The sequence below is a fragment of the Pelodiscus sinensis genome, chromosome 19 (genome assembly GCF_052426305.1).
Source record: "Pelodiscus sinensis isolate ZL-2025 chromosome 19, ASM5242630v1, whole genome shotgun sequence".
In the NCBI taxonomy this organism is placed as follows: Eukaryota; Metazoa; Chordata; order Testudines; family Trionychidae; genus Pelodiscus; species Pelodiscus sinensis.
This window is the reverse complement of record NC_143070.1, coordinates 10,075,508-10,144,634: the sequence shown is the minus strand read 5'-3', so window position 1 is coordinate 10,144,634 and position 69,127 is coordinate 10,075,508. Positions and strand designations below refer to the sequence as shown.

The 69,127-nt window shown below is 56.7% G+C and overlaps 1 protein-coding gene and 1 long non-coding RNA gene across 3 annotated transcripts; one reads left to right on the top strand and one right to left on the bottom strand.

The window, feature by feature from the left end:
• Nucleotides 1-29,665: 29,665 nt before the first annotated feature.
• On the top strand, nt 29,666-32,107 carry LOC149522158 (uncharacterized). Its single transcript, XR_016347406.1, has 3 exons — nt 29,666-29,900; nt 31,356-31,474; nt 31,808-32,107. It is a non-coding gene; the product is annotated as an uncharacterized LOC149522158 (long non-coding RNA).
• A 13,480-nt stretch (nt 32,108-45,587) lies between these two features.
• On the bottom strand, nt 45,588-57,637 carry LOC102452907 (zinc finger protein RFP-like). Of its 2 annotated transcripts, XM_089770484.1 has the most exons (7): nt 57,183-57,637; nt 55,547-55,642; nt 53,824-54,054; nt 53,497-53,519; nt 52,625-52,740; nt 49,480-49,518; nt 45,592-48,469 (listed from the first exon to the last, which is right to left on the bottom strand). In XM_089770484.1, exons 1-7 carry the CDS (start codon nt 57,597-57,599, stop codon nt 47,955-47,957), a joined length of 1,437 nt encoding a protein of 478 aa, XP_089626610.1. In that variant the 5' UTR covers nt 57,600-57,637; the 3' UTR covers nt 45,592-47,954. The 2 variants fall into 2 exon arrangements, with proteins under 2 accessions (XP_089626611.1, XP_089626610.1); XM_089770485.1 differs by lacking the exon at nt 55,547-55,642 and having other exon boundaries at nt 45,588-48,469.
• Between the last annotated feature and the right edge of the window lie 11,490 nt (nt 57,638-69,127).

Sequence of the window (69,127 nt, the reverse complement as noted above, 5' to 3'; positions counted from 1 at the left end):
AGGGGGGCAGGGTGAGATTGCTCCTGGCTGGATGCACCTCCCTGGGACCATGTGACAAGAGGAGATGTTTCTCCAGCACCCCAAGCCCGGGCCTCTCTCCTCGCCTTCCCCTGGGGTTTCTTTTTTCTCTGCCACAGCGCTCTGCCCAGGACGCTTAGCGGTCCCCAGAGAGTCCTTTGTCCCTGGAGTTCATTGGGGCTTGTGGATTAATTGCCCTTCTAGGAATGGACCATTCCAAACACCTTCATGCCAGGGATTTTGTGCCGCAGAAAGTGGCCAGTTGGCAAAGATGATGGGGCAGGCACAGACCAAAGGCAGATTTCTGCTCCTTAGCCTGATGCTGATTTTCTCTTTCCAGTTTCTCCAGAGTCCTTCCATCCTCAGCACTGTCACCAAATCAGACCTCCAGGAACACCTGATGGAATGGACCCACGACAACAACCCTGCAATACGGAGGCTCTGTCTGCGAGGCCTGGCCAGTTGTCTCTTCTGGCCAGGGAAGGTGAGGGGCCTGGCTTGCCCGGCTGGGAGATAACCAACACATCACTGTTGCAAGCCCTGGTTTATGTTTGCACCAAATCTTGGAGCAAGTGGGCCATGTAAGATGTCGGTGCAAAGTTTCAGAGGGAGAGTCTCAGGGCTTGCTGGGGTATCCAGTGTGGGGAACAGCAGTGCTCTGTGTGGCTGGTTTGGTGCCTCAGAGGGAGGGCCCCAGTCGTGGGCTGTAAGTCGCCCTGTCTCTGAGGAGTTTGCCTTTGACTTGCCTCTCAGCGGTGCCCCAGGGAGCCCCGATCTGACACCAGGGGACCGAGGAAGCCTGTGGTGCTCCCAGCGCCCAGTTCCTGGGGGTGTGTTACTGAGCAAACCAGGCGCAAGGGGGTGTCCCTGCTCCCAGGCAGAGCATGGTCAGTGTAGGTGGTGGGGAGGCAGGGGCGGGTGAGACTGCTGCGGGGCCCAGGGCAGCACTGCGGGGCCCCGGGCAGCGAAATTTCACGGGGACCCTCCTTTGACTCGGTGCATGCGCGGGGCCTCGGGAAGCGTGGACTTTCTCCCCTGCTGGGGGGCTGGGCCGTCCCTGGGGTCTGGCCAATGGGGAGGGAGGGTCCAGCCCCTGCCCCAGGCTGCGTCCCAGGACAGTGGCGAGCTGCCTTCTGCATTCCCACAGGGGCAGTTGTTACGGGCCCAGCTGCCCGGGACCATCGCCATGTTCTGCGCCACGGACGCAAGGACTGTCCTGGAGGCCATGACGGCGGCAGCAGACGCCATCTACCTGCTCGCCGGGGAGGGGCTTGGCTCCATCTCCCAGGACATGGCAGTCAGCCTGCGCCCGCTAATTGACCACGTAAGGCTGGGAACCCCAGAGAAGCACATTACCCCTCCCTCCTCTCCCTTCCGCCCTGGTATGTCCCTGCCCAGCTCCTTCCCCCCTCAGGCCGGCCACACGGCACCCAAGGGGGTCCCTGCCAAGGGTGGGGAGTCTCCGACGCAGCCCCCTCCCAGCAGAGCCCTTCTGGGCCAACCTCAGCACCGAGCTCCCAGCCCTGCTGCAGCCTCCCCCCCGAACCTCCTGTCCCCAGATCCTCCCCCGCCTGCTGCTGCTCCCCAAGGGGGCAGGGGTGAGCGCCAGGCTCCAGGGCCCCGGGAGGGGAGCCCAGAGCAGTCTCTGTGGCCAGGGACACGGCCCGGCTCTCACTGGCTTCCCCGCGCCACGTGTCCTTGCCAGGAGAGGGGCAGTGTCCGCTCAGCCGCCATTTCCCTGCTGGGCACCATGCTGAGCGGGGTGAAGGACCCAGACAAACCGGCCGTGCAGCAGGAACTCACCAGCTGCCTGCTCCCGCTGCTGCTCCACCTGGCAGACGAGGAGCAGAGCGTGATCCTGGTAAGTGCCGCGCTCGGTATTTCCAGAGAGCAAAGCGCCAGAGTCCCCTGGGCCCCACCCGTCTCCAGAGCCCCTGCCCAGCCAGGGCCACTGGGGACGTGCAGGGGCCACAGGGGAGGGCCCCTGGGCTCAGACCCTTTGGGATCCCAGAGCGGCCTGGCGCTGCCGTTGCCGTCTCTGCGCAGAAGGGCTGAGCTGTGGAGATCCTGTCCGGCTCTCGCCAGCCAGTTCTCAGCCCCTCCCCTGAGCAGCCTCCCATTGGGAACAAGAGGCAGGAACCTCCCCTGGCAGGGAGAGCAGGAGCCCAAGGAGCAGGGAGGAGGGGACGTGCCCCAGACGCTCCCTCTCTCAGCGAGGCCCCTCGCTCTCCCCTTGTGCTGCAGAGCTGCAAAGTGACCCTCTTCCGCTGCGCCGTGTTCCTCGGCTGGGCCAATCGGAAGAGTCTCTTCTGCAGCCTGGCCTGGGACGGCTCCTCGCAGCTCTTGCCGTGCGTCGGGAAGTGCCTGGTAGGTGTGTTCTTTGGGCCCACAGAGCAGTGAGTGGGGAGCTCAGGGAGACCTTTCTAGCCCCACCCCCCGAGCACCCAGGGGGTTCTCCACCCCTCTCGTCACGCAGGGACATCAGAGGCAGCCCCTCCTAGAAGGGCTCCCGTGGGGTCCTGTCCCTTTTGCTTGTGGGGGGCACAGCTGCTGTGCACCCTGCTCCTGCCCTCCAGTCCCTTGCTGCCCTGCAGGCCCTGTGGGGTTAGGACACTGGGACTGCAGGGCACCCTCTCCATCCGGCCCTTCCGAGAGGGGCAGCTCCATCGTCTGGGCTCCTACTGGCTCTTGCCCTGCCCTCCCTCTGAGCTTCAGCAGCCCTGGCCTGCCCGCTGTGGGCAGATCACGTTGTCTGCACTGAGCATTTCTCCCTGCTCTGTTCCTAGATGGAGAATAACGAGAGGAACGTCCCAAGGCTCCTGTTCCAGGCCTTAGCCTATCTGGAAAGCTCCCAGCCGTCCATCCGACATTCTGCAGCCCTGTTCATCGGTAAGCAGAGCAAACCCACGTGAGCTTTTCCCGTGCTTCCTTCAAAGCTCTTTTTCCACTTCCCACTCCGTTCTCTGGGACCAGGGGGAATTTTCACTAGTTTCATTGAACAATCAGTTCAATAGGTTACGATGTTATCACAAACATGCGCTGCCCATCCCGACAGTCTCATCCAATTGCATTAATGGCTCTAGTCTCTCCAGCCTAACCAGCATCTCTTCCTCCTTGTCAGTTCTGGGCTTTCAATGTCTGTCATCCCACTGAGACACATGGGCACAGACAGACATAGCCCGGATCCGATACGTTTTGTTCTCTGCTTGTCTGGTGGTGAGCCTGGGCCAGGCAGAACTCAGCTTTCCCAAAGGTCCCCCCTGCGATACGTCTTTCAGTGGGCTTACAGCAAAATTAAGTGTCTCCCAAGCACAACTTAGCTTTTTGGGAAACTTAGTTTAAGAGCTGCATCACAATGCCAGTGGGAGGGGGGAAGAGGAGAGCTCCCTGCAGAAGTCGTAAGGACACCGCACATTTAGTGTTCTGGGGACACATCTGTTTGAATTAATAAAAAATGAACATGAACCAAAAGGGGTTTCAGGACAAGCATCAGCCAGCAACTCAGGAGCCTCCTGCAACTGCAAATGTGAAACATGGATATAACATGGAAGAGTTAGTTGAATAAAATATCAGCCCTATTGTGTTTTTGTGTATGATTTAGTCCTTCCCATCCCTAATATACTGCTTCAAGGTCTGCAGCTTAACACTGGTGATCATGTGCTATTTCCTAAATTAACAGAAGTCAGGTTATCTACCAGAATGACACACAAGGTGCTCTCTTAGCTGGTGTAAAATGCTACTCCCAGCTATAAATTACTATGTTTCACTGAGGAGATTTGCACTAGTGTTTGAGGAAATTAGAGAAGTAATACCAGTGGGAAACTTGATTTAAATCAATGCACCCAGCCTGACAAGCACCAGAATCCAACAGCGGGGATCTGCGTGGGCCAGAATTCACATTTACTGCAAGCTGGAGGGAACCACTTTGCCATTTGGTCTCTTCCAACTTCTCCTGCCCACAACTTTTTGGCCACATCTTCACGAAACCATCAAGATGCGATTTCAGTCGCCTTTGCAATCGGCCTTTCAGTGACTTCTGGGGCCGGATGCTTTCTCCCATGTGCTTCGTGCCACATCGAAGGGCCGGGTATTGAATTTCCCAAGGGCTGTCTTGTGGGAATGGCTGAATCTTTAGCAATTTTCAGGGATGATGTTGAAAAGTCCTGAGCTCCGGGGTATTCCTTGTCTGTTTAGGAGAGACCATCCACCATTTCGTCTACCTGTTGGCGGAGACAGTGAGTGCAGATGACATCTACCGCCTGTGTGAAGGTAAGGAAACAGCTCTGGGCGTTTGTGCATCTGTGGGCAATATGAGGCCTGAACACAGCTGTCCCAGTGTCTGTCTCTGTCTGAGGACAGTACTTAAGAGGGAAGAATGGTCTTGCTGGTCAATGTAAGAATGGGAGTCAGGAGATTTGAGCCCCCAGGAGCAACTCTGTGCCTCACCTTCCCCACCTGTAAAATGGGGATAAGAACACAAAGGCTCTCAAGGGAGGCCGGCCAGAACTGAAAATGACTAGTCAGTAGGAGGAGGAGAAGGATTCTTACCCTCTGTCACAAAAAGTTCCACCACCTGCTCCCCTCCACTAGAGAGGTTGTAGGCCAGGGACCTTCACCCAGAGTTGGGTTCTTGGCTCCTAGGCCATCCCGTGCGGCCCCCAGGAAACACCTTTCCCTGCCACCTCTGGAGCACTGAAGGCGGCACAAATGCACAAAGGATTCAGTTGAAGTTAGGAGCCGAAGCCCCTTTGCGGCTCTGCACCTAAATGCCAGAGTTACGGTTGCTGTCGTGTTCCCGTGGCAAAGGCCATTGGGAAGCAAAGGTTTCCCAGCCACCTGTGACAGCAGCTCTGTGAGGTTTCCAACCCATTTCCTCTTTCATTCAGCTTTCCAGGAAGTGCCTTTAAGATCAGACAGGACCACAGCGATCGTCCTGAATGAACATTGGAAATGGCTGCAGAAGCTGGTGAACCTCGTGTGGGGTGCGTTTTGATTAGGGAGCGGCACCGACACAGAAGGACTCTTCATCCTGCCACGGTACGTACAACAGAGGGGAGCAGCTCTTTGGAGCAGGGGCTGGGCCGTGGGCTGGGTATTCACAAGGGACATCAGCTCCCGTAGCACAGTCCAGCCCAGAGACACCTGGGAAGACGTTCCGAGGCTCTCGCAAAGCCGGGGCCCTGGGCAGCACAATGGGAGAGGGAAGCCGGTGCTGACCAACGCAGGGTCAGACACATGGAAAGCAGAAACGTGAATTATTCCTGTCTGTCTGAGATCGGGGTGGGCGGGGGGGAGGCTTAGTTGTTGGAGCAGTGGCAGTGGGGCCTAGTAGTTGGAGTGATGGCGGTGGAGCCTAGAGGAGCTAAGAGCAGGAGCCAGAGCCAGGAGTCAAGTGCGGGCCTGGAACCGTCTAGGAGCAGGGCTGGGAGCTTAGCTGGACTGCGAGCCGGGCTGCGCTAGGACTAGGGACGAGGCCGGAGCAGGAGCAGGGCTGGAGCAGGCTGAGGCCTGGGCGGCCTGGCACCACTCTCAGGCAGAGGAGAGGGCCAAGCCATGAAGCGACACTGAGCAGACTGAGTTGCTGGTTCTCCTCGGAGGTGCCGATGCCTCTTCTGAGACTCACCAGCCCAGCTCCTGCCTCCTGCATTGGCTGGAACCTGACTCAGGGCAACTCAGCCCAGCGTGGGGCTTCCTCAGGCTTCAGTTCAGGGAGGAGTCAGCCCCTCGGAGCCGGGCGACAGATTCACCCTCCCCTCTGAGGAAACCAGGCCCTGCTGTGGCGGCTTGACAAGGCCCTAACAGAGCCTGGGGCCTTCCCTGCACGGGGCCAAGCGCACTCCACAGCATTAGCCAAGAGGGGAGCGAGGGGGTGGGGGGGAACCTGCCCTGCCCTAGAGTCTCCCTGTGACGGCGCGTTGGGGGTTCCCCGTCTCCTGCACCCCGAAATGGCACAAACAGACTGCACCAGCCGGTGGAATAGAGGAAGTTTATTGCCTCTCCAGGATACAGCACAGCACAGATGTAGTCTGGTCACAGAGCTGGGCTAGGATGCCTCAGGCCCCCTTAAGTTGGGGGGAGACTGGGCCCCTAAACTCCAGCTCCTCTCCCTAGGCTGTCTCCTCCATCCTCACAGACAGCCAGCAACCAACTCACTCCCTTCCAGCCCTGCCCCCCAGCCAGGGCAGCATTCACCTTCCTTTGTTCCTCTCCATGGGGGGGGTGTGGCCACTGGTTCAACAAGTTTGGCATTACCTTGGCCTAGTGAGGTTTTCCCTGCTGGGTCTTGCTCCAGACAGCAGAGGTCACCACATCCCAGCAAGTACCCCCACTACGTCACAGTTCTCCCCCCTCCGAGAGCGAACTGAGCAGGGTCACTCCGCTCGTGACCTGGGGAAGTTCGGGCCCCTCGCTACGGGACAGCGCGTCGGCGATGATGTTGGCGCTCCCCTTGACGTGGATCACTTCCATGTCGTAGTCCTGCAGGAGCAGGCTCCACCGCAGCAGCTTGGCGTTCGTCCCTTTCATCTGGTGTAGCCAGGTCAGGGGGCAGTGGTCGGTGAACACCGTGAAACGCCGGCCAAACAGGTACGGCTGCAGCTTTTGCAGGGCCCACACCATGGCCAGGCACTCCCTCTCTACGGTCGCGTAGCTCCGCTCCCGGGGCAGCAGCTTCCTGCTCAGGTACACGATGGGATGACGTTCCCCTTTCTCGTCTGCCTGCATCAGCACCGCCCCCAGCCCGGTGTCCGAGGCGTCAGTAAACACGATAAAGGGCTTGTCGAAGTCTGGGTTTACCAACACTGGAGCCTTGGCCAGGGCTTCCTTCAGTGCACAGAGAGCCCTCTGGCACTGCTCTGTCCAGACCACCCTGTCGGGCCTCCCCTTCCTGCACAGCTCTGTGATCGGGGCAGCGATGGAGCTGAAGTTGGGCACAAACCTCCGGTAGTACCCCGCCATCCCAATGAAAGCCTGGACCTGCTTCTTGGTCTGGGGCACAGGCCAGTCCCGGATGGCCTCCACTTTGGCCGGCTCTGGCTTCAAGCAGCCGCTCCCCACCTTATGGCCCAGGTAGGACACTTCGGCCATTCCAACCTTGCACTTCCCAGCCTTTACGGTCAGCCCAGCCTCCCTCAGCCGATCCAGTACCTGGCTGACCTGGGCCACGTGGTCCTCCCAGGACTGGCTGAAGACGCAGATGTCATCGATGTACGCTAGGGCACAGTTCTCCATTCCCCTCAGCAGCTGGTCCACCAGGCGCTGGAAGGTGGCCGGCGCCCCTTTGAGGCCAAAGGGTAGGACCAGGAACTCATAGAGCCCCAGTGGCGTGATGAAAGCCGATTTCAGTCTGGCCTCCTGGTCTAGCAGCACCTGCCAGTAGCCCTTGGTGAGGTCCAGGGTGGTGAGGTAGCGAGCTCCCCCCAGCTTGTCCAGGAGCTCGTCGGGCCTTGGCATTGGGTAGGCATCGGACACCGTGATGGCGTTGAGCTTCCGGTAGTCCACGCAGAACCGGATCGACCCGTCCTTCTTGGGAACCAGCACCACGGGAGAGGCCCAGGGGCTGGAGGACGGCTGGATCACCCCCAGGGCCAACATGTCCTGGACCTCTCTCTCCAGGTCCTGGGCTGTTTTCCCTGTGACCCTGAATGGGGAGCAGCGCACCGGGGGGTGAGTGCCCGTCTGCACCCGGTGGACAGCCAGGTTGGTGAGACCCGGCTTGTTGGAGAACAGCTGCTGGTGGGAGCGCAGCACCTCCCGGATCTCGGCCTGCTGGGCCGGGGTGAGCTGGTCCGAGAGGGAAATTGACTCCAGCGAAGAGTCCTCTCCGGTCCCAGGGAACAGGCCCACCAGGGGATCCTCCCCCTGCTCCTCCCAGGGCTTACACATGGCCAGCACCAAGTTCTCCCTGTCACAGTACGGCTTCATCATGTTAACATGATACACCCGCTGGCCGCGCGTCCGGCCCGTCAGCTCCACCACGTAGTTCACCTCGTTCAGCTGCTTAACCACCTTGAAGGGGCCGTCCCAGGCGGCTTGCAGCTTGTTCTTCCGCACGGGGATCAGGACCATCACCTGGTCCCCGGTAGCGTAGGCGTGGGCCCGTGCATTGCGGTCGTACCAGACCTTCTGCTTCCTCTGGGCCCTGCTCAGGTTCTCTCTGGCCAGGCCCATGAGCTCGGCAAGTCTTTCCCGGAATGTCAGGACGTATTCCACGACCGGCTCACCCTCCGGGGAGACCTTCCCCTCCCACTCGTCTTTCAATAAGTCCAGGGGGCCCCTCACTCGCCTCCCATATAACAGCTCGAACGGCGAGAACCCCGTGGACTCCTGGGGCACTTCCCTGTACGCAAACAGCAGGTGGGGTAGGTACTTGTCCCAGTCCTGCGGGTGTTTGTGCATAAAGGTCCGTAGCATCTGCTTCAGAGTCCCATTGAACCTCTCCACCAACCCGTTGGTCTGGGGGTGATACGCCGAGGCCCAGGTGTGTTGCACCCCACTCTTCTCCCACAAGCACCGGAGCAGGGCCGACATGAAGTTGGATCCCTGGTCCGTGAGAACCTCCTGGGGAAACCCCACCCTGCTGAAAATGGTCAGCAGTGCGTCTGCCACCGTGTCTGCCTCGATGGAGGGCAGGGCCACGGCCTCGGGGTAGCGGGTGGCGAAGTCCACCACCACCAGGATGTATTTCTTCCCTGTCCGGGTCGCTCTGTTGAAGGGCCCCACAATATCCATCGCCACCTTCTGGAAAGGCTCCTCTATGATGGGCAGGGGTCTCAATGCAGCTTTCTTCCTGTCTTGGGCCTTCCCCACTCGTTGGCAGGAGTCGCAGGACCGGCAGTACTGCTGGACAGCTGCAAACATCCCCGGCCAATAGAAGTTTTGGAGCAGCCTCAGCCGCGTGCGCCGGATCCCCTGGTGTCCCGAGAACGGGATGTCATGGGCCAGGTGTAGCAGCTTGCGGCGATACCTTTGGGGAACCACCAGCTGCCGCTGGAGCCCCCACTTGCCTACCGTCCCGGGGGAAAGCCATTCCCGGTACAGAAATCCCCTCTCCCACCGGAACTTCTCCTGGCAATCTCCTCCTAGGGGTTGAGTGGCACCCAGGTCAGCCCGGTCCCTCAGGGCCTGCAAGGAGGGATCCGCTCGCACCTCCGCCTGGAATTCAGCGGCTGGGGCTGAGACAGGGCCGTGGTTCCCCCCACTGCCTAGGTCCAACTCTAGGTCTGCTGGGACGGGGCCCTGGGCCCCCTGTTGGGGAACCTCCTCGAGTTCCGGGCCGCAAGCCCCTCGCTTGCTCTGGCTACGGGTGGTGACCAGCGTCCTGTGGGGTCCGTCTGGCCACTCTTCTAGGTCACTCCCCATTAGCACGTCGGTGGGCAAGTGCGGGTGCACCCCCACTTCCTTGGGGCCCTCCTTGGCCTCGGTTGTAATCCCCTGGCTGTAGGTCCTCCAGCTGACTGAGCACTCCGGCCGCCTCCTGGTTCAGTGCGGGGATGAGCTCCTGCAGCCAGTCAGCTGGGGGGACCTGTTGCAGCCCACAGGCCCTCTCAAAGGAGCTGAGGAACCCGTCTATGTCGCCCACGTCCTTCAATTGGGCCACCGTGAGCCTCTCCAAGCGCCTGGCATCCCCGGGACTCTGGGGCCCATCCACTCTTGGCGCAGCCGGGGCCCCGCAGGTTCTCCGCTCTGCCATGGCCAGCTCATGCTGTCGCTGCCTCTCTCGATCTTGGCGCTCCTTCTCTCGATTCTGGCGGTCCCTCTCTCGATCTTGGCGCTCCTTCTCTCGGTCCTGTACTTCCAATTCCTTCATCCGCAGCTGGATCTCCAGCCGCCGCAGCTCCGCTGGGCTGGCCCCTGCCCTAGAGGGGCTACGGCTTGCAGGCCTCCCGGGAGACGCTGTCTCATCTCTCCGGTGGGTTCCAGCGCTCCTCCCCCTCTCTGAGCCTGACACACTCTCAGGGGGGGTCTGGCTGCTTCCCCTGGGGACAAGATCCTGGCCCCGTGGTTGGTCATTCTCTTCCAGCTGGGTAATCAGCTGGGCCTTGGTTGCTTTCCGCACAGGCAAGCCCCTCTCTCTGCACAGCCCCACCAGCTCTGCCTTCAAGAGTCGGGCGTAGGCCATCTGCCCGCTGGGCCCCTTGGTGCAGACTCACCAGTCTAGTGCTGCAGCGCCCCACGATTCCCAGGAACCGCTTCGCTCTGTCTCCAGCACGCCTGGCTCCAGGGCTCTTGCTTCTACTGCGCCTTGTTGCTTGCCGCTGGGAGTTTCATCCACGGGGTGCAGTGCATCCTACTTCTGACACCAGTGTGACGGCGCGTTGGGGGTTCCCCGTCTCCTGCACCCCGAAATGGCACAAACAGACTGCACCAGCCGGTGGAATAGAGGAAGTTTATTGCCTCTCCAGGATACAGCATAGCACAGATGTAGTCTGGTCACAGAGCTGGGCTAGGATGCCTCAGGCCCCCTTAAGTTGGGGGGAGACTGGGCCCCTAAACTCCAGCTCCTCTCCCTAGGCTGTCTCCTTCATCCTCACAGACAGCCAGCAACCAACTCACTCCCTTCCAGCCCTGCCCCCCAGCTAGGGCAGCATTCACCTTCCTTTGTTCCTCTCCATGGGGGGTGTCTGGCCACTGGTTCAACAAGTTTGGCATTACCTTGGCCTAGTGAGGTTTTCCCTGCTGGGTCTTGCTCCAGACAGCAGAGGTCACCACATCCCAGCAAGTACCCCCACTACGTCACACTCCCCCTTGACAATTGTGCTCTTCTCATCTGTGCTCCTGCCCTTTCTCCTCTGGCAGACACCGGCTGAGCCCACCACGAGCCCGGCCTGGCCAGAAGACCAAGCAGCTGGGACACCAGGAGGATGCGGAAGAGGCAGAGCTGCACGTGACGGGGAACCAGCCGCGCAGGGGCCAGGAGCCGTTCCGCCCCCAGGCCAGAGGAAGCCGAGCCCCTCCCCAGCCCTGCGGTCTGGTCTCCAACGTTTGTCTGGCCCGTCACCCCAGGACACAGCTCACAAATCACCATCAGACCCACCCATCTCCGGGCCCTTCCCACCGGCCTCTGCCCATCTGGGTGGGTTCTTCTCGTCGCCCATCGGCCTTCCCACAAACACCAGTGTGGGAGCACGCTCTTGGGGGGACTGGGACTGCGCGCGCTCTGGGGTCCGCGGTGGGGGGAGGGACAGGGGCTGCGCACGCTCTGGGGTCCGTGGTGGGGGGAGGGACAGGGGCTGCGCGCGCTCTGGGGTCCGCGGTGGGGGGAGGGACAGGGGCTGCGCGCGCTCTTGGGTCCGCGGTGGGGGGAAGGACAGGGGCTGCGCGTGCTCTAGGGTCCGTGGTGGGGGGAGGGACAGGGGCTGCGCGCACTTTGGGGTCCGCGGTGGGGGGAGGGGCTGGGGCTGCCCAGCGCTCTGGGACTGGGGTGGGGAGCTGAGGCTGTCTGGCTGCTCTGGGGCTTGTGGGGATGCCAGGGAGCCAGGCAGCCTGGGGGCTGGGGTGGGAGGGTAGAAATCTGGGGCTGGGCAGCCACCAGTTTGGGGAGGAGAGGGCAGGGCACGGCCAGCAGCCTGGTGGGCATGGGGGGGCGGAGCCTCGGGAAGTAGGGGCAGGGCTGGGCTCTGCTGTCCCATGTGAGCCGTTCGCTCACTGCCCATGACTCCCACTGCTCTACCAGTCGGGGTAGTGGCCCTGGAGAGAGGGGACTTGCCCAAGCACCAGACGTGCTGTGGTCAGGTGCTCTGACTCCTGTGACCCCTGCAAGAAACCCCCACAGAGCCCTCTGCCCACAGGGGCGGGTTTCACTCCCCCTTTGGGCCATCTCAGAATAGACACAGGCACCAATCAGAGCAGGCCAGGCCCGGAGACCTAGGCCAGAAGCCCTCGATCTCTGGAGCCGAACAACTGGCTGGCCGACAGCATCGTCCCGGCGATCCCACGGCAACGCAGCGAGGAAGAGGTGGTCTCGCCCCAAGAAGGTGTTTTTCAGGAACTCTGGCCGAGGCCTTTGGGCTGCGCCACCTCCGATTGGTGCCCGAGTCCCTTCTGCGATGAGCGAGGGGGTGAAACCCGAGGCAATTGGCAGAGGCCGTGTGGGGACTTCTTGGAGGGGTCCTGGGACCCTCTTGTGGGTTTTCTCCCCGTGGATCTGCCTTGGGAATGGATTTCACCCATTGGAGACAGTTGCAGGCCAGGACGCATGTGGAATTGGGTAACGGGACCCCTCTGAGGACTCCTCTGCCCGCCCCCCACCAATCACGGTGGCCCCTGCCCTCAGGACCAACGAGGGCAGGGGGGGGCCACATCAAATAGGGGAAGTGCCGTGGTGTGAGGATCTTCCCTCAAGAGGGTCCTGGGACCCCTCCAAGGAGTCTCCCCTCCGTCCTCTCCCAACCAGGGAGGGTCACCCCCCGCCAAGGCCAGCTCAGAGGGGAAACATGCACCAGTCAGAGCATCTAGTGCCCGAAGGCCTAGGCCAGAAGCCCCCATTTCCGGAGCTGAGCGGCCAGCTGGCACCATCGCCCTGGACGTCCCAGCGCACCACTGCGGGAAGGAGCCCGTCTCGTTCCCAGAACTCAGCGCCTGGCCCGTCGGGCTACACCTGCTCTGACTGGTGCACGTTTCCCTTCTGAGCTGGCCTGAGGGGGGTGACCCTCACTGGTTTGGAGGGGCTGGTGGGGAGATTCCTGGGAGGGGTCACAGGACCCTCTTGTGGGCTGGACCCCGCAACACGGCACTTCCCCCATTTGGTGCAGTCCCCTCCCTCGATGGTCCTAAGGGCAGGGGCCACCGGGACTGGTGGAGGGCGGGCAGAGGAGTCCTCAGAGAGGTCCTATGACCCATTTCCAGATGGACACTCTGCTGGGGACATCTGCCCCCCATCGGACTGACAACTCGCCAGCCTAACTGGGTAACAGCTGAGAGTTTGTCTAGTCGCTGGGGACAGACCCGCAGTCACGGCACACTCATGAGTTCATGTTGCTGGCCCATCGGTCCATTGGTGAAACCCAGTCTCGGGGCAGCTCTACGGGGACACGTTCCCTCTCAGTTGTTACATCCAGGTGCGGCAGGGGGCATAGGGCATGGGCAGTGGGCTGCGGTACGTGTTCTGGATGGCGGCAGGCTCAGGGGCGCGGCTGGGGATGGAGCGTATGGGGTGCAGGCTGACGAGCAGAGAGGATTCCCCCCAGCCCTGGTTCATTGCAGAAGCTCAGGGCAGGTGAGAGTCACCTCTCCATGGCGGCAGCACCTGCCCTGAGAGTTGCTGGTGGGTACCTATTTCCCCCAACGGGGGCAGATCTAGGCTGCGGGAGGGGGGCAGCAGAGGTGTCTCTCCCTGGCTGTGCCAGCTCTGCACTGGGGCAGCAGGGAGAGGCGCTATTGCCCCAGCCAGGCAGCTCCACTTTGGGGCTGCCGAGGAGAGGTGCTTTTTAGGGATGAATATCCCATTTCATGGGTTAATCCAGCTGTTCTCAAATGTTGTGATAGCGCAGCCCCCCTCTAAGTTGCTCACAACCCCTGTGTAAGTTTGAGAAACGCTGGGTTAACCGATGAAAGGGGCAGCCAGAGGGTGCTGCAGTCTGGCCGGGCTGGACCGGCTCCGCCACCCACTGAGGCCGGGCTGGAGCATCTTCCCCCTCCCACACAGGCAGGGTTACTCCAGCCCCACCGGAGCAGCACCTGCCTCTGTTGGGCCCCGCGGGGCTGAGCAGACCCCTGCCCACGGCGGCGGGGGGCTCCTCCCTGCTCCAGTGGTTACCCAGAACCAGTGAGCAGCCCCCGCACATCCCGGTTCACTTCTCACCTCCCGAGAGCCTCTGCCCCATGTCGGCAGCCTTGGGGCTGGGAAGGGAAATCTCTGCTCTGCAGCCCTGAGCCCTGCGCGGGGATTCACAGGCAGCACATGGGGCTTGACAGGAGACGTTTCCAGTCCAGTCTGTTACCGTGGGCAGAGTGTGCGTGCACTAGGGATGTGAAAGTGCCAACGTAGAGGCGGTTACCTCCTGAGCCTCGGCTCATCGGTTAACGTGCACGGTAACAGGCAGCCCCCCCCCCCAGCACTGCCTCTGCATTAGAGGCACATGGGGGGCAGGTGGGGGCCGGTGCGTGCAGGGAGCCAGCTTTCAAGCCAGCTCCCCATACGCACCAGCTCCTGCCGGACCATTTTCCCCCACGCAAGGGTGCCTCTTTCACAGGCAGCAGCTCAGAGCAGGGGGCAGGTAGAAGCTAGTAGACCCGGGGTGCTGGTTTTTAAAGCAAGGCCCCGCATGTACCAGCTGTAGTGGAGCCGCCTGCCCCCCACCCTGCGCTGCTGCCTCCAGTCCAGAGGCAGCAGAGGGGAGTGGAAACCATGAGCTGCCTGCCCCCTGCATGTAACCGTGTAACTTAAGTACATGCATGTTCCCGTCCCTAGTGCATACACAGCGTGTGGCTCACAGAGCTTCTCCCTCGAGTGTGTTCGTTAACAAAGCCATTTTGTGCTCAGACTGAATGTAAAAACTGTCCCTGTAAATGAGTCATCTGCTCGCCTGTACAAATAAATCAATAAATCGATCTCTGCTGTCGTCCCTGGGTCGTTCTTGGCGCGTTCAATAGAAATTTGTGATTTTGGTGGAAATTGAGGTTTTGGCAACAACCATGTTCTGTCTCACATGGACTTAAACATGGGAATGTAGAAACATGGGGGTGTGACAGACCAGGCCGTGTCTGGGCACAGCTGAGGGCATCTGCTCAGGGCGAATTGCTCAAATTCAGGGCTCCTTATAGCCCCGAGACTGGTGATCTTTCCAAACAGGCCAGAAACCAGTCCCACAGAGCGCTTCAGCTGCCTGCCTGAAGCCTCACAAGCAAAACCTCTCCGACACCTCAGCAATATCCATGCCCCAGGTGGCCCCGGTGGGGGTCCTAGCACCCAATCCCACCTACCCTGAACATGTTCTGTCCGGTCCCAAGAAACCAGCCACAGATCCCTGGTCAATTTACGCTTTGGACCTTACCCACAAATCACGCTGGGCCAATCCTTTAGCATCTAACATCTAAAGGTTTATTATTACAATAAAGAAAAGCATGAGAGTAAGGTTATTAAAGGATAGTACATTACATGCATCGAATCTCCCAGTTCTCCATGCAGGCTCTAGCAGAGATGTTACAGCTGCTGGTTTAAAAGTCCTTGTTGCGCATCCTAGGATCAGGATGGGTCCACAGGTCTTTCTGGCTCTTCGATCCCTGCATTGCTGCCTCTGGGATGAAGTGCTGAGCTGAAGACCAAGATGGAGTCCACCACATGGCCTATTTATCCCTCCTTCCTGGTCTCTTCTTGGCTACAGCAGGTCACCTGGCCCACGGGTTCTTCCTGTGTTCCCTGCTGATAGCCCTTAGGTGTGAGTCACCACTCATTCTTTAGGCGTGTCCTTGGCCCATTGAGTGCTATTGTCCCACAGAGCCTCGCTGATTAGCATGTCCATAGGCCGGGCTCTGCCCACTGCTCAACCACATGCAGAGAAATATTCAGTATCTACACAGATTACAGACTCCTAACTACACACACAGACATTATACAATCACATGACTAGCGTACACAGGATTAGCAGACAGTAAGCTTCTATTCAACACCCCACATGGCCCCCTTTTATTCCATTTTTGGGGCCAACACCCCCACCTATGGGTGCATCAGTGATCTGGCTGCTCCCCTCAAAATCCAGTAACGTGACAGGGGGTCTCTCTCCTCAGCTAGCCAGACCCAAGGACACGAGTTAGCTAGAGGTGTCTCTGCATCTTTATTGGTGAGACCGAGCAGAGGTGACCGTGTGAGGGTTTCGAGCGCCCACGCGGACGGTGTAGTTCGTAGCTATTGTCTAGCGATTTTCACTCTTTCACTGCGTTTAGGGAAATAGTAAATTCAGTATCTTCAGGGCCTTGTATTTAGTGGGAAATAGTGAGAATAGATTCCTATTAGAAACCCAGCTGGGGGACTCAGTGTGACACTCGGCTTCCCTCTGCCATGAGAAGGCCTTTCCCCGTAGCCGTATTGGGAGGCCTGAGGTAGCTCAGTTGGGCCCATGTTAGACTGAAGATCTAAAGGTCCCTGCTTCAGTCCCAGGGCTTGGCTGGGCTCTGTGTCCCCTGACCTTCTAGAGCTGGGCTCTTTACAGCATCACAGCTGTGCCCCTGGTCTGCGGAGAACTTCAGCAGCTCCTTGGACGCGCCTTGCCTGCCCTGCTACTCCCCCTAGGGCCCAGCATGCCCTGCCTGCCTCCCCCTGCCCTGCCGGAATTAAACCAGCTGCCTAAGGATAACTTGCTGAGCCCCCGCTACAGTCCTCCGCTCTGCCAGCTGAGCTATCGAAGGTCAAGTGTTGGCTCTGTCTCCGCTGCTTTGCCCTTAAGAACGGAGGCGGGAGTTAGGAAGAGGCAGCAGTACCTGAGAGCCCTGTGTTGGGACACAGAGTGCTGGGTTCTGGGGCTAGAGATACCTGCCCCTCCCCTCGAAAGGGGGCTGCCCAGATCGTGGCACGGCCAAGTCATGAAGAAAACTCTGCTGCATTTGGTGGGCTGGGGCCCGTCTCCTGACAGGCTACAGACCATCAATAGAGGGTGCATCAGCTGAGCAAGCCTGAAGCAACCTGCAGGTGGCGCTGCCCTGGGGAGCGAACCCCATTGCAGGGCCTGAGCCCCGTCTAGCCATCTCCTCTGAACAAGGCTCAGCAGCTCTCGCAGCTCTCTCAGGCTGAGGCTCATGGATGCTGGGTGGCTGGTGAGGTCAGAGCTCCAGCTGAAAGCTGCACAGCCAAGGGGCACCCCCTATACAAGGAAGACAGAGGGTGAAACAGTTACTGGCCTGGGGGAACCCCCAACTGTCTCACCTTGATCCCAAGGACATTGGGAAGTCTCCGTCCCTTTTGAACCTGCACCAGAAAGCGGAACAAGTCAGCAGGTCTCTGCCTGAGCTGATGTTCCTGGCCCCAGGCTCTGAAGGGACGAGCTGCCCTCGCTTGCAGTGGAAACCCCCAAGTCTTCCTGTCGCTCGCTAGAAACCCTTCTAGCCTGGCGCCAGCTCTTCCCCCAGCCCAGGCCTTGTTCCTCAGCTGATTCCAAGAGGCTCTTCTGGGCGGGGAGTCAATGAGGAACCACGATGGTGTCACACCCCTGCCTCAAAGGGTATGTCTACAATAGCCACCCTAGTTCGAACTAGGATGTCTAATGTAGTCATTCGAACTTGCAAATGAAGCCTGGGATTAAAATATCCTGGACTCTATTTACATGTTCCCGGGCGCTGTCGTTTTTAAATGCCCGATAGTTTGAACTCCCTGCCCGCAGCTACACGTGGCACGGGCTAGGTAGTTCAAATTAAAGCTCCGAATTCAAACTATCGTTACTCCTCATTGCAGGAGGAGTAACAGTAGTTCGAATTAGGAGCTTTAATTTAAGACACTTTCCTTCGAGCTGAACCAGCCACCTAAGGATAATGTGCTGAGGTCCTACGACAGCCCTCTACTCTGCCAGCTGAGCTATCGAAGGGCAGCTGTGGGTCTGGCATCTGCTGCTTTCCCCTTAATCATAGTGGAAGGAGTTGGGAAGAGGCATCATGGTGTTGGGACAGAGACTGGTGGGGGTCCTGGGTCGTGCAATACCGTGAGATACCTGCCCTTCCCCGCGAATGGGGGCGCCCAGATGGTAGCACAGCCCAGTCATACAGAAGACTCTGTGGCACGATCAGCAGAGAGTGTCTTAGCTGAGAAAACCAATTCCTGAGGCAACCAGCAGGTGGCGCTGCCCTGGCCAGTGAATCCCCTTGCGGGGCCTGAGCCCTTTCTGGCCAATCTCCACTAAGCAAGACCCAGCGGCTCTGTCAGTTCGTCGGGGGCTCTGCTACTTGCTGGAGACGTGCGTGAGTGGCAACGCGGTACCAGAGTGAGTGGGGCACCGTGCAGCTCCCGCCAGACTCCAACCCTCCATTCCCTTGCGGCAGACGGGGAGACTCCGAGCAAGACGAGCCCGACAAGCAGGAATTCTTTGCAAACAGATATAATTATTTATTTAGGTGCTACATGGTAGGCCCAGCCCCATCTATAGCAACACTGCAGCTGTACCCGGAGTTCCCAGAGTCCTTCATTCTTTCAGTGGGGGGACGCAGGAGTCAGGCAGGGGGTTGGAGGTGTGTGTGGGGGGGGGGCTCAGTGCAGAGAGCTGGGTGTGTTCGGAGCTCAGGGCAGGTTGGGAGGGGTGCGAGATACAGGGCAGGGAGTGGAGTGAGGAGTCAGGGCAGGTGCTGGGAGATCAGGGCAGGGGGTGAGGGATGGAGGTTTCAAGGAAGAGCTCTGGGAGATCTTTGGGTCTAAGCGATGGGGGGGGGATGCAGCCATCAGAGCAGGAGATGGGGGGCTCAGGGCAGGGAGCTGGGAGGTTGTAGGGAGTTAATGGGGCTGCCCACAGCAGAGAAGGTGGAGCTGCTCCAATGGCAGCTCCTCTCAGGGGGTTGCAGTGGGGAGGGCTGTGCTGCTCACTCCCTGGTAGAAGCAGCTGACTAGACAGTGGAGCTCTGCCCCCCAGGGGGAGCCACTGAGGCAGATGTTGCCCCCTGGGGGCAGAGACAGAAGCTGCTGGGCCGCTGGGGTAGCTGCTTCTCGCCGCCCTGGGCTGGCTGGGTAGCTGAAGCAGCCGTTGACGGGGCAACCTTGGAATTCTGGCGGGGGGGGGGGAGGCTGCAGCTGCTCCCCACGTGCCTTCTTCTGCATGGGCCTCTTGCAGCTTCTGCTCCTCCCCCAGGTCCTGATCCCACCACTACGGCCTTTATATAGTGATTGTTCCCCCAGCCTCAGCCAATCAGCTTCCACCCGCACCTCCTTTCAAAGCTGTATTGTAAAATGTAATTGAAAGTGTAACACATTTCAAACACTGAGGGTACGTCTACACTAGCTTGTTAGTTCGACCTAGGTAGGCAAATGAGGGCAACCGGAGTTGCGAATGAAGCCCAGGATTTAAATATCCTGGGCTTCATTTGCATGTTCCCGGGCGCCGCCATTTTTAAATCCCCCTTAGTCCAAACTCCATGCCCACGGCTAAGTGCGGCACGGAGTAGGTAATTAGAACTATCATTACTCCTCGTGGATCTCTAATTCGAACTACCTACTCCGTGCTGCAACCTACCCTGAGACACCATCTTTTCAATTCTCCTGGTGACCGGCAGAGTTGGGAGCCTCGACTCTTTCCCCTCACAGCCACGTACAACTGCCTGGTGTCCCGAGAGTACCCTGGTCCCTGGTACCTTCCCTCAGCAGGCAGAAAATAGAAAAGGCCCCGGAAACTTCTCCATGTTGTCCTCAGTTGTACTCCATGCTTCTGGAGGATCTTTGCTACAAACTGAAGCTCCAAACAAAGGACTGAATGACCCATCCAACCTCCATATGTGCTCCAGAGACGTGACTTAAGGCAGCCGTTTATTCTGTCACTCCTACCAGCCAGAAACCAAAACATTGTAAACATTGTGTTTACTTGAGTCCTTTAACTAGTTTAACTCTTTCTTTCTTTCTTTCTTTCTTTCTTTCTTTCTTTCTTTCTTTCTTTCTTTCTTTCTTTCTTTCTTTCTTTCTTTCTTTCTTTCTTTCTTTCTTTCTTTCTTTCTTCAAATAAAGCTTTGGAGTTTAGGGTTGAAAGGAGTGGCGCACGGTGATTTTTGTCTAGGTTTTGAGTTATAAAATGAGCTGAGAATGTGATGGATCCTTTTGGGATGGTGAGGAGGAGGGGCTCCCTGCTCCTCCTCCTTCCTCCCGACTTGTCCAGGTCTAGCGTCCTGCCAGCCGTACCCTCTAGGGCGTATGTACAGTCTCTCCTGTTCGGGTGGCAGTTTATGTGCTGCCTCCACAGTAGTTAATGCCAGTGGTTCCCTGCCAACTTTGGTTGCAGTTAGGGGGACCCAGTCCCATCCTCTCTTATGGGTCCCAGCCCAGGGCCCAAGGACAGGTATGGCTAGCACCCTGTCCGGTTGGTAGGGCTCCAGCCGCAATGCACCAGCCCGCCGGCTGATGGTACTAAAGCCTCGCCCTGGGCTACTTTCTACCCCCGTGGGTTTCTGACAATTGTGCACAGTGTCCTCCTACTCCTCCCGCCCCCAGGTGTCTGTCCAACCATGCTGGGGCTCCCTGGGACTCCTCAAAACCCTTGCCTCCTCCACCTCCGCTCCTCTCCATCCTCTCCTAACCGGTTCCCACTCCAATCCTCGGCTGCCCCCTACGCTGGTGTCTGCCTCCCTTTTAAACAAGTAGGATGGAGCCCTTAACACTCCTGCCTGGGGTACAGAAAATAAATAACAAAGTGCTATTTACTTCTTCTCCTACCAAAAGAACTAGGTGCCACCCAATTCAATAAATACGTAACAGGTTTCAAATAAACAACAGGAGGTATGTCTTCATGCAGTGCATGGTCAGCTTGTGGAACTCCTTGCTAGAGGACGTTGTGAAGACCAGGGTTTCAACAGGGTTCTGAAAAGACCCAGATACATACATGGAGGACAGGCCCATGCGTGGCTGTTAGCCAGGATGGGTAGGAATGGTGTCCCCAGCCTCTGTTTGTTAGAAGCTGGGATTGGCAACGCGATGATTCCCTGTCCCGTTCATCCCCTCTGGGGCACCTGCGATCGGCCATTGTGGGCAGACAGGATACTGGCCTAGATGGACCTTTGCTCTGACCTGGTGTGGCCGTTCTTATGTACCAAGAACTGAGACGAGCAAAACAGAAACGAGTCTCCTGTCAATCACTGCACTGAAGGGAGGTTGGAAAATCGCACTTGTTCAGACAATTTAACTAAAGCAGGTTGGCTAAAACCAAACACAATTAAAAAAGAGGCGATTGCGTTTCCTTCCCAGGATCTCCTTTCTACAATTAGCATTTGCCCAGGTTCCCTGATGGAGGGGTAACAAAGAGCAACAGTTACCTCTGGGCCTGGGGGTTGGTGGGAAGTGCCAGCTGTGCCCTAGGCCACATCCTCATCTGATCCTTTCCCCGAGCCCCCACCCCTGCCCTGCTTCTTTCTGCCGTCTCCTCCTGCTCCCTCCTCTGAATATTCCCCATCAGCCCTCGCCCCAGAGCCTCCTGCACGCCAGGAAGAAGCTGATTGTGCTGGGGCGGGGGGCTCTGGGAGGGAGAGGGAGGAGTTAGCCGGCAGGGCCCATGGGGGTGCGAGGCTCGGGGGGTGGGAGAGGAGCTCGGTGCAGGACTCACTCAATTTTCCCCTCGGTGCTCTTCTGTCAGAGAAAGGGCTCGGCAGAGCCAGGGCCTGGAAGGTGAAAGGAGCCTAATTTTCCTATGAAAAATAAGGGCCAATGTGCCACTGTGAGGACGATTCACCACAGAGCCAATGGCCCCAGGGCAGCGGGGGAGTCTCCACGTGGCGATGGGTCTATGCCGACGAGAGGCCTTGTTGGAACGTGTCTGGGCAAAACCAGCGACTGGGCCGGATGGGGCCTGTGGGACGCAGAGTCAGATTAGAGGCTCTAACGCTCTCTGGCCAGGAAGCCCAGTGAGGGAGGCAGAGCTGAGCGCTGTGTGGGGAGCAGCTTCTGAGGTGCGACCGTGCAGCCGGCTGACTTCCTAGGAGGAACAGGCATTGAGTGGGGGGAGCACAGGGAATGGCTCAAACATCCCGAGGGGTGGCCAGAGGCAGGACACTCGCCCTGCAGCGTGGGGGGAGGGGGCGGCCGTGACATCACACAGGCCTTTGGCAGGCCCTCCCCATATTAGGCAAAGATGGTGGGGAGGTGGTGACCTCACTGAGAGATGGTGACATCAGCCAGGCACAAGAGGGGCAAGGCCGGGATGACCTCGCAGACCCCTGTGGCACTTGCTAAGGCAAGTCTCTGTCTCGCGATGTCTCTCTGAGGACTCAGAGCTTCCTGGTTCCTGCATGTGAGCGCCTGGAGGAACCTCTGTCGAGCTTCCTTCTCCTTCTCCTGATTTCCCTACAGCCCAGACATCCCTGCGGAGAAGGTAAGAGCCTCCGAGGGGGTGGGAACTGCTCAGTCTGATCCACCTGGTCCCGGCTGGATTCTAGGCACGGAACACTGGGTGAAAGGGTCGGAATTTTATTCCCCACCTGGGGCTTTGTCCCTTAGAACCACTGGGGCCGTGGGGGTTTCTCCTGTTTGGTTTCTCTTTCCCTCCGTCCCGCCCGCATTTCTCTTCTTTTCTTGCCTCATTTGTCCTCTTCTGCTCCCCACCCCACATCGGGAGCTGGTCTCCTGGGAGATCCAACCAAAAAGGTGGGGCAGAAATAGTGCTCTGACGGGGATCGCCCCCGTGATGTGGGCCATGCTTTGGGCTCTTTGGTGAGAATGTTCTGCCCCCCCTCCCTCAGTCTCTCCCCTGATTGGCAGGACAGGGGCATTGTCGGGGAGGAGTCTCAGGTCCTTGTCCGTGTGCAAGACTGAGCCAGTAAGTCAGACCCACCGAGGTGTTTCGCTACGGTTGGAGCTTCCCTGCGTTTGCTGTCTTGGGGCTTTTCCTCATACCATATACGCCAAAGGAATACAATGAAAAAAGTGAACACATTATTAACCTGACAAATCAGATTAAGTACAGAAGGTGGGGTGAGGGAGAGGTAGGGAGGGAATAGCTGTTTATGAGTTAATGAATGGCTAATCAGGGGGTGATAAGTGGGGAAGCTATCATTGTAATGGGCAAGGGAATTAGCATCTTTGTATCTTTGGAACATCGCTTATTTTGAGTGCAGGGAGCTGTGTAAATACTCCCTAAGGTGCTGCGGGACAAAGTTACTGACTAACAAGGCTGCCCCTCTGAAACTAGTTCTGTGACATCCTTTGGAAGCGCTTCCCAGTCTGCTGTTGCTGTCAATAATGTGCTAAATGGGAGGGAGGGAGATGCTCTCTTATAACCTCAGCCTCTGATTGCCCCTCCCCTTTTCCTGCCAGGGCAGAGCGCAGCAAGGGCCTGGCCCCTCCCACTTCTCTGCACAGGTGCAGACATGACAGTTCTCTGGAGACTTCCAGCAGGCTCCTGATTTCTTTGAGTCACCCCCCACCCTTTCTGCCAGCTGCACTACAGGGGTAGGACCAGGCAATGGGGAGCATCTCTGAGTCATGACCTCTAGCTGCTCCTTATCGAGTGAGGCTGTGTCTAGGCTGCAAGTTTTTGCAGCAGAGAGTATGCTTTGTGATGTCATTAGCATATTTTGTACTGATGCTTTTTGCATAAGGGGTTTTTGTGCAAAAAAGAACAGCGTAGCCACTTCTGTTTTTTGCCAAAAAGCTGTTTTGTACAAGATCTGAAGAGGCATAAAGATCTTGTGCAAAAAGGAGGTTTTGAGCAAAGCAGAAATGACTACACTGCTTCTTTTTGTGCAAAAACCCCCTTGCGCAAAAAACATCAGTCCCTCATTAGCATACTCTCTGCTGCAAAAACCTCTCAGTGTAGAGAAGCCCGAGAGAAGTAAAAGCAGCAGCAGAAGAATCAAAAGAGGAAGAAACAGAAGAAGTACCAGCAACAGAAGATACAGCAGAAAGAGGAACAACAGAAAAAGAAGCTGCAGTCGCACAAACAATAGAAGAAGAAGCATGAAAAAAGTAGGGACAGAAGAAGTAGCAGAAAAAGATTAGGAGAAGAAACAGGAGGTAATAGCAGCTGAAGAAGAAAAATTAAAAGAAGCAGCAGTGGCACAAGAAGAAAAGTAGCAGCAGCAGGAGAAAAAGCAGAAGAAGGAGGAACAGAAAAAGCATCAGTAGCAGAAGAATCAGTAGCAGATTAAAAGGAAGCAGAAACAAGAAAGAAACAGCCACAGAAGCAGCAGCAGCAGCAGAAGAGACAGCAGCAGATTAAAGCAGAAGTGGCAGCAGCAGCAGCAGCAATAGTAGAAGAAGCAACAGAAAAGGATGGAGCAGCAGAAGCAGATGAAGCAGCAGGAGAAATATCAGAAGAAGAAGTGGCAGAAATAGAAAAGTAGCAGCAGCAGAAAAGCAGCAGCAGTAGAAGATGCAGCGGAAGAAGAAACAGCAGAACAAACAGAAGAAGCAGCCTGAAAAGAAGTGGGGCAGGGAAAGTTGCAGGAACAGAAGCTGATGAAGTAGCAGCAGCAGAAACTGTAGGAGAAGAAGCAGAAGAAAAGAGGCAGGAAGAGAAGAAAAAATAGTAGCAGAAGCAGAAACAGAAGCACAGGAGAAGAGCAGAAGAAAGAGGCGGTAGCAGCTACGGCAGTAGAAGAAACTCAGCAGAAGCAGCTGTGGCAGAAGAAGAAAACTAGCAACAGAATAAGTAGGACCAACAAAGGAAGCAGGCGCAAAAGTAGCAGCAGAAGAATCAACAAAAGAAACAGCAGGGCTGTGTCTACATTGGCATCCTTTTCCGGAAAAGGGATGCTAATGAGACAAGTCGGAATTGCAAATGCCGCGGGGGATTTAAATATCCCCCGGGGCATTTGCATGAACATGGCTGCCGCTTTTTTCCGGCTCGGGGTTTTGCCGAAGAAAAGTGCCAGTCTAGACTTAAGCAGCAGAAAGAACAGAAGAAGGAGAAACAGAAAAACAAGCAGAAGCAGGAGAAGGAGCAGCAGGAGCAGGAGAAGCAGAAACAGCAGCAGCAGCGGTGGAAGAAGAAGTAGCATCAGAAGCAGATGAAGTAGCAGCAGCAGCAGCAGCAGATGAAAAGAGAAATCAAAAGCAGCAGAAGCCATCAACAGAAGAAGAAAGCAAAGAAGAAAAAGCAAGTAGTAGCAACAGAAGAAGAAAGAGCAGCAGCAGGAGAAGTAGCAGCGGAAGAAGAAACAGCAGCACAAACAGAAGAAGAAGCCCGAAAACAAGTATGGGCAGGAAAGGTGCAGCAACAGTAGCTGGCGAAACAGCAGCCAGAACTACTGGGAGAAGGAGCAGAAGCTAAAAGGCAGGAAGAGAAGAAGAAATAGCAGCAGAAGCAAGGACAGCACTGCGCTGCATTAAACAGCACTGCATATTTTACAGTCGAAAGAGGCTATTTTGAAATTTGGTGCATCTCCACAGCGCCAAATTTTGTAATAACGTGCTCTTTCGAGCCGTCCCTTATTCCTCGTACAACGAGGTTTACAGGGCTGGTGAAAGAGCGCGTCCGCTATTTTCAAAATTTTTCTGAAATAGCAGATGCGTTCCTTGGATGTGGCGTTGCTATTTCGGGATCCTTCCAGGACCCCGATACAGCAATGCAGTCGAGACATAGCCCTCAAGGAGCAGAAGAAGTAGCTGCAAGAGAAGAAAGAGCAGCAGCTAAAGAAGCATCATCAGAAAAAGAAGGAACAACCACAGCCACAGAGGAAGCAACAGGAGAAGAAGGAGCAGCGGCAGAAACAAAAGAGGAAGAAGAAGCATGAAAAGAAAGGGACAGAAGAAGAAGCAGCCACAGAAGCAGATGAAGCAGATTGAAGCATCAGAAGAAGACACGGGTGAAGCAGCAGCGGAAGAGGCAGCAGCAGAATAAGTAGCCCCAACAGTGGTAGCAGGAGCAAAAGAAGAAGAAGAAAAGCAGCAGCAGCACCAGCAGCAGCAGGAAAAACAGCAGCAGAAGTAGAAGCAACAGCCGAGTAAGTAGGGTCAACAGAGAAAGCAGGAGCAAAAGCAGCAGTAGAAGAATCAGCAAAAGAAACAACAGAAGAAACAGTGAAAGCAGCAGCAGTAGCACAAACGAAGAAAAAGCAGTGGCCACAGAAAAAGCAGAACCAGAAGAACCAGCAGAAGAAGCAGTGGCAGAAATAGAAAAGTAGCAGCAGCAGAAAAAGAAACAGTATCAGCAGTAGAAGAAGCAGCGGAAGAAGCAGCAGCAGCACAAAGAAAAGAAGAAAAAGCAGAAAACAAGTAGGAGCAGAAAAAGCAGCTGCAACAGAAGCAGATGAAGCAGCAGCTAAAGTAGCATGAGCATCAGAAGAAGAGCATCAGAAGAAGAACCAGAAAAAGAAGTAGCAGCAGCAGAATATAAGGAGCAAGAGCAGAAAAAGAAGGAGTAGCAGCAACCTCACAAAAAGCAGATATAGAAGAAGTAGCAGCTACAGAAGCAGCAGCAGCCATAGATGCTGCAGCTGAAGAAGCAGCCGAATAAAAATAGGAAGTGAAACGCTGCAGATTGAGAAGAATTGAAGAAAGAGGCCATAGCAGCAACAGCAGCAGCAGCAGCAGCAGAAGAAGAAGAAGAAACACCAACAGAACCAGGAGCAGCAGCAGAAGAAAAGTCGGAGCAGAATAAGTAGCAGTAACAAAAGAAGCAGGAGCAAAAGCAGCAGAAGAAGAAAGAACAGAAGAAACAGCAGAAGCAGCAGCAGATTGAAGCTGCAGAAGAAGCAGAAAAACAAGCAGGCGGAGGAGAAGGAGCAGCAACAGAAGAAAAGAAACAGCAGAAGAACAAGCATAAGAATGAGAATCAGAAGAAGCAGCAGCAGAAGTAGCAGCAGCAGATGAAAAGAGCAGTGGTAGCACCAGAAGAAGCATCATCAAAAGAAGAAACCAAGAAGGAAGACGCAGAAGAAGTAGAAGCATCAGCAGAAAACTGTAATCCCAAAGGAAGGAGCAACAGAAGAAGAAAGGAAGCATCAAGAGCAGCAGAAACAACAGAGGAGAAGAAGAAGTGGAAGAAAAGAGGCAGGAGCAGAAGAACTAGAAGAAACCTCAGCTGAAGCAGAAACAGCATCAGATCACAAGAACAAGCAACAACAGAAGAAACATCAGAAGAAGAAGCAGAATCAAAGAGACAGGAACAGCAGTAGAAGAAACAGCAGAGGTCCAGGTTGGATATTAGGAAACACTATTTCACTAGGAGGGTGGTGAAGCACTGGAATGGGTTACCTAGGGAATGGGTTACCTAGGGAACTAGTGGAGTCTCCATCCCTAGAGGTGTTTTAAGTCTCAGCTTGACAAAGCCCTGGCCGGGTTGATTTAGTTGGAATTGGTCCTGCCTAGAGCAGGGGGCTGGACTTGATGACCTTCTGAGGTCTCTTCCAGTTCTATGGCTCTATGATTCTATGATTCTAGGAGGAGAAGCAGCGGAAACCAAAGAAGCAGCAGCAGCAGTATAACAATAATAAGCCACAGCAGAAAAGAGCAGAGGAAACAGGAAGTAGCAGCAGCAGAAAAAGAAACAGCAGAAGGAGCAGCAGAAGAAGTGGCAGTAGCAGAAGGAGCAGCAGACTTTAGCAGCAGAAATAACAGACTAAGGAAAACAGGAAAAAAAAGGGGGAGCAACAAACTTTAACAGCAGGAAAAAAAGACTAAGGAGAAACAGAAAAACAAGTAGAAGCAGGAGAAGGAGCAGCAGTAGCAGAAGAAGCAGATACAGCAGGTGCGGCGGAAGAAGAAGTAGCATTAGAAGCAGATGGAGTAGCAGCAGCAGATGAAAAGAGAAATCAACAGCAGCAGAAGCCATCAACAGAAGAAGAAAGCAAAGAAGAAAAAGCAAGTAGTAGCAACAGCAGAAGAAACAGCAGCAGCAGCAGGAGAAGAAACTGCAGCAGAAGCCGCTGTAGCAGAAATAAAAGGAGGAGCAACAGGAGAAGAAGCTGAAACAGCAGAAAGCAGCAAAAGTAGAAGCAGCAGCACACACTAAAAATTAGAAACGGAAAAATAAGTACAGAGAGTAGAAGCAGCTGCAAGAGAAACTGATGAAGCAGCAGCAGCAGAAAGTGAAGAAAATAAAATAGCAGCAGCAAAAGCAGAAGTAGCAGAAGAAAAAACAGCAGCTGAAGAAGCATCAGCAGAAGGAAAGTAGCCAAAGAAGGAGTGGAAGAAGAAGCATAACAACAAGTATGGGCAACAGAAGGAGCAGCAACAGTAGCAGCTGAAAAAGCAGCAGACAAAGGAGAGGCAGAAAAATAAATAGGAGCAGGAGAATGAGCGGCAGTAGCAGCAGAAGAAGGAACAGCAACAGAAGGAGCATCAGGAGCAGCAGCAGATTTAAGCTAGAGAAGTAACAGCAGTAGAAAAAAAGGAGTCATCAGGAACAGTGGCTGCAGAAGAAGAAGAATGAAAATAAGTAGGGACAGGAGAGGGAGGAGCCACAGAGGCAGATGAAGCAGCAGCAGAAAGAGCAGCACTGCAGAAGCAGCAGCGGAAGAATAATAAGAATAATGAGCCCCAGCAGCAGAAGAAACAGGAAGTAGCAGCAGCAGCAGCAGAAGAATCACCCGAAGAAAAAGCTGCAACAGAAGAAGAAAAGTAGCAGCAAAAGAAGCAGCAACAGAAGATGTGTTATAAACAGAGGGGCTGTGTCTACACTGGGCCCCTTTTCCGGAAAAGGGATACAGATGAGACAAGTCGGAAATGCAAATGCAGCAGGGATTTAAATTTTCCCCGCTCCATTTGCATGAACATGGCTGCCGCTTTTTTCCGGCTCGGGGCTTTGCCAGAAAAAAGCGCCAGTCTAGACGGGGATCTTTCGGAAAATAAAGCCTTTTCCGAAAGGTCCCTTATTCCTGATTTTAGAAGGAATAGAAGGACAGAGCTAGGTCAAGGGAAGGTTCTGCCTCCTGCCTTCCTTCCCAGTAGCTTTCCAGTATGAACCAGCTGTGGGTGTTAGCACTGCCCCCTGCCTGGCCGTGCGATGGGATAAGAGTTACCTGGGGGCGGGTGTCTAGGTCTCTGTATGGAGGCCTGAGTGTATTGTGATGTCATGTGTGACAACAACAAAGAATATGGCTGCAGCATTCTTATCCTGCCTCCAGTCCAACTGGTTGGCAACGGCTGGTGCCCAAGGATCTGAGAGACGTGAACTGAGCCTCTGTCAAGAACCTCAGGAAGCCGCTGTCCCCGCGGGCGTGAGAGAGGATGAGTCTGTACAGAAGGTAATTCCCGGAGTCTTTCCCTGCCCCCGAGAGCCCACCTTGGAGATTGGAGCCTCCTCGGCCTAGGACAGATGGGGACAGGGGCTGCAACAGTGCTCACCCAAAGGCTCAGCTTACAGGAACCCTGCGCAACAGCCTCTTCCCAACTCCCAAAGTAGGGGCAGAGCAGGGTGTGTGGCTAGAGCACAGTGCACCATGGGAATTCTCTGCTTTCCAGGGCCCAGATGGGAGCAATGGGTTAGGCAGAGCAGCCCCAAGGCTCCTTTGACCATCCCCCTGGAGCCAGGCAGGGCCCAGCCCCAGACTGCAGGGAGCACAAAGGGGATTCAAGGGGAAAGTACAAACTGGAGATGGAAGAGTGCAGTCGATCAACCGACAGGCAAAAGCTTATAGGTGAATGCTCTACACGACACGCATTTCCCCCTTCCCTCTGCCAGTGCATCGTTTAGCAGGATGCCCAGCAGCCCGGCTCAGTTCTGGCTCATGCAGGGTCCAGGACCTACCCCCGTTGCGGCTCTGCTTTTAAAGAGTATTAAGAGCTGGGTGTGCAGGCAGCTTGCACCAGGTCCAGGAGCTCAGATTCCTGCCATGCCCCCAACCCCTGGACAGGGACTGCTGCTGTCCCAAGAGGAGAGCTGGTTTTTAAACGGGTTCCCCTTGCAGACCTGCTCCCGCCTGGCACCTCTGCTGCTGCCTCTGATACAGAGGCAGCAGGCTGGGTGGGCAAAGGGCTCCGGGAGTGGGGCTGGAGTGCACTGGCGGCTGACTATAGAATAATCGAGTAAGGAATACGAATTCATGCAGTTACTCGACTGTTCAGTTAACCACTATGGAACATCTCTAATTCAAACCCATTTATCCCCATCCCTGCCCGGCACAGGAAGGGGGTAGCTGGGAATGAGCCTCAGTGCACTAATGGTGCCCGTGTCTTTGCAGGGGGCGCCGGGTGCAAACTCTGCCCCTCGGACTGGCGGCTGCGCGGGGACAAGTGCTACTGGGTCTCCACAGAAAATAAACCCTGGAACAAGAGCCGCAGCGACTGCGCCGCGAGGGGCTCCCAGCTGCTGGTGATCCGGGACCGGGAGGAGCTGGTAAAGGGGCTGGTAACCCCCTGCTGGGGCTTCCCCTGCTGGGCTGGGCTTGGGTACAGAGCCTGGTTAGACACACTTGAGGACTGGGAGTTTCACAGCTGCCCAGCGGTTTGGTTTGGACGTCCCTGTTCCCATTACTGGTTACTAAGGGGGGTCCAAACTCCTGAGGCAGCTTTGACAGGCCCAGCAGAAATCACTAGCCTCAGCGTCAGGGTAGTGACAGAGGCAGCTCTAAGCCATTGTTAGCCTCCCCTGTGTGCGTGTGCTGAACCCAGCTCAGCTGGGAGTGCGAGTGGGGCTCTGTCTAGACTGCAGGCTTCTTTCAGAAGAAACTTTTCCGGAAGAGATCCTCCGGATAATGTCTTCCGAAAGAGAGCGTCTGCACAGCACAGAGAGCTGTGTGGTCAGTGAAAAGATACTGTCCGCACTGAACGGACGCTCTCTCCCGTGTAAGCTGGGATTGCTATGGATGGAGTGGTCACCAGGACACCTGGGCTTCTTCCTCTTTCCTCTTGTGAAAGAACTCCCTCTTCCCCGCCCACACACGCCTTTATGCAACAGAGCTCTTTCGGAAAAGGGCTTCTTCCTCGTAGAAAGAGGATTTCCAAAGTCAGAAAAACCTCTTTGTTTCGATGATTTAAAAAAAAAAAAAAAAAAAAACACACCTGCAATGTAGATGTAAATGAAGATTTTTTCAGAAAAATGGCCATTAAAAAAAACACCCTCTGCAGTGTAGACACCCTGAGAGAGACAGAGCCATCCCTTCCAGTGCCTCCCAACCTGCACCTCCCCTCATTTGGGGCAGGGGCTGTGCTCAACAGCTGTGGGGGCCAGAGTGGGGGGGGGCAGTCCCAGGGCTGAAGGGGAGGTAGATAGCAGGGGCCCCAGTCTGCTCTGCTCGCCAGGCACCTAGAAGCATGATTTGGGGAAAGGGCAGAGTCACCCCCTCACACACACACCCCCTGGTCACTGGTACCAAGAAGCAGTTGGGAACTGGTGGAGCCATGTGGTCTGGGGAGGGGTCACTTCGCTGCTGGTTACTAAGGGGCAGGCTTGACTCCTGCTGCTGTTCTGGTGCTACTAAGCCCCCAGGCCATTTCAATTGGGGGAAAGTGGTGGAATGGGGGCAGGAAGGGGTGGAGAAATGGGGCCAAGATGCTGGGGAGCTCAGCATCCCCCAGTAACGGCCCTGCTGGGTGCAGCTTGTAAGAGGTCAGCTGGAGCTGGGGCTACCATTTACGTGCCATGTGGCTGCCTAGAGCACCATGAAATCAGGGGCAATTTGGTGCCACAGGTTTCGTGGTGCCCCACATAGCTGTGGGAGGGAGAGGGAGGGGGAAAGAGAGATGCAGATCAGGGCTACACGTCCTGTAGGCCACATGTGGCCCGCAGCCTGTTTGTTTGTGGCCCGCAGTGTAGTTTGTGTTTACGCAGAGCTCAACGTGTGGCCCACAGGAGGAAGCCAGAACAAAGAAGTAATCGATGTAATGCTGTTCTGTAGCTGCGCATTTTCGGAGTTAAATTCCTGGACTGTCATTGCTCAGTGAAAGTGCTGCCATAGGGGTGGAAATCGGGTAATTGTTGCATTTTGTTCATATCAGCAGAACTGACTTAAATGGGGCCTGCGTGTTGTGTAGTCTTTGTATTCATGCCTGTCGGTGTGAAAAAAGGGATTTGCATGTCTATGCAACCACGCTTAAGTTGTGGCCCTCAGCATGTGCTCGGAACATCACTGTGGCCCCCAGGGCTTCCAAAGATGAGTAGCCCCGATGTAGGGGGATGGATGGAGGGAGGGTCTATATGGGGATTGCCAGGCTCACAGCCCCATAATTCTGGTGCTGGACTTGATGACGACTTGGACATGAGAGAACATTCAGGTCACCAGGTGCCTGTCACACTCCCTGCAGGAGGCCCTCCAGGACCTGACGCAAGGCCCCTCTCAGCTCTGGGTGGGACTGTCCCACCCCTCCCCGGAGAAGGCCTGGACCTGGCTGGATGGATCCCAGCTGGATCAGACCCGGTGAGTGATTCCTTGAGTCACTTTCCCTGTGTGGGCAGAAGGGGACAGGGACGGGGAGGGCAGAGGAGGAGCAGGGATGTTCAGGGTGAGGTGACGCTGAGGTTGTCCATTGACAGTCTGTGGAGGGAGCAGAGCAAAGGGGTGAGGCCGGAGCCTTGGGGATCCCCAGAGAGGGGGGCAGGAGAGGGGCAGACATGGACCAGCCAGAGGCAGGAGGGGACCAGGAGGGGCAGCGTCGGCACAGCCCGGCAAGGAGGAGCCGTGGGGCAGGAGAGAGATGGGCAGGGCCTAGCGCAGCAGGGAGGAGGGAGCTGGAGCTGGGCTTGGGCCAGGGAGAGGCCGTTAGAGTCCCTGGGCTGGCCCTGGCAGTGGCTTTGCCAATGTATCAACTGTCGTTAATGTGGGAGAAGGAAAAAACTATCAGGGAGTCGGTCCCACCCGTGTGAAAGAGTTTCTAGCAGGAGCTGATTCCAGCCCAGGACCAACATTAAAGTCTAGGAAGAGAAGGGTCCTTTATAGTGTCCATGCTAGTGCTTACACCAGTCCTGTTAACAATTCCCCCCTCCCCCAGTTACAGTGGCCTAATGTCTGAGGTGCTGAGGGAGGGGCAACCTTTATTGACCCACGAATGGGCTTGTCTGGCCTTACACTCTGCTAAGGATGGACAAGCTGGGTGGGGTCGAGGGAGCAGCCCCTGGGGCATTAGTGGCCAGCCGGCTCGGCCCCAGACCCAGCTGCCATTCAGTGGGGCTCCAGGGGAACCCCTCAAACACCCAGAGGGGCCGGCCAGGGCCAGGTCATCAGCCTTGCAGGGGAGGGGTGGGCGTGGCAGTGACATCACAAAGGCCTGTGGCAGGACCTCAGCCTATCGGGGGACAGGGATGACCTCACAGAGAGACTCTGACAACAGCCAATCAGGACAGAGGCGCAAGGCCGGGGCAAGCTCAGAGATTCCCGCGGTTTGGCAGCAGCGCGGCCCCTTCCCAGGGTCTCTGTGGGGACCAGATGGAGAATTGGGACCGAGGGGCGAGGGCAAGAGGAGCCTCGTCGGCGTTTTCCCCTTCCCTGCAGCCGGTCGTGTCGAACCCAGTGAGACGGTCGGAGCCTCAGAGAGGTTTGGAGCCTGCTCAGTTTGGTTCCCCTTTGCCCCCTCCCCTCCCTCTGTCTCGCCTTTTTCTGCGTCCTCCCCCCTTTCCCTGCTCCACCAAGCAGGGTGGGTGGGTGTTGGGGCGGTCGGAGGCCTCACTCAGAGCTGAGCTGGCAGAGCGCTGGGAGCTGGAGGTGACCTGGCCCGTCCTTTCGGACATCTGTTGAGCCCTCTCCCCTCCCCCTGCTGCCTCCGAGCTCCCAGTCTCGCTGCGGATTGGTCGAGTGGGTGGTTATTGACAGGGGAGACTCGCGGCCTTTTATTCTCTTTAAAACTGTTCTCGGTGAGTCGTTATTAATGGTTCCCAGCCATGCTGGAAGGGCCTAACACGTGGGGCTCTGCAGGGGTCTGTTCTGGGACGGTTCTCTTCAATCTCCATCAGTGATTTAGATATTGGCATGGAGAGGGCGCTTATTAAGTTTGCAGATGATACGAAGCTGGGAGGGGTGGCAAGTGCTTTGGAGGAAGGGTCAGAATTCAAAGTGATCTGGACAAACTGGAGAAATGGTCTGAGGTAAATAGGATGAAGCTTAATAAAGACAAATGCAAAGTGCTCCACTTCGGAAGGGACAATCCACGTCACACACACAGAACAGGAAGTGACTCTCTAGGAAGGAGTCCTGCAGAAAGGGATCTAGGGGTCAGAGTGGACCACAAGCTAAATAGGAGTCAAAAGTGTGACACTTGTAGAAAAAAGCCACCATGATTCTGGGAGGCACTAACAGGAGTGTGGTGAGCAAGACAGGAGAAGTCGTTCTTCCGCTCTACTCTGCGCTGCTTAGGCCTCACTTGGAGTCGTGTCTCCAGCTCTGGGCACCATGTTTCAGGAATGAATTGGAGAAATTGGAGAAGGCCTGGAGAAGAGCAACAAAAATGTGGAACAGTTTAGAAAACATGAGAGTGAAAGAACTGGGCTTGTTCAGTCTGGAAAGGAGAAGACTGAGAGGGGACATGAGAGCGGTTTTCACGTACCCAAAAGGGTGTCACAAGGAGGAGGGAGACAAACTGTTCTCCTTGGCCTCTGAGGACAGGACAAGGAGCAATGGGCTGAAACTGCAGCAAGGGAGGTTTAGGTTGGACATTTGGAAAATGTTTCTGCCTGTTGGGAAAACTTCCTGTCAGTGTTGTGAAACACTGGAACAAATTGCCTGGGGAGGTTGCGGAATCTCCATCACTGGGGATATTTCAGAGCAGGTTGCACAGACACCTGTCAGGGATGATCTAGACGGAGCTGGGTCCTGCCGTGAGGGCAGGGAACTGGACTTGATGGCTTCTCAATGTCCCTTCCCATTCTACTGTTCTGTGATTCCCAGACCAGACGGATCAGTCCCAGACCAGCAGGGCTGGCGGGGAAGAGGAGGGGTGGTGGTCAAGCTGTTTCTCTACCGTATCTATCTCTGGGCAGTTCCTGAGTCTCTAAGGGCAGGGCCCATGAGCAGTGGTTGGGCTGTGGCTGGTTGTACAGCTCTGGGCTCTGATTGTCCAAATGTCCCAAGGTGCTGGCTGGGGGCAGGACACCAGCCGTGTGGGGGGAGGGGACGGTGATGCCACAAAGGCCTGGGGGGGAAGGAGCTGGGGGAGGGGCTGAGCTCATGGAGATCCCCTGACATCAACTGCAAGGCAGGGCAGCCTCAGAAATATCCCCCCCTCCCCAGCCCTTTCTGGCTGTGTGGGAGCCCCCCAAAGAGGCAGGGCTGGAATCGCTCTGAGACCGACCCCTCGGGGGTGACGTGGGCCAGCCCTTGGGACGTCCCCTGAGACCTCTCGGCCGCCCCCTCTCCCAGTCTCACTGCTGATTGGCTGAGCAGGGGGCCATGGCGAGGGAGGAGGTTTCCCAGCGGTGACACCCGGCTCCTCTTCCTTTGCAGGCTCCGCACGGCGGGGTCTGGCCTCGGGCCGGCCCTGCGGGGGGACCTGCGGGCAGAGCCCCACACGGGCGCTCAGACAGCGGGGAGGTGAGCATGGGCGAGCAGGGGGAGGCTGTTTTCCTTTAGCACTGGGGGGCTGGGGGTGGGAAAGGGGAGACTGGGGACCCTTGGGCAGGGCTGTGTTGGGCCCTTCCCCCTCCAGGGTCAGGGCTGTGAGTGGAAGTTGATCTCAGGGCCTGGCTGGTTCAGGGAACAAGAACCTCAAATCCCATCCCCTCCCCCTCACACTCCCCCCTCCCCCACTATGGGATCCATCCACATTGACCTAGTCTGGAGAGACAAGGCCCTTCCTAAGAGCCAGGCCCCATGGATCCGACTCGCTCCCCTGAGCACCAGGGCCCAGCCCCGGGGATGGGGATGGGGGCTCGTTGGCACAGGCTGGGCACGGGTCGTGGGGAGGGAGGCGCCTGGCCCAGGGGGGTTGGGAGCAGGACTCTGATGGGCCCCGTCTCCTCCCTTCCATCCCAGCTCAGCACAGCCCCCCTTAGGGAGCTCGGGGCCCAGCTGGGACGGTCCCTCGGGGGCCCAGCCAAGGACATCGGCCGGCCGGCCAGGGAGGGGGCTGACCCCTCTGCCCACTGCTGCTGGGCCAGAGGTGAGGGACCCCGCTGGGCAATGGGCCGCTAGAGCAGACACCGGCAGATGCCAGGCCGGGGGCCCTGTGGAAATGACCCGCCCAGGCTCCCACCGGCAATGGGAGTACGGTTACCAGGTGAGTAAAAAAATATCGGACACACTTGATCTCAGATGAGGGTGGGGGGCCGGGCAGGGAGGGAGGCAGGGCTGGCCGGGGGAGGGAGGGGGGTTGGGGCGGCCAGTGGGAAGCAGGCCTGACGGGGGGCGGAACAGGTGGGGGGGCAGCGGTACTGGACGGGGGAGATGGGGGGGAACCAGTCGACGGGAATCAGGGCTGGGTGGGTTAGGTGCAGCGGGGCTGGCCGGAGGAGATCGGGGGGAGGGGGGGAGAACTGGCCGCCGGAAGCAAGGCTGGCAGGTGCAGCGGGACTGGCCGGGAAAGATCAGGAGGAGAAGTGGGGAGAACCGGCTGCCGGGAGGGTTGGGGGAGCGAATCGGCCGGCGGGGAGCGGGACGTAGCCGGGCATGTGCAGATCCCAGGGCGCTGCCTGTTCCGCACACGGTCCTGGCGCAGCGCCAGTGAGTTCTGCTGCGGCTGCACAAGGCGCTTGCCCAGCGCTCAGGAGCACAGACGGGGCTTCCCCTCCCCCCAAGGCGTCACTCCAACCAGAGGCTCCCAGCGCCGATCGCGCCCCCTCCCAGCCCCTCCCCCACCAGGCTTCCGTCGGGCGCCCAGCCGGAAAACCAGAAAGTCCCGACATTGCTCGTGCCCGGTGAGTTCTGACTGTTCTCACCGGGCAGAGGGCACAAAAACTGGACTGTCTGGTTGGACACTGGACACCTGGGACCCTGAATGGGAGCCTGGGGCAGCCGGATGCTGTGGGGGAACAGCTGGCATGGGGGGGGGGGGAGGCGGTAGCAGCTCCTGCAGTGATAGGCCAGAGGGGTCTGGCCCTGGGGGCCCTAGAGAGGCGCCGCCCAGGGCCAAGCCCCCACTGCCCCCTGGGTCCCGGGCCCCGCATATGACAGGCCCTTGCTGTCTTGGGACAGGAGGAGCCCGGCCACGGGGATGCACCAGCTCCCCCACCCCCAGCTTGGCTCCAGGGCCGGTGTTGCCTGCAGGGAAGGAGCTGCCAGCGGGAGTAGGAGCATCAGTCGGAGCTTTTCCTGCTCACGCCGGGACTGGAGCCATGGACCCGACCCGGCCCTGGACCGGGCACCAGGGGAGAAGGAGGAGCTGCCCCTCCCCCCCGCGGGGGATAGAACCTCCCCTCCCCCATCTCCTGTCCCTGGACAGGGACCTGCACAGCCCAGTGAGTCAGGGCCAGCTTATGGACTGTAGCCATTGGGCTGCACAGCCCTGACTAAAGGGGCAAGGTACCGACACTGGCCATTGGGCCACACTGGTTGGACTAAAGGGGCAAGAAACTGACCTTAGCCATTGGGCCAAACTTCCCTTAGAAAAGGGGCAATGTACTGACTCTGGCCATTGGGCCACACTGCCCTTAGAAAAGGGGCAATTACTGACTCTGGCCATTGGGCAACACTGCCCTGAGAAAAGGGGAAATGTACTGACTCTGGCCATTGGGCCATACTGCCCTGAGAAAAGGGGCAAGGTACTGACTCTGGCCATTGGGCCACACTGCCCTTAGAAAAGGGGCAATGTACTGACACTGGCCATTGGGCCACACTGCCCTGAGAAAAGGGGCCAGTACAGACTCTACCCACTAGGCCGCTCTGCCCTAAGGCAAGCTCTGCCAGAGGGAAGCTGGGAGCCTGCAGGCTTTGTGGCGGGAGAAGCTGCCGTCCCCTCGGAACCAGGCACGGGCTGGACCCAGCGACCCGACGGAGACGATTCCAGCCCAGGGACGGGGAGTGTCACAGCGCAGACTGAAGACTAAACAACCCGCCCAGCAGCCAGGACCAGGCGAGGTCACACACAGGACCAGGGCAGAGGAGGAGGAAACCGGCCGGCCAGGGCAGAGAGGGACCTGCTGAACCTCGGGGACCTGCTGAAGCTGGAACAGACGAAGGGGCCTCCCCATCGCGCCGCTTCCCCCAGACCCGAGCTTGGTCTGCCGGTGCCCTTCAGCCAGGACGCCGGGCACAGAAGGCCCAGCAACCGCGGCGCCTTGCAGCCCTGCCCTGGGCGTCGGAGGCCTGGCCAGGCCCTTCCCAGGGAGACTCCCATCCAGTGCAGATCCCTACGGCGGGGGTGGGGAACCTCAGGCGCGGGGGCCGGATGCAGCCCTGGCTGGCGGGGATCCGGCCCCTGAAGCTCGGGGCTCCCCACTGCATTGGGGGCCTATGCTGGGGAGGGGAGGGGGGCTGTTTCTCACTTGTGTGCAGCCCCCCATAGATTTTTCTGTGGGTCAGTGGCCCCGACCCAGCAAAGGTTCCCCACCCCTGCTCTGTGGGGGGTAAAGGTCCCTGGGAACCTGACTAGGGCCCCACCCATTTCACAGCCAGGAGATGTGCAACGGGGGGAGAGGAGGGGATGGGGGAATGGCGAGGGGAGTCTGAGCTCCCCACTTGGCGAGGGCCCTGGGGCGTCAGCTGCTCCCTGACCTGGCTGGGATGGGACAGGAGTTGTCCTGCCCCAACACGGGCACTCGCGGAGGGGGCAGATCAGAGCCACCCTGAGGGGCAGGGAGAAGTGAGGTTGGAACGGCTCTAGCTCTGCCCCACAGGCTGCTGGGAAGTGAACTTGGCACTCTTGGGACGCCCCTACCCCCATTGCACACAATCCTAATTTGGGCCAGGACCCAGCTGGTCAGAGAGCCGGGAAATTTCCCAGGCAAGCCCCCAGGAGTGTGCCAGGGAGCAGTGTGGACACGGTCTGGCTGTGAAATGGGCGAGGTTGCAGGGGGACGCGATGGGGCCCTAGTTCCGGCGTATTCCCTGGAAGTTGTGGGAAAGGGTCTGCCAGAAACTCCTGGCCCCGTTGGTCTCCAGGGTCATTGGGGAATCCCCTAGTGCAGCCTTTCTCCAGCTGGGGCTCCCCACCCAAAAGGGGGTCCCAGGGCCAGGGGAGGGGGCTCGCGAGCAGGGTCACTGGCCGCCTGGGTTTTCCCAGCCATGACCTTGTCTTCAGGCCACAAATCTTCCTCTGGGCAGATGTTGGAAATATTAAAAACTGTCGGATTTCTCCCGGCTTTCCCAGCTGAGTGGCTGGAGAGCAGCGGCTACTGTCTGGCCATCCGGTTTGGGGGCAGCCCCATTGACAGCAGCAGCACAGGAGGAAGGGAGGCCTGGTCCGGTGTTGCCACCCTTCCTTCTGCACTGCTGCTGGCGGGGGGGCTGCCTTTCCATCTGGGTGGCTGCAGAGCAGCGGCCCCTGGCAGGTCACCCAGCTTAAAAGTCAGCGCCACCACCAGCTGCAGCGCAGAGGGAAGGGGGCAGTGTTGCAGGGTGTGGGGCTGCCTTCTGAGCTGGGTGGCTGGAGAGCAGTGGCTGTTGGCCAGGGGCCCAGCTTAGACGACGGCGTCCCTGCCAGCAGCAGCACAGAAGCAGGGTGGCTCCGTGTGTTGTCACTCCTACTTCTGCACCACTGCTGGCGGGGGCCCTGTCTTCCGAGCTGGGTGCCCCAGGAGCAGCCACGACTCTCTGGTCACCCGCTCGGCCGTCAGTGCTGCCCCAAGAGCGGTGCAGCAGGAAGTGCAGGAGGGGCGGGATTGCAGCACTTCCTTCAGCACCGCGGCGGGTGTCAGCCCTGCCTCCCAAACCGGGTGACCAGAGAGTGGGTGCCACTGGCCAGGGGCTACCTCAGAGGGCAGCGCCGATACCAGCAGCAGCACAAACTAGGGGTGTCAACGTGTGTAGCTGGCTACACAATTAACCAATACGTCTGGGCTTATTGGTTAATCCTGTCGCCTCCACACACCCCTCCCCCGGCTGCCTCAGGAACAGAAGCAGCAAGAGGGGGGAAGGTGGGAGCTGGTGTCTGCGGGGATCTAGCTATTAAGCTGCCTCCCCATGAGCACCAGATCCCATGGAGCTGCCTGGCCCGCACCATGGGCTGCTGCCTCTCATAGAGATGCAGCAACACGGAGGGTGAGGGAGTCAGGCAGGAGCTGGTGCAAACGGGAAGCAGCTTTTAAGACAGCTCCCCATGTGTATCAGCTCCTATGGAACCACGTCTCACCCATCCCCCTCCACTGCTGCCTCCCTATCAGTGTGGGGTCAGGGCAGACATGAGATGAGATGTTTGGGGAACTATCTTCTAAGCCGGCTCTCCACACAGGCCAGCTCCATGGAGCCCCCTTTCCTCCCTCGCTGTCTCACATAGAGGCGAGGGGGATGGGGGGTTGCTTGAGGGGAGCTGACTTAAAATCTAGTTCTCTGTGAGCACCAGTTCTGCGGAGCTGCCTGCTCCTGCCTCTCACGCTCCAGAGGAGGCTGCTGCAGAGCAGCCTCTGTCCGGGGCTGGCACAAGCTCTCGTCGCACAGAGGCTGCTGTGTGGGATGCCGGTGCAGCCCCTCATTGCTGACTCAGGCACCAGGGACTATCGAATAATCGTGGAATTGCTACACTTTGATGCAGTGACATGATTGTTCAGTGACTCCCTGTCTGACATCCCTAGCAAACAGGGAGGATGGCCCTGGACAGTGCTCCCGTTGTCCTTCTCTGCCATCACCGGCAACAGCGCCGCCACTCCCGCCGGGCAGCTGGACAGTCCGTGCTGTCTCCGGTAACAGTGCAGAAGGCAGGTGGGCTGCTGCAGCTTTGCCTCCCTGCCTTCCGCGCCGCTGCTGCTGGGTAAGGATGTTAAATAACGATTCATGGACAAGTCGAGGAGTCGATGGAATTTCCATTGGCTACTCGACTAGTCGATGGGCACTTTCTGCACTTTGAACTGGACAAGGGCTCAAGCAGGGCCTCCTGTGCACTTCAAAACGGGAACTCCGTGTGCAGCCCGGGGCCAGCAGGAAGTTCCACTGACTCGGCTTTACGAGGGTCCTTCCGCTTTGAAAGGCTCAGGGTCCTGGAGGCTCTTGTGCATTTCTGAGTGGAAGCACCTGCATGGAGCCTGGAGTCAGCAGGGGACTCAGACCCCTGGCAATCCCGAGGTCCATGCGGCGCTGCTCCTTTGGAGAACCCCCTTTTCACACCTTTTCCCATGAGCAGGCAGCACCAGCACCACCAGCAGCGCAGAAGGGAGGGTGGCCTGGTGTGGCGGTGCCTCCCTTCCCTCTGCACTGCTGCGGGTAGAGGCTCTGCCTACTAATGAGGAGGCTGGGGGCAGTTATAAGGGGTCAGGTGCCCAACCTGGATGGCAACCCCACCGCCAGCAGCAACGCAGGAGGGAGGGAAGCTGGTCTGATATCGCCACCCTCCCTGCTGTGCCGCTGCTGGCCGTGCCTCTCACTTCTCAGCTGGGCAGCTAGAGAGCGCAGGCACCATGTGCACAAGGCCGCCTGACCCAGCAGAGCCACCCTCCCTTCCGTGCCACTGCTGGGGGCAGCCCTGCCTGCCACACTGACGCTACGTCTAGACGACAGGCTTTTGTCCACAGAAGTTTTGTCGACAGATATTGTCGACAAAGCTTCTGTCAACAAAGAGCATCTAGACTACGTCCAGTTCTGTAGACAGAGCAAGCCGCTTTGTCAACATGACAGTGTAGACGCAAAGGGCAGTGGAGATGCAATAGCGCCTTCTGGCGACAGAACTCTCTCGACAAAAGGCGTTATTCCTCGCAGAATGAGGTTTACAGCTGTCGACAAAACAGCGGAGTTCTGTAGACGTCAACAGAACTCAGCAGCAGTGTAGACGCAGGTATAATTGTGTCGACGAAAGTCCACTTTTGTCGACAGCACCCTGTAGTCTAGACACACCCTGAGTGGCCTGCGAGTGGCCCATGCTGGCAGGACTCCCAGCTGCAAAGTCAGTGCCAGCAGCAGCACAGGAGGAAGGGAGGCCTGGTCTGGTATCTCAGCCCTTCCTTCTGTGCCGCTGCAGGCGGTGGCGCTGCCTTTGGACCTGGGCGGCAGCAGAGCAGCGGCTGCTGTTGTGGGGCCCAGTTCGGAGGGGGCCCCACTGAGCAGCGAGTGAGGGGTGGTCACTGACGGGTCCCCCAGCTCAGAAGTCAACGCCGCCCCAGCAGCAGCGCAGAGGCAGGGTGGCCTGGCATGTTGTTGCCACCGTTCCTTCCGCACTGCTGCTGGCAGGGCTGCCTTCTCCGCTGGGGACCACAGAGCAGGGGCCACAGGGGAGGTGCCCAGCTCGGAGGGCAGCTCCGCTCCCAGCAGCAGCGCAGAAGGAAGGGGGTGTGGCTGCCATTGCATCCTTCCCTCTGCCCCCCTGCTGGGGGCATCGCTCCCTTCCAAGCTGGGTGGCCAGAGCGAGCGGGATCCCAGCTGTGGGGTCAGTGCCAGCAGCAGCAGCAGCGCAGGAGAAGTGGAGGCAGCGATGCCGTTGCCACCCTTCCGTCTGCGCCGCTGCTGGCCAGGTTGGGGGCAGAGAGCAGCTGCCCCTCCAGCCGCCCAGCTGGGGAGGCCAGGAGAGATCAGGGACATTTCTTCTTATTTCCAAACTCCGCCGGGATGGGGACCTGGGGACTGAACACGAAGCCACGGCTGGGAAAGCCCAAACGTCCGGTGCCCCCGTGAGCGACCCTCCTGCCCTCGCCTTGCCGCCCCCTTCTGGGCAGGGACCCCCAGGGGGAGAAACGCTGCACTAGGGGATTCCTCTACGACCCCGAGGGCCACCACGGCCAGGAGTTCCTGGCAGCCCCTTTCCCACCACTTCCACGGAGGAGGCGGCAGGTTCCCAGGGGAGGTTTCCCCAACTCAGAGATCTGCCTGGATGGAGAGTGGAGGAGCAAAGGGAGGGCCTGGCCAGGAACGCCCAGGGCCAGGGCAGGGCTCACACGGCAGCACCCATGGCAGGGAGTGGCCAGAGACTCCTGGGAACCGATGGGTGTGAAAAGAAACCTGCTGCTCAGCCAGGCCCAAAATTCTGTGTCTGCCAGTCACTGGGGCCAGCCCAGATGTATCCAGCCTCCTGCTGACTCTGGAGTCCCTGCTGCCTTCTCCTGCATTGCCTGGAAGAGAAGAAGTGATTCGTGGGGTCCGAGAGATGCTCCCTCGATGCCAAAATCTCCACCCACCTCAGGTGCAGCAAGAGCAGAAGCCAAGTAAAAAAATTGTGAGACTGGTTTAAAATAAAGAGATTGAAGAGAAATAAACCGATCATTGATTGTATGAGCTTTGCTTTCTGGGCCTTAAGCACATGCACGGGTCGGTCTCAGCCATTCCCTGCAAACCAGACAACTTGAAACACTTTTCCCATGACAGCCAAGGGGGAGGCTGCACCCCAGGGCCTGTGGGGACAGAGCGGTGCCAGCAGAGCCCCCTCACTGGGATGCAGCCCACAGGTACAGAAGGGGTGTTTCTGTTGCCTTGATAACAGCCCCTCCAGAGGCAAAGGCCTCCCAGACTTCTGGCTGGAGCAGTCATGCCTAGCTGTCAGAGCACAGCCTGTGGGTCACAGCTGGGGTAACAAGTCCCAGAGCAGCCCAAAGGCCAGTCTCATGGGCTCAGACTTGAAGGTCTAAAGGAACCATCATGGTCATGTGGGTGAGCTCCTGCTCCTTGCAGACCCCAGAACCTCTCCCACCCCTCTGGCCCCAGCCCCACTCGCCCTGGCTGAGTTACTGACACCCCCCACGTCACGGCTCAGCGATATCAAGGGATGGAGAATCCCCCATTACACGACTTGAACCCAGCCCGGGACGCTGCAGAGGGAGGCAGCCGCATCCACCCAACCCCCACGGGCTCTGCCCATCTGACCCCTTGACAAGCCCTTCCCACCCCCACACACGGGGTCAGTCAGAGCAGGCGTGTTCTGGCCGGAGCCCCCAGCCACACGGTGGGGAAAGAATTGTCTGAGCAGCTCAGCACTGGGGAGCCCACGTTTCCCTCTGCGGAGGGCGGGGCAGCCGGTCCAATTCCTCCCACCCATGTCAGTCCAAGGGCCGCCGATGGGAGCTGGCAGCACAAACGCTCCCATTCCCACCCAGTCGCCTGAGCCCCTGTGTCCCTGGGCCCAAGCCCTGGGCTCTGTTGGCTGAGGAGCAGGGACTCCGCATGATCCCAGCTCCATGTTTTATTGGTCTGTAAAGTGCTACCAGGCCATTTGTTGTGTGACCAGAGCGAGGGCTGAGGAGGAAGGTCCGGCCTGGGGCTCACAGCCGGTTGTGCTGGGGGTGTGTGAGGCAGAGGATGCAGGCCAGGCAGAGGCCTAAGAGGGTCTGTCCATGGCCAGAGAGGGGATCCCAAGGAGCGACTGTCTCAAGTTGCAGCTGGGGAGCTCTGGGGTGGGTATTAGGGGAAACGATTTCACTGAGGCTGGTGAAACGCTGGAGCGGGAGGCCTGGGGAGGGGGGGGGAATCTCTGTCCTGAGAGGATTTTAAGGCCAGACCTGACAAAGGCCTGGCTGGGGTGAGTGAGTTGGGCTGGGCCCTGCTCTGAGCAGGAACAGGACGAGCTGACTCCTCAGGGCCCTTCCAGCCCAGTGATTCTAGGACTCTGCACAGGGGCAGAGAGGGGGGTCCCAGGAGAGGTTCCCAGTCGCACCAGGCCTAGAGGCTAGAAGAGGGATGTGGGGGGTGCATTGGGCACTGGAACTAGGACGTGGTTTCTTCTGGGTGTGTGTGTTGCTTTTGCTCACACTCAGCTGAACGGCAACATTTCCATCATCATCATCGTCATCATCAGACTAGTGAACACAACAGCCCCGACCTGCTCCCCGGGGGGATGCTCAAAGGAAGCACCAGAAACCACGTCGGCTGGTCCAGCTGCCCCTGAAACACAGGCCAGGGGTTTAAGATTTTCTACCCGTTAACTCTGCATCCTGTGTCATCAGTGCACACACAGCCCAGCACTGCCTGTGCCCCCCGTCCAAACCCCACCCCACATCTCCCGCAGCCTAGAAACTTCCCCACCCAGACACCCCCATGAGACCAGCTAGTCTCCTATTATCAGTCACCAAACCCCCATGTACCTGAAAAACTGCCAGTCTGTGCTAATATCTGCCCTATATCCCAGACTGCCAGTCTGTGCCCCACACACAGAGCCCCCCCATGCCAGCCCCTCCCCCACATCCCTGACTACCTGCCTGCCTCTGCCCCACATCCCTGACTATCTGCCAGTCTGTGCCCTAGGGAGCCCATCGTTCCAGCACCTATCCCATTTCCGTGACTTCCAGTCTCTGCCCCACACATTGAGCCCCCTTTTCACCTCCTAACCCACATCCCTGACTAACTGTCAGTCTGTGCCCCACAGACAGAGCCCCACCCTCCCCCCTCCACCAGACCTGGTGGTACAGGGTATACGGGGCTATCACGTTACTGGATTTTGAGGGGAGCAACCAGATCACAGTCGCACCCATAGGTGGGGGTGTTGGCCCCAAAAATGGTATAAAAGGGGGCCATGTGGGGTGTTGAATAGAAGCTTACTGTCTTGGGAGAAATATTCTTGTGTTTTTATCACTCATTTCTTTTCTTCCAACATGTCAGAGGCAAAATGATTCCGTGCCTTGAGGGGAGTCATTAAGTAACAGGGGCAACAGAGAAAGATGCTCCCCCTACTACTGGATTTGCAGAAGTTTGTAACTTACTTTATAAAACAGAAATCCACTATATATTTTAGAGAGTTTGCATGTCTGTCTGTCCGTTCATCTGTTTGTGTGTGAGTCTGTTTGTTCAAGAACTCATCCTAAATGGTAAGACCCAGACCCACTCAAATATGGCATGTGCCTTCCTCTGATTCAAGATCAGAGTTTGGTTGTGCCAGGACAATGGGACATATCTGGAATGTGTCAGTTTCTCATCAAATGCAAAGGGATGGGTGTGATACCCCAGAATGAATATGGGGGGAGGAAGGGGAAGTAAATGTCCCTGATCTGGTTCAGAAAAGGGCAACCAAAATGATTCGTGGTTTGGAAGAGGCCCCATATAAAGAGAAAGCAAAAAGACTGGGACTTTCAACCTGGAAAAGAGGAGAGTAACGGGGGATATGATAGAGGTCTATAAAATCATGACAGGTGTGGAAAAAATGAATAAGGAGAAGTTGTTTACTAGTTCCCATAACCTAAGAACTATTAGTCACCAAATTAAATTAATATGTAGCAGGTTTAAGACAAACAAAAGGAAGTTTTTCTTGACACAGTGCACAGTCAACCTGTGGAACTCCTTGCCAGAGGATATTGTGAAGACCAGGAATTTAAGGGTATGTCTTTACTGCAACTTTATTTTGAAATAACTTAGTCCAATTCTACACAGCAGGTAGTTATTTCAAAATTGTTTCAAAATACTGTCAAGCTGGAGGACTTCTTACTCTGACTCCTGTAACTTTCATTGTATGAGGAATAAGGGAAGTTGTAGGGCGAAATCTCTGTTTCAAAATGAGATATGCAGTTCATGTACCTCACTTATTTTGAGTTAAGCCCTGCCGTGAAGATGCACCCTAACACGGTTCAAGAAAGAGCTGGATAAATTCATGGAGGTTAGGTCCTTCAGTACTTATTAGCCAGGATGGGTAGGGATGGGTAGGGACTCTGTTTGCCAGGGGTGGGAATGGGCAACAGGGGAGGGATCCTTTAATGATTCCTTGTTCTGTTCACTCCTTCTGGGGCACCTGGCATTGGCCACTGTCAGCAGACAGGACACTGGGCTGCATGGACCTTTGGTCAGACTCTATATGGCCACTCTTATGTTCTTATGTCATTAAAGAGCCCCCACCCTGCAGCACCCCAAGTATGTCTGCATTGACACATACTTAGCAGCTCAGGTGTCCCGGGTACCTGAATCCAGTCATGAGTTCACAGAGAATCTGAGTCCTGCTTTTGTTCAATAGAATAATCTGAAAGGCAAACACCCCTCCCCTACAAAAAAATACCCAACAGAGCCGTGTTTCTTCAACTTTTTAACACTGAGGAACATCAAACTATGTTTTTGGTATTGAGGAACACTGAGGAACCTTTAAGGGTGGCCATTTTGAATTCTGTTGTTCTCCGTGGCACACCTCCAACTGCCTCGCGGCACCACAGAACACGGTTTAAGAAACACGGCGATAGAGACAACAAAGCCCCACCGCTTTGTGACAACAATCCATTTCACAGACGGGGAGAACACACCAGAGAGCAACCGGACAGGAACAGATGGAAACATTTTATTAAAGCGAATGATTCCCACACAGTTTCTGACACACAAGTTACACAGGGGCTGGGCACGGAGGGGTCCCTGGCCTCTGTTTATCGGAGGCTGGGAATGGGAGACAGGAGAGGGATCACTTTATGATTCCTTCTTCTGTTCACTACCTCTGGGGCACCTGGTATTGGCCACTGCGGGCAGACAGGACACTGGGCAAAATGAGTCTTTGGTCTGTCCCAGCCACTCTGATGTTCTTATGTTCTCTTGTGAGCACCTCTCACTAGCTACTCACAGACAGCTCCCTGCCTGGCTTGTCCCATTCCCAGACACTTACATCTCCCCCGTAACTCAGGCTTAGGGGGCTCACAGTGTCATGCCAGGGATTTTCTGAGCAGCTACAATTTCAGCCAGTGATGTTCAGCGTTGCAATACCCCATCCCCAGTCTACAGCATGTTCCTTGTCTCTAGGTCTACAGTGGAGAGGAAAGTTCCCAGCAGGCAGCAGTTTCAGGAGCTGGGGGCCAGCTGTTTTCCTGATCCCAGCTGACCCCCAGAGTCCCCGAGGCAGGTGGGGGTCTAGTGAGAGGCAGAGCTGTCAGACTGGTCATTGATCTGAACTCTCTTGTGCTTTGTCTGGTGAATTCACAGAGCAGTGCGCGGTGGGATTTGTGCAAAGAGAGATCAGCTTGGCGTGGAGCTCTGGGAGACGGGGGGGTCTCAGCACGGGGGACTTTTTTGAAGGGTCAGCTCATGGTACAGGGGGTTTCACAACTCAGGCAGGGCCTAGAGAGCCTCCCCCCAAGAATGTGCCCAGGGACCCCAAGATTGGGGCAGGGGAAGGGCCTCTAATTTGGTCCCATCGTTTGTCCTGATTTTATCCCTTCCTCTCTGGCTGTGCCAATGGACCCAGATCTCTGGAAATCGCCTCCTGCTGCTGCAGAGCCTCCAGCTTCTCCCCAGCCCTGATTGGTTAATTCTGTGTCCTGTCACCCCCACCTCCGCCTGTCCCTAGCCCCGCTGTTAGTTCTGCCCCTGCCCAGCCCCCACCACTACCCTTCAGGATTTGGCTGCTTCCTGTGGGTGCAGAAGGTTCCTTCTACTTCGCTCCTCTGGATCTGCGAGGGAGAAGATTCTGGGGTCAGAGATATGAGGAGCCAGGGGCTGGGTACAGGGGTGTCCTCCAGGGTCACAGAGATTGGGGGGGGGGGGTGAGGTTAGCGGAGCTGATGTCAGGGAGACAGTCGGAGCTCGGTGTCTGTGTCCCCCACCCAGATCCAGGGTCGGATTCTCTCCCCAGGGAGGGATCCCGGCGGGAAAGTGAAGATCGGGGCCTCGGTTCCAGCATCGATAAATGTCACCTGGCCCCAGTCACAGTCCAGGCAAACCCGGATTCTGCTGGGGGGGCACAGGTGCAGGGCGGTGTGAGGGTCAGTGAGAGCCTGGAACTGGTCCCCCCACCGCCCCACAGCCCAGATCCCGTCCTTAGGACTCAGGCTGATCCATCCCTTCCTGCTAACTGACTCTCTGGCCACCCCCACAGCCCAGAATGGCCCATTCCCCACCTCCACCTCCCAGTAATGTCTCCCTAAGGTGAAGCTCTCACAGCCCAGCACACAGGGCACAGAGACAAATTTCTCCGGGGTGTCGGGCAGTGGCTGCCAAGTGTGTCCCCATCTCACACGTTTCCCATCCTCCGACAGGACGAGGTTGGGATGCGCCGTGTCTGGATCCAGAGTCACATTGGCTGGGGGGGAGAGAATCAGAGCGTGAGGGGCAGAGCTCGGCCCTGGGGGGGTCGATGGCGTCAGGGACAGAATCTGCCCCAGCTGGGCAGTGACTCAGGGACTCTCCTTCCTCCAGGGGCACCCGGCTCTGAGTGGGGAGCAGCCCTGAGGTCTCAGCTAAGCCCAAGGGGCAGCTCACTCCCCAGGCAGGGAGGGGCCGTGACAGAGTCCACGCACCGTGCGCAGGAACAGGGGTGTCTCTGTACCAGTGATGGTTGGCAGGAGGCTGAGTCAGGGGCTGACAGAAGGAAGAGAGGCCCCAGGGAGCTGAGGGGGTCCCAGCGGGGGCTGGGCGGATGGAGAGAGAAGCTGAGCTCACGCGGGGGGAGAGGAAAAGGGGAACAGGACCAGAGCTCTGCTCTCAGCAGCTCCCCAGCTGCCTGCAAAGGGCCCAGGGCTGCCCCTGTCTGTGCCCCGGGCCCTGGTGCTCTGGGGCCTGATCCATCCCTTCCCCCGGCAGAGCAGGGACCCTCCCATGGACTCCTGGGTCCTCTGCAGGGGGCAGGAGAAAGAGCAACATCCCCGAGTGCCCCAGAGTCCATGCTGGGCACAGCCCGTCAGTCACTGCGGGGGAAGGGAGCAAGGGGAGCCCAAGGCCAAGTGGAATTTCGGGTGTGTGAGGGGCTCCAGGTGGGGAGGGCTGAGGCGAGGGTTTTGGATACCAGAGGGGGTACAAGCTGAGGCAGGGAGTTGGGGTGCAGCAATGGCGAAAGGCTGTGGGTTAGCCTTGGCGATGACAGGCTCTGGGTACGGTGTTGGGCTCTGGGCTGGGGCTGTGGGCTTGGGGGCGGGGGCTCAGGAGGAGGAGTTATGGGGCAGGAGATGGCCCCTGGGCTGGGGGAGGGGCTGTTTGTGAAGTCGTTTCCATGGCTGGCTCCTGGCCCATGGTGCTAAGTGGCCTGCCCAGTGCCTGCCTGTCCCGGGGCACCGCACTGCGCCAGGTCCCACATGAGGTTTTCAGGGCGTTTACCTGGTGTTAGGGGCTCCTCCAGTGCATCCGGCAGAGTGTCTGGGGAGGAGAGAGGGAGATTCAGGTTTGCACAGGGAGCACAGAGCCGGGTTGTCATGTGACAGACACACTCAGGCCTCGTTCACTTCCAGCCTTTTGTTGTTCCCTAGGCCCAGGTCCTGCAGAGAACGCTTGCAGGCATCAAAGCCGCTTCCTGGCTTCAAAGCCGCTTCCTGGCATCAAAGCCGCTTTCGGCCCTTTGGTCCCCTGATGCTTGTGGGAGGTGAGGGGTTGTGTGTGAACTCCTGGCTCTCGCCGGGAGCTGCGGGGCTGTTTGCTCAGCGTCTCCACACAGAGCAGCACGACTGGGCCTCCAGAGGCAACAATCAGAATAAGGAGAAAATCACCTTATCCCAGGGGAAACTGAGGCAGGGGAGGTGGGCTCCATGGGTCACATTCACCCAGTGCCAGCAGAGCAGGGCAGGGAGGCTACTTGTGACCCGGTGATCAGTGGCTTCAACAGCTGGGGCTGGGCTTGGCTCTGGCTCACACGGAGTCTCATCATGGTTACAATGGCCCCGGGTGTCTGGTCCAGGGAGCAGCGAGCCAGAGGCCCAGTGTTACATGGCCCACATCCCTCTGTCCCTCCCCCCGCCTCTTCCGCCCTCCCTCCCATCCCTGCCCCTCCCCAGCCCTCTCAGGGACTTGCCTCTCTCCCTCTCCCCACCTCTTCCCTCTGCCCTCTCCATCCCTACTCCCCCCCAGCCCTCTCAGGGACACTCCTTGGGCCTGCAGCTGTTGGGAGGCACAAGGGGCCCCTGTGCTGGAGGGACCCCTCACCATGGGGGAGGGGCTTTCTCCTTCCCTGCAGCCCCTTGGCCCAGACCGGACCAGAGCTCAGGGAGGGGCTGGACCCGGCTCTACCAAACGGCCATTTATTGAGGGGCCTGCGGCTGGGGGGCTGCACCGCCCTGGGGCACCCGCCCTGCAGCCCTCTGGCTGGGAGAGATGCAGGGGCCCAAGCGAAGGGATTTTGCTGAATGTGGCCTGAAGGTTGTGACCATTCGTGAGTCGGGAGTTGATGGGAGACGCCCTCAGGCCGGGCCCGGCGCCTTCTCCTCTCCCTCGGCTTGGCTAGTGGGAAGTGCTGAGAACTGGGACCAGGGTCGTTGCTCTGTCCATGTTTGGAGACTGAACGTGGGTATTTACACCAGGGCTGGGCAAAATACGGGCCAGTGCCACCAAGCCACGGAATCCAGCCCGTGGACCCCCCTGCTGGGAGCCTCAGGCACATGCAGCTGCCGTGGTTTAAAGCTTGGTTCCTGTGGCTCTGGGCTCTGCAGGGAGGGGGAGGCTTCATGTGATCTTCCCACCCCCAGCCCAATCCTCAGCTCCGATTGGCTGGAAACAACCGGCCAATAGAAACTGAGAGTTTGACCTGGGGATAGGGGCAGCACAAGCCTCTTCCCCCTCCCAGAGCTGAGAGCCACATGGAGGGAGCAGTCTGCAGTTTAATGTGATATGGGGCTGCAGCAGGCAGGGAGCCCAGCCTGCCTTGGGGGATGCTGCAGGGCTGCTGGCTGGGAGCTACTTAGGTAAGTGCCTCCCAGCCAGAGCCTGCCTCTGGCACCCCAACCCCTCCTGCGTCCCAACTCAATTCCCTAGGTCACCCTCCAAGCTCTCTGTACCCCCTTCCCCAGGTGACAGTTCCCTCCCAGACTCCGTACCCCGCTCCGACATCCCTTCCCCAGGCCAGAACATTCTCCTGCACCGACATCCCCTCCCTGATCTTGCACCCCAATCCTCTGACCAAGGTCACCACCCCAAACTCCCTTTCAGACCCCACTCCATCTCCTGCACTACAGTCCCTTACTCTGTGCACCCTTCTGCACGCAGCCTCCACCCTAAATCCTGCACCCCCGCCGCAGCAAAGTGCAGCCCTTGGCCACCTTCCAAAATCTTGGAGTGGTCCCCACCAAAAATTATTGTCCCCCCCCTCCACCACCACCTCTGACTGATGCTGATTGGCTCCGCTTGGGCCTGATGAGCCCTGTGCTTGCTATAAGGGAAATGTTTCCCACAATGACCTTCCTCTTAAAGTGCCGCATTCCTGAGTTGTTCTGCAGGACACAGATGTGTTGCCCACGCAAGGGCTGTGTCTAGACTACATGGCTCCATCGATGGAGCCATGTAGATTAGGGTTGTAGGCAAAGGCAAATGAAGCCGTGATTTAAATGATCGCGGCTTCATTTACATTTACATGGCTGCCGCGCTGAGCCGACAAACAGCTGATCAGCTGTTTGTCCGCTCAGCGCTAGTCTGGACGCTCCCCTGCCGACATCAAAGCCCTTTGTCGGCAGCCCCATTATTCCTCGTGGGATGAGGTTTACCGGGGCTGCCAACAAAGAGCTTTGATGTCGGCAGGGGAGCGTCCAGACTAGCGTGCTGAGCCGACAAACAGCTGATCAGCTGTTTGTCAGCTCAGCGCGGCAGCCATGTAAATTTAAAGGAAGCGGTGATCATTTAAATCACAGCTTCATTTGCCTTTGCCAAAAAAACAAATCTACATGGCTCCGTCGACGGAGCCTGTAGTTTAGACATACCCAAGGTGTTTACAGACAGACACCAAATGTGACCTGCCCAGGCCAGGGAGCGATGTCCAGAACCCCCTGCGGAGAAGTGACCCGTGCACATCAGCCTGTGCTGAGCAGTAATGAATCAGAAAAGAGTAACTCAAACATTGCTTGGACAGCCCAAGCCCTAACCATTAGAATTTCCTGTGTGTGCAGTGTGTGAATTATACAAGCCCCTGACTGTTCCTAACACAAAAGTGATTGGAACAGGATTAATCCGGGTATAATGTGCCTGTGCGTTACAGGTCAGATACCATAAGAGATGGTCCTAGCATCACAGGACAGATTATTCATGCCCCTCTATGCCCCAGGAGAAGGGAACTGGGCATGTTTCTTTCTCTCTCTCTTGTTTCCCACTCTCACAGTCACTGTAATAGCAAAGGCTGCTTCTGAACAAATAAGGGTTTGAATTAATCAACCTGAGTGTCTTGAAACCCAAGTCTGTGCCATTCACCCCCCAATTACATAGAAGCATCCTCTAATTATGAACCAATTGACCAGCACCATTCTCCTTCCCTAGTCCCCCAAGGTACCTTTGAACTCTCTCAGCGTCTCCGACAGCGCAATAACTTTCTGGGAGAAACCATGGACTCGCTTTACCAGTTCAGGGGCCATCTCATCTGGCTCCTGGGCCTGCCCCGTCTCACACCTGGAGAGAAACAACGTCCCATGGTGACACTGCCGTGGTTCCCAGCCTTTGGACCCCTTTTCCCTCTATGAAAATTTCACGAACTCCCCTTCCCTGGGGCAGAAAAAAAGAAAAGGAAGAGAAAGCGAAAGAAGTATCAGGCCTAGTCCTTACTTTTAAACTTTCCACAGGCCCCCTGCAGGACCATCGGGACCACCAGGGGTCTGTGGCCCACAGGTTGGGAACCGCTGTGATCCAGCTGTGAGTGACTCAGTCCTTAAGCTCTGGTTTGGGGGTATTTGAATCTCCGCGGCCAACTCACCCCTGGGCCTCCAGGCGCTGAGGGATTGGAGGTTCCCAGAGGAAGGGCTGGAGGAATTTGCCCACTAGGAGCTAGATTGAGACAGAAGCTCCCCCCTCCTCCACTCATTCCACACAGGTCTCCAAACAGCCCTCGGGCGGGAAAGACCCTGAATCCCTGCTGCCCTGGGCTGAATGGTGCCCAGGGCCCAGCAGGGACAGGCCCATGTCCCACCCCTCAGTCCTGGGGCAGCCCATCCCCAGGGAGGTGACATGGTAGAATATACCACAGGCCAGTCTGCGCCTTTCCCTGGGTAACTGCAGAGTCGCCTCTAAAAGGGCGAGGGCCTCAGGGTTAAATGAGTCAGATTTGAATCCCAAATGTGACCTTCCTGCTGTGGAGCCCTGGGGAGAGGCAGCGAAAAATTCACTGCCCAGTGTTTCCCCAGCGCTGTGAGGTGTGTGAGAACCACCGACCTGCTCAAGGTGCTTCTGACGTCCTGGGGAGAGGGAGAGAGAGAGAGAGAGTTTCAGTCCCACCTGACACACACTGTGAATTCCAAGGGAGGGATTTTGTGAGTGAGGGGAAACTAGACGTTTCCTGGCCCCAGGGCCATGGATCCCTGAGCGAATGGGGCTTTGCCATCTCTAGCCTCTCTGTGCCTGTGGGTCTGCACAAAACAACAATTCCCATGCCAGGAGGGCGCACACGGAGCTGGCCTGTGACCTCTGACTCCTGTGCCCACCTGTTAGGGGCTGTCCTGTCTCTGTGGTGGGATCCGGGGAATTTCCCCTCAGTCTCACCTGCAGGAATTCACTTGCCGGCTTCTGACACTTCCCCTCCAGCTCCCGGATCCGCTCGCTGAGACGGGAAATCTGCTCCGAGAGTTTGGTGACAGTGTCGGTCCCTGCCTTCACGATCATCTCGTGCAGCTTCTCCAGCTGGGCCAGCAGAAGTCGCTCGTGTTCCTGCAGGAACTGCCGCAGGCGCTGAAACTCGGCCACAATCCTCTGCTGCTCGACTCGTGTCCTTTTCTGGAAGAAAAAGAACCAAAGGAAGAACATCAGCACCACTGATACAGGGACATGGATGGAGCCTGGGGCCATTCACAGAGCACTGAGTGTGCAGGGGAGAATCTCTTTGCAAATTCTAAGTCACTGGACAGTGAACAGTCTCCTGTGATTACTAGAGAGAGAATTTTCTCACGTCTTCCTGTTTGGCCCCAGAATCTCATAAAGGACGTTTTTGTGTCCGACGTGCTCTGGATCATGAGTGGCTCATGGCCTCCATGACACCGAGCCAAAGCAGCAGGGAGCAGGACTCAGCACTAGCCCTTGGTGATATTTTCTGCGTTACATTTTTTTTCCTGGGAAGATGCAGATTTGTCACCAAAGACACATTTCATGAATTACTGGCGATGTCACCGGTTGTTGTGCTGCAGAAAGAAATACATGGCAAATCCAAATATTGGCTTAATTTTTCTAGATTTGTAAAGTCTGACTTGTTTTTGAAACTATTCTTGTGTTTTATAACAGTATTTTTCAGGAAAGGGTCAAGTTGAAACAAAACATTTTTATTTTTTCCCCCAAAATTTCATTTGACTCAGCAAAAAATCAAATATGTGATTGGCTAATCATTTGTAAAATAATTTTTCGTTCCACCTATTTTTGTAATGTCCTGCCAGTGAAAAAGATCAGGCGTTCAGTGCTGGCCTTACCATGAGGCAAACTGAGGCGGTCACCTCAGGTGCCAGACTATGTGTGTTTGTGGGGGGCACCGCTAGGATCGAGAGTGTAGAAAATTGTGTCTGCTGCTGGTGCATATGTAGACAGCAGAGCAGTCCCATGGGAGGAGTAGAACAGGAAGAAGGCAGAACTGAGAACTTTCAAAGTTTCGGCCCAAGTGAGGAGGCATGGGGGCATGGTTTGAGCTGCCCGCCTCAGGTGCCAAAATGTTGTGGGCCGGCCCTGCAGGCATTTGCTCTGCTCTATTCACAGCCATGTTCACAGAGACAGGTGGGAAGCTCATGATACCACCTACATGCTTTGTTAGCCTATAAAGTGCTACCAGACTACATGTTGTGTTTTAAGTTTACCCTGTTACAGACTAACTTGGCTACCCCGGAAGCTTCTGTTTACAGAGTATGTGGCAGTGGTTTCTACCCTGTGGTTTTTGTGCCCCGGGGGCAATGGACCATAGCAGCAAAAGACTTAGACTGAAAAACAACTGGACAGAGTTCAGCTGTTCACACAGAGTCGATTTTCAAAGGGGTCAAAGAATCTCCCGTTGACATTTCCAAAGGGGTCCACAAATGCACAGAGGGTTGAAGCGGCTGGTTTAGGGCCCAACCCTAAGGAGGGATTCTGCTAAAACAATGAATTGTGATTTCTGGGTTCTCATTCCCTGGCTGATCACGAGAAACCATAATCCAGTCCCTAGATTGTCCTGGCCCCTCCTTAGTGTCTGATTCAGGATTAGCTGCCCCTGGCTCGTTACAATGGCAGGGTAATAACGCCGGGCACCTACCAGGTACTCCTGGCTGGTCTCCTCCCTGCTCACTTTCAGTCCCTGCAGCTTTTCTCTCTCGGCTCTCAGAGTCTGCAGATGGGCCTGGAGCCTTTCCTGGAGACGCAGAAACATTTCATGTGACTAAGCAAAACATCAAATGTGAGATTTGCTAATAATTTAAAAAGATAATTTTTGGTGCAACCCATTTCTTTAATGTCCTGCCAGCGAAGATTTTTAGGTTTTTAATTTTGTTTCTGTTGTTGTTAGTTTCAGGATAAGACTGGGGGGAGCTGGTCCAGCACAACCACACACTATACTCACGACTGCAGGGCTCGGCAGGTGTATGGGATCGGAGACACAGAGTCACAGTAACAGACACTGGGAGTGTTTTCAGAGTGTTTGAAATTGTCTGCCCTTGTTACAGTAGGGAGCTGGGGTCACATACTCAGAGGCTGCATGCGCGGGGGTGGGGGGAGATCGCAGGGGAGGTTGCTGGAGGAGAGGAGGGACACCATGAGCATCAGGGACCTCCAGAAAGACAGGGTTGCATGGGGGGAGGAGGAGGGACTCAGCCAGGCAGGTACAGAGTAGAAATCCGGCCTGGCAGCCACTGGTGATGACCTAGCTCTGGCGATTGCAGGTGTTTGCAAACACCCCTCAGTGCCCCTCCTCTGTTCCCACCGCTGGTTCTTTCTTTACCCACCTGCTGCTGGTTGTGTGCATAAGGCTGTGGCTGGGGCTAGGAGCTCTCTCTGGCTGGCTTGTCCAATGGATGCCCAGCCCCACGGGGCCCCAATTGCTCCCTGGGACCCGGGGAGGCCGGTGCTATAGACACCAATGCATTCTACTCACTACCAGTTATTGCCATTGCCATGAACGTCAGCATGGACACGTGGTGGGCACAAGGTTCCCCCACTGAGTCTAGAGAGATAAATCCCAAAGAGAAATCTGCACAACTGGGCTCAGGAGAGGTGGGGGGGGGGGGGGAGGAGGCTGGGCACAGGCTGGCTAGCCCTTTCAAGGAAGGAGCTCTTAGCAGGGTCCCTGTAAGCCGGGCCCTTGGGCAGCCAGCCAGGAGAGATTCCAGTGCTGCCCAGTTGATTAGCAGAGCGCCCAGTCACCCACAGCTGGCAGCAGGTGTTTATGTGGGTGGTGCACAGCCACACATGCCTTGGTGCACACAACAAAATTTATTCCACACACAGAAATGTACAATTTTAGAAGGAACATTAGTTGTCAGACCTGCTAGTAACATAGTCAATTCTCCTCCCCAGGAAGGGACAATGAAGGGCAGAGTGAGGGGTTGTGGGATACAACCTGGCCTGGGGTAGGTCAAACAGAGGCCCATGGAAAGCCAGACAGAGGAGACCCTGGATCTTGTTCAGGATGATAAGAGCAAACTCCAGTCTCAAAGTCCTGAGAGTCCTGGCTGGGAGAGCAGGGCTGTTACTAGCCAAAAAAAAAATACCACTGTGGGTCTTTTTTGGGAAACTGAGGCAGGGCTGCCCCATGCCACAAGGGGCCCTCAGACTGTCCCTGCTTCCTGCAGTCCCACACCCTTGATCCTATCAGCTAAATTCCCAGGGCGGGTGCTGCTCTCCTGTACTCCCCAAAAGTCCCACGAGGGCAGGAATCGCAATTGGCATTTCCCTACCTGGAATTCTTCAGCAGCTTCCTCGGCAGGAATCACGGTGTGATCCTGGTGCCTCTTGGATTTGTCGCACACCACACAGATGGGGATTTCATCCTCTCTGCAGAAGAGTTTGAGAGGCTCCTGGTGTTTCTCACACAGTCTCTCTGGGGCTGGTTCCCTCTCTGCCTGCAACCTGAGTGCTCTGGCTGCCTCCACAATACTCCTCAGCTGCCTGTTCGGCCTGAGGTTCCCCTGGGGAAAGGTCCGTCTGCACTGGGGGCAGGAGACGCCTGCGGTGAGCCCCCCACAGCACTGGGCGATGCAGGCTCGGCAGAAGCTGTGATCACAGTCGAGAGACACTGGATCGTTGAAATAATCCAGGCAAATGGAACAGGTCACTTCATCCTGGAGCATCTTTACTGGATTCACAGCAGCCATGGCTTCTGGTACAGGGGAGACCAGAGAGTTTAGTTTCACTTCCTTCTGCTCAGAAATGGGTGGGTTGAGCTTTCTATCATTAGGTGTTGCCTTCCTGGGTGTGTTCTTATGTTCTTTCTTTTTTCAGATTGTACAGGGTCTTTGAATGAAGCGTGATGAGTCCAGACTGTTCATAACTCCTCCGAAACATCTGCCAGGCCCCAAACTTGGGACTAGGCACTCAGGGTGCGTCTATAGGGCACGCTCATTTTGGAAGAAGCTATTCTGGAAGATATACAGGCAGTCCCCGGGTTACGTACAAGATAGGGGCTGTAGGTTTGTTCTTAAGTTGAATTTGTATGTAAGTCGGAACTGGCTTCCAGATTCAGCCGCTGCTGAAACTGACCAGCGCTGACTACAGGAAGCCCGAGGCAGAGTTGCTCTGCCCTGGGCTGCCTGGAATCAGCCGCTGATCAGTTTCAACAGCAGCTGAATCTGGACGCCTAGGACAGAGCAGCTGGGGCGCTGCCGGGTAGGTCCCCGCAGGAGCGGCGCTGCGGGGACCAACCGGGCAGCACCCCAGCTGCTCTGCCCCAGGTGTCCCCAAGTCAGCCGCTGCTGAAACTGATCAGCAGCTGATTCCAGGGAGCCCGGGGCAGAGCAACTCTGCCTCGGGCTTCCTGTAGTCAGCCGCTGATCAGTTTAAGCAGCGGCTGACTTGGGGACACCTGGGGAAGAGCAGCTGGGGTGCTGCGGGGTTGGTTCAGTAGTGCCGAGGAGCGGCGCTGCAGGACCAACCCAGCAGCCCCAGCTGCTCTACCCCAGGAGAGAAAAGCCTGGTCTGCTGGGGGGCACACTAGCTGTGCCCCCCCAGCAGACCAGGGAAACCCGGACGGCGGGACCGCGGAGATGCGCCGTGGTCCCGCTCGCATCCTCCCCAGCTTTGCTCCGTGTCTCCCTGGTCTGCTGGGCGGGGGGTCTCCAGGAAGACGAGGAGCAAAGCCGCGGAGGGGCTTGGGCAGCCCAGGCGCTTCTGGGCTGTCCCACTGCCGGCTTCCGCCGAGGCTTTGCAAAGCCGCAGAGGGGCTCGGGCAGCTGGGCAGCCCAGGCGCATTTGGGCTGTCCCACTGCCGGCTTCCCCCGAGGTTTTGCAAAGCCGCGGAAGGGCTGGGCTGCCCCGCTGCCCCAGCCCCTCCGCGGCTTTGCAAAGCCTCGGGGGAAGCCGGCAGCGGGACAGCCCAGGCGCGCCTGGGCTGCCCCGCTGCCCGAGCCCCTCCGCGGCTTTGCTCCGCGTCTTCCTGGTCTGCAGACAAGGGAGACGCGGAGCAGCTTTTCTCGCCCCGGAGTACACGGGGCGAGAAAAGCCCCGTTCATAACTGCATAAGTCGGATCCGCGTAAGTCGGGGTCTGCCTGTATCCCGAAATAAGAGCATCTACACTGTAGTAAGTTGAAGGTCGGCAACATGGAGTCAATAGGCCTGAATAAAGACCTGTAACATGAAATCAGCAACAGGCCTGGAATCTAGTGAGCAAGACTGTGGTTCAGTAACGCAGGAGCCAAGAAAGAGGCCTATTGAGAAAAGGAAGTTACCTTGGTATAGGAAGAGGGGAGAGATAGCTCAACAGTTTGAGCATTGGCCTGCTAAACCCCATGTTGTGAGTTCAATGCTTGTGGAGGCCACTTAGGATTTTGGGCCTAAAATTTGTTAAGGATGGTGCTTGGTCCTGCTGTGAAGACAGGGGACTGGATTTGAGGTCTGTTCTAGGAGACAGGCAATCTCCGTTTATTTAACAGTTCTTCAAGATGTGTCTCCATGGATGCTCTACTGTAGGTGTCAGACACCCAAGTGGGTGGCATCCCAGGGGCGGGGCTTCTCCTCTCATGCCAAAGGGCCCCTGATGGAACCAGGCAGAAAAGTGGTGCCTCCTTTTTGGTGCCTCCTGTTCTGCCCTGGCAGGCGCTGCCCCTTCTCCCGCTGGCCTGTGCCTGGCCTCCCTCCGTCTCCCAGCACCACAGAAAGCCCCTTGGCATGAGCCCGTCCCCTCTCACAGGCAGCTGCCTCCGTCTCCTCTGCCCCGGGAGGCCGGCTCCTCCCAAGCACTGCTCGCCAGAGGGGGCAGCAGTGAGCGGGGGAAGGATCAAGTCCTGCTGAGGCTCACAGCTCCGGCTCAAGCCCCAGTGCAAACCCCGCAGCTGGGCCCTGTCGCTCGCCTCCTCCACGCTCAGAGGGGAGTGGAAGCCCTGTTGCCTCAGGCCCAGAGACGAGGCCTCATCTCCCACATCCCTGGGGCAGGATGGGCAGGCTGGGCTCTGGGCCCACGTCCCCCTCAGCCCACAGGGGAAGGGGGAAGCTGAGAGAGGGCAGGGAAGCAGGGGGCCAGAGCCTCCTCCCCGCAGGCTGGCCCAGTGCAGTCTCTGCCTGCTGGAGCCTCCTCTCACCAGCAATGGGGCCTGTTCCCTGCTGGAGGATCAGCCTGTTTCCTTTCCCGGCTGCTCTGCCCCGAATTGCCGGCTAGAGACAGGCTCCCCCGCCCAGACTGCCCAGCAGGGCTTGAACCCCCAACCTGCATCATTAGCACCAGCTCTAGCCAGGCACTGCAGGCAGCCTTACGGGCCTCCCTGTGGGAAAGGAGCCGGGGGCAGCCACAGGGACGGTGTGTGGGGCCCAGGGATCAAGGAAAGATTTAAAATATCAACTTCCAGAAAGAAAGGCACAGACAGACCCTCCTCTGCCAACCCCTGCCCCACGTCCCTAACTGCCAATCTGAGCCCCACAGACAGACCCCCCCCTCTGCCAGCCTCTGCCCCACGTCCCTAACTGCCAATCTGAGCCCCACAGACAGAGCCCCCCTCTGCCAGCCCCTCCCCCCACATCCCTAACTGCCAGTCTGTGCCCCATAGAGCCCCCCTCAGCCAGCCCCTCTCTCATGTCCCTGACTAACTGCCAGTCTGTGCCCCACAGACAAAGCCCCCCTCTGCCAGCCCCACCCCCACATCCCTGACTAACTGCCAGTCTGAGCCCTACAGACAGAGCCCCCTGTCATGGCTCCTTCCCCACTCTGGCATGATAAATGCAGAAGTGGGGGCCAGCAAGTGTACCCCAAAGCCTTATCTACCAGGCTTTGGTATAAAACTTCCCCCAAAATCTTCAAAACCTAGATTTTGGGAATAGAACTTCCACTGCCACCACCCAAATATTGATAAAGAAATCAGGGGAAAGATCATTTGGGAAATCTCACCCCTAGAATAAAAATCAGGGCACACAATTAACCACTGCCAGGTTAATAAAAAGAAAAGAAAGAACTTTTATTATTACAACAAAATTCCTGTTGCCAGCACAATGACTAGATGGGAAGGTAACAAAATATACACACGGAGAAGCCCCATGGGCCTGGAACTTAGGGTATGTCTGCACTACAAAGTTAATTCGAACTAACGGACGTTAGTTCGAATTAACTTTCATAGGCGCTACACTAGCGCTCCGCTAGTTCGAACTTATTTCTAACTAGCGGAGCGCTTAGTTCGAACTAGGTAAACCTCATTGCACGAGGACTAAGCCTAGTTCGAACTTAGTAGTTCAAATAAAGGGCTGTATAGCCCCTTAATTCGAACTAGTGGGAGGCTAGCCCTCCCCAGCTTTCCCTGGTGGCCACTCTGGGCACCACCAGGGAAAATCGTCTGCCCCCCTCCCGGCCCCAGAGCCCTTAAAGGGGCATGGGCTGGCTATGGTGCCCGTGCCAGGTGCAAGCCTGCCAGCACCCAGCCAGCAGACCTTGCACCTGGCACGCCATGAGCCAGCCACCCGATGCCCCCCAGCCCTCTGCCTCTTCCCGGGACCAGGCTGGCGGCTCTCGGGAGCCTGGCCAGGACCGCAAGAGGCGGGCACCCGCCTGGTCTAGTGCAGACATCGTGGACCTCATCCACGAACTCCGCACTAGGCACAGGAAAGTGGCCATCTAGGGCAGGAGAGCTGCCAGCCTGGCCACTCAGGAGAAGGTTTGCATGAAAATCAGGATGGTCCACTGAGACCCCCGACCCTGAGCCCTGAGCTTAGAATGGCTGTACTGGGTCAGACCAAAGGTCCATCTAGTCCAGTAGCCTGTCTGCCGACAGCAGCCAACCCTAGGTAACCTGGAGGGGATGGACCAAAGACAGTGACTAAGCCATTTGTCTCGTGCAATCCATCTCCAGCCTTCCACAAACTTTGGGCAGGGACACCATTTCTACCCCCTGGCTAATACCATTCCATGTACCCAAACTCCATGACTTGATCTCACTCTGTTCTAGTTGTAGCCTTCACAGCCTCCTGCAGCAAGGAGTTCCACAGGTTGACTCTTTGCTTTGTGAACAACAACTTTCTGTTACTAGTTTGAAGCCTGCTACCCATTCCTTTCCTTTGGTGTCCTCTAGTCCTTCTATTATGGGAACTAATGGAGAACTTTTCTTTATGCACCCTCTCCACACCACTCTTGCTGTTATAGACCTCTATCATATCCCCCCTCCATCTCCTCTTCTCTAAGCTGAAAAGTCCCAGTCTGTTTAGCCTCTCTTCGTATGGGACCTGTTCCAAACCCCTGATCATTTTAGTTGCCCTCCCCTCTCCCAGCCTCTCTCTTCACCTCTCCCACCTCTTTTTCCCAGTCTCCCCCAGTTTTGTTCAATAAAGAGAGATTCTATTTTTAAACACGTTTTCTTTATTTTGTACATCAGGAAGGGGGGCTAGGGAAGGGTAAGTGGAAGGAGGTGAGGGAGGAATGGGGTACGCACCCCCGATGGGGACGACTGGGGTGTCTCTGCGGGCTTCTCGGGGTGGAAGTTCTCATGCAGCCCCCCGATTGCCCCCTCCCCCTAGATGGCAGCCTGTGGCAAGTGCAGCCAGGCTGATGGCCGAGTGCTGTGATGTTCCACGAGTGGGCACTCAGGGCACTCCAAGCCAGGACTGCTTTGCAAGCGGGGAACCCTGAGAACTGTCTGTCCGGGGTGGGGGTCGGGTCCCTTTAAGCACAGCCCTCCGCTAGCCTGAGACAGCAGCTCCACGGTCTAAGTCCTCATCTGATGCGCTGCCGGCACTGCTTCCGGCCATCCTTAACCTCGGTTCAGGGTCTACTCTGTGTGGACATGCTAGTTCAAATTAGCAAAACGCTAATTCGGACTAATTTTTAAGTCTAGCTGCGCTAATGACATTCCATGAGCAAATGCAACCCACCCGCATGGGCAGGGTGTGATTAAATGGGCAGAGGAGAACGATGCTGCAGAAGATGCGTGGAGCATGAGGAGAGGATAACGTGCATGGAATGTGAAACCAAGACCCAGGAGCAGATCTTGAGGCAGCAAACAGAGCGGCTGACATGCCTGGACAGGCATGGGAGGGGCCGGATTTCTCAGCAACAGTATGGTTATTGCTTGTGGTGCATGGCAGATCGGGGACAGGGCTGTGTAAAATATACAGGTCAGCACATTTAATATGCTCCTACCCTGACATAAAATTTTAGGGAGCACATGGGAGGCTGCCACAACAATGGGAATGATGCTTATACTGAGGTCTAACCCAGTCAATAGAGTGCAAAACCTTCCCTTTAAATGTCCAAAAGCTCTTTCTCCCACCATTCTGCATTTGCTCTGCCTATAGCTGAGCTGCTTCCTACTGATGTCCAGGCTGCCTGCGTACTGCTTCAGGGGCCACAGCAAGAAGGGGAGGCTGGGCTTCTAAGAATCACAATTGGCATTTCAATGCCTCCGATGCAAGATTTCCAGGTGGGAAGAAAACTCCACCTTGCACTTTTCTGACAAAACCAAAGTTCCTATAGATGCGCATGTCATGCTCCTTTCCTGGCCATCCCATATTGATGCCGGTGAAATGGCCTTTGTGATCCACCAAAGCCCATGGCACCAGCAAGAACTACCACTTCCCAGTTATGAGCTCTTTGGGATAGTGGCCAGGTACCAAGATAGGAATCTATATTTCATCTGCCTCCCCACCACCATTAGGGAACTGCATTGCAGCAAAGCCATCCACTATGGCCTGCATGTTTCCCAGAGTCTCTGTCCTTCGTTGCTACTTGGATCACTGGCTGCTTGGATCACAGCAGCCTCCCACCGTCTTATTCCCCCACTCTGAATTAATTTCCAGCTGACCGGTAGCTGCCTGGCCTTGCTAACTTCCACATGGCTATTACCACTCGCTTCTCAACTATCAAAGCCAGTCTCATTCTGGCACTGCTGCACCTCAGGGAAGGAAACCTCCATGAAAGTCACCTTATGCATGCACAAGTTTTGCAGCCACTGGTCGTTGTCCCATAGCTGCAGTCCTGCCAGTCTCTGCTTGTCACCTGGGTCCAGAACTGGCATTTCTCTCTGTCAGAAGAATCGATTGCCGCTAGCATCTCCACTCAGGTGTTTCACTCACCTCTGTGTTCATGGCCTCCACACGTTCTTCTTGCTCTAGCGGCTCCTGGCTAGGCCCTGGACATGCCGCAGCATAAGTTGTGAATTGTTTGCAGTGATGACCATCACTCTTTACTGCTGAACAGGATCCATGTTTGCCTTGCAATAATGTCTACCCAGATAACCCAGGGGGAAAGAGTGTGAAAAGGTTGTTTGCCGTAACAACATAAGAATGGCTGTACTAGGTCAGACCAAAGGTCCATCTAGCCCAGTAGCCTGTTTGCCGATAGTGACCAGCACCAGGTGCCCCAAAGAGGGTGGACCGAAGACAATGATCAAGCGATTTGTCTCCTGCCATCCCTCTCTAGGGATGGCCGTCGACGGAGGCATGTAGATTAGACAGATTGGCATAGGGAAATGAAGCCGTGATTAAAATAATTGTGGCTTCATTTAAATTTAAATGGCTTCCTCGCTCTGCCGATCAGCTGTTTGTCGGCAGATCGGGGAAGTCTGGACGCATCGTGGTCGACAAGGAAGCCTTTGTCGATCGGCGCAGGTATGCCTTGTGAAACCAGGTTTACCTGCGCCGATCGACAAAGGCTTTCTTGTTGACCGCAGTGCGTCCAGACTGCCCCGATCTGCCGACAAACAGCTGATCAGCGCGGCAGCCACTTAAATTTAAATGAAGCCACGATTATTTTAATCGCGGCTTCATTTCCCTTTTTTGAATAAACTAATCTACATGCCTCCGTCGACGGAGGCATGTAGTTTAGACGTACCCTAATAGATTAGTAATACATGATTTCCCTTTACAGAACCCATGTTGACTTTTGTCCAACAAATTATGTTCTTCTACATGCCTCACAAATTTATTCTTTACTATTGTTTCGACTAATTTGCCCAGTACTGAAGTTAGACTTACCGGTCTCTTGCTATGTTTTATAATTTGGGGTATACATTTAAGTCCAAGAATTTAACTACTAGAACACATATCAACAGAAGAGCATTACACTGACTACTTCTTTGTTTCGGCTCCCACTCGCCGGCCATGTGTTGATCCCCACATGAAGCCAAACTGCACTGCAGGGCACAAACAAACTGGCCGTGGGCAGCATCCCAAGTTATTAATAAATATTTTATAAACCTTTCCCTTTTCTCTCTGCTGCCATGTCTCCTCTCCTTGTTCCATCATCTCCCCTGGTGCCTGTTGCCCCCAACTCCTCACCCTCCTCTGCTGTCCTGACTCCTGCCCTTCTCACTGCCCTGAGCCCTCCTGAGACCTGCCCCCCTCGACCAGCCCTTCTCTCCCTCCAGTGCCCACTACTGGGGGCGGGGGGAGCAGCAGAGCTCTCCCTGCTGCAACCCCCTGAGAGGAGCTGCCTTTGGAGCAGCTTCACCTTCTCTGCTGTGGGCAGCCCCATTAACTCCCTACAACCTCCCAGCTCCCTGCCCTGAGCCCCCCATTTCCTGCTCTGATGGCTGCATCCCCCCCCCATCGCTTAGCCCCAAAGATCTCCCAGAGCTCTTCCTTGAAACCTCCATCCCTCACCCCCTGCCCTGATCTCCCAGCACCTGCCCTGACTCCTCACTCCACTCCCTGCCCTGTATCTCGCACCCCTCCCAACCTGCCCTGAGCTCCGAACACACCCAGCTCTCTGCACTGAGCCCCCCCCCCCCACCTCCAACGCCCTGCCTGACTCCTGCGTCCCCGTACTAAAAGTATTAAGGACTCTGGGAACTCCGGGTACAGCTGCTGTGTTGCTATAGATGGGGCTGGGCCTACCATGCGGCAACTAAATAAATAATTATATCTGTTTGCAAAGAATTCCTGCTTGTCGGGCTCGTCTTGTTCGGAGTCTCCCCTGTCTGCCGCAAGGGAATGGAGGGTTGGAGTCTGGCGGGAGCTGCACGGTGCCCCACTCACTTTGGTACCGCGTTGCACCTCATGCACGTCTCCAGCAAGTACCAGACCTCCCCCCTCCCCAACGAACTGACAGAGCAGCTGTGTCTTGCTTACTGGAGATTGGCCAGAAAGGGCTCAGGCCCCGCAATGGGATTCATTGCCCATGGGAGCGCCACCTGCTGGTTGCCTCAAGAATTGGGCGCCCCCATTCACAGGGAGGGGCAGGTATCTCACAGTATTGCACGACCCAGGACCCCCACCATTCTGTGTCCCAACACCATGCTGCCTCTTCCCAACTCCCTCCACCATGATTAAGGGCAAAGCAGCAGACGCCAGACCCACAGCTGCCCTTCGATAGCTCAGCTGGCAGAGCGGAGGGCTGTCGTCGGCCTCGCCACGTTATCCTTAGGTGGCTGGTTCAGCATGAAGGAAAGTGTCTTTTTCCCTCCTCCAGCTGAGGCAGAGCAAGAGAAGAAAGGCAGGGCAAGCCGGGACCTAGGGGAAGGAGCCGGGCAGGCAAGGTGCTTCCAGGGATCAGCTGAAGGAGAGGAAATGTGTGTGCCCCTGGGGAATGCCCTCTAGGAAAAGAGAGTCTGTCTAGATGGCTGGGTGGGAAGGCCTCATTCAAGTCAATGGCCTATCAGGAAAAGCCCCGGTCCTGGCTGCTGTGACCAGCTCACCTGGGACTGGACCCCACCTGGGAATACCAGTGTTTGCCCATTGACAGGCCTGGGAACTAAGATCGGAGACAAAAGTTTCTCACCCTCTGCACAAGTATTTTGAGGCAGGGGTGTGACACCATTGTGGTTCCTCATTGACTCCCCGCTCAGAAGAGCCTCTTGGAATCAGCTGAGGAACAAGGCCTGGGCTGGGGGAAGAGCTGGCGCCAGGCTAGACGGGTTTCTAGCGTGCGACAGGAAGACCTGGGGGTTTCCACGCGTAGCCTCATTTGCATACTTCTGGCACAACAACCCGCCAGTGTAGACATAGCCTAGGAAGGGGTCTTCTCTAGACATCTGTGGGGAAAGGGTGGTTCAGCTCTGTCAGTGACCTGCGCCAGGGGCTGGCCGAGAGGGGCTGCAGACATGGCTGTGAGGTGCAGAAACGGGACTTGTCTTCCAGCGGCTGTGAGGAACGTGCATTTGGAAGAGGATTTACATTCCATGGGTCACTGGCTCTGCAGTCATGGGGGCCTAATGAACAAGGTGTTGCCTTCTGGAGTCAAAACTTGTGGGTTTAAGTCCAATGTGAGGTGAAAACCTGCTTTTGTTCCCCTGCCTGGTGCACAGTAAGGTGAGGACTGAAGTGTGGTGGGAGCTGCAAAGTGCTCCAGGGACTTTGTGGTCAGGCTGCCTGCTGTCTCTAGCACCTGCCAGCTCCCCCATTGGGCTGAGAGCTGCTGAGCCTTGTTCAGAGGAGATGGCTAGACAGGGCTCAGGCCCTGCAATGGGGTTCGCTCCCCAGGGCAGCGCCACCTGCAGGTTGCTTCAGGCTTGCTCAGCTGATGCACCCTCTACTGATGGTCCCTAGCCTGTCAGGAGACGGGCCCCAGCCCACCAAATGCAGCAGAGTTTTCTTCATGACTTGGCCGTGCCACGATCTGGGCAGCCCCCTTTCGAGGGGAGGGGCAGGTATCTCTAGCCCCAGAACCCAGCACTCTGTGTCCCAGCACAGGGCTCTCAGATACTGCTGCCTCTTCCTAACTCCCGCCTCCGTTCTTAAGGGCAAAGCAGCGGAGACAGAGCCAACACTTGACCTTCGATAGCTCAGCTGGCAGAGTGGAGGACTGTAGCGGGGGCTCAGCAAGTTATCCTTAGGTAGCTGGTTTAATTCCGGCAGGGCAGGGGAAGGCAGGCAGGGCATGCTGGGCCCTAGGGGGAGTAGCAGGGCAGGCAAGGCGCGTCCAAGGAGCTGCTGAAGTTCTCCGCAGACCAGGGGCACAGCTGTGATGCTGTAAAGAGCCCAGCTCTAGAGGGTCAGGGGACACAGAGCACAGCCAAGCCCTGGGACTGAAGCAGGGACCTTTAGATCTTCAGTCTAACATGGGCCCGACTGAGCTACCTCAGGCCTCCCAATACGGCTACGGGGAAAGGCCTTCTCACGGCAGAGGGAAGCCGAGTGTCACACTGAGTCCCCCAGCTGGGTTTCTAATAGGAATCTATTCTCACTATTTCCCACTAAACACAAGGCCCTGAAGATACTGAATTTACTATTTCCCTAAACGCAGTGAAAGAGTGAAAATCGCTAGACAATAGCTACGAACTACACCGTCTGCGTGGGCGATCGAAACCCTCACACGGTCACCTCTGCTCGGTCTCACCAATAGCGACGCAGAGACACCTCTAGCTAACTCGTGTCCTTGGGTCTGGCTAGCTGAGGAGAGAGACCCCCTGTCACGTTACTGGATTTTGAGGGGAGCAGCCAGATCACTGGTGCACCCATAAGTGGGGGTGTTGGCCCCAAAAATGGTATAAAAGGGGGCCATGTGGGGTGTTGAATAGAAGCTTACTGTCTGCTAATCCTGTGTGCGCTAGTCATGTGATTGTATAATGTCTGTGTGTGTAGTTAGGAGTCTGTAATCTGTGTAGATACTGAATATTTCTCTGCATGTGGTTGAGCAGTGGGCAGAGCCCGGCCTATGGACATGCTAATCAGCGAGGCCCTGTGGGACAATGGGACTCAATGGGCCAAGGACACACCTAAAGAAGGAGTGGTGACTCATACCTAAGGGCTACCAGCAGGGAACACAGGAAGAACCCGTGGGCCAGGTGACCTGCTGTAGCCAAGAAGAGACCAGGAAGGAGGGATAAATAGGCCATGTGGCTGACTCCATCTTGGTCTTCAGTTCAGCACTTCATCCCAAAGGCAGCAATGCAGGGATCAAAGAGCCAGAAAGACCTGTGGACCTATCCTGATCCAAGGATGCGCAACAAGGACTTTTAATCTAGCAAATGTAACATCTGTGCTAGAGCCTGCATCGAGAACTGGGAGATTCGATGCATGTAATGTACTATCCTTTAATAACCTTACTCTCATGCTTTCCTTTATTGTAATAATAAACCTTTAGCTGTTAGATGCTAAAGGATTGGCCCAGTGTGATTTGTGGGTAAGGTCCAGAGGGTAAATTGACCAGGGATCTGTGGCTGGTTTCTTGGGACCGGACAGAACTTGTTCGGGGTAGGTGGGATTGGGTGCTAGGACCCCCACCTGTGTATGAGGCCCGGGGCCATCTGGGGCATGGATATTGCGGAGGTGTCAGTG

Excerpts from the sequence above, each read along its gene's own strand:
- LOC102452907 (XM_089770484.1), bottom strand. The coding sequence starts at position 57,599 with ATGGCTGCTGTGAATCCAGTAAAGATGCTCCAGGATGAAGTGACCTGT. Across the intron at positions 49,519-52,624 it reads GACGCTGAGAGAGTTCAAAG|ACACTCTGCCGGATGCACTG; the intron begins GTACCTTGGGGG and ends TCTCCTCCCCAG. Across the intron at positions 48,470-49,479 it reads GGAGGAGCCCCTAACACCAG|CCAATGTGACTCTGGATCCA; the intron begins GTAAACGCCCTG and ends TCTCCCCCCCAG.